Consider the following 60,948-nt stretch of genomic DNA (forward strand, 5'->3'; position numbering starts at 1 on the left):
TTCCAAACCACACCAATTTAATAACTACTATTAATTTTGTATTTAATCATTTAGAAGTGATATATAATTGTTCATGAAGGCTGGAAATGAAAAACTATTAAAAAAAAAAAAAAAAAAAAAAAAAAATATATAAATATATATATATATATATATATAAATATTTATATATATATATATATATATATATATATATATACATATTTAGTATATTCAATATAAATAAATATATTCAATTTAATATATGAAAAAATATATTAGGTGTGCCGAAGCAGGTTTTCTTTTACAGGCAAAATGAGCCAAAAAGAGATTTAACTCAGACTGAAAAGTCAAAAATTATTAAATGCTAATGAGAAGGATGCAATACTAATGCAATACTAGAAATTGGAAAGTTAATGCATGACCAGTGGACAGCAAAATGCTCATTGGGTCAGCAGGGTCATTTTTAGTCCATCTCCTATTCCGAAAAGTTCGTCTTGCAGCGATGGACTAAAAATGATCTTCCAAAACTTCCTGCCAGATTCTGGAAGATGAATTCTTCAAACAGTGGTACAAGAGGATGTGGTGCTGGTCCTTCAAGAGTCACCCTCAATCTGTCTGTCTATAAAAACTAAAAACCAGTATTCATATATTTTACAACACTTCATCTTGTGATTCTTAGAGCGGGTCATTTTTTAGGATTCTTTACCTAACCTAAGTCTCTGAGATCCTGACATCTTGCTCTTCTGGAGACTCCATGTAGTTTGCAGTTTGGAAAAATAGTGGCGCTGGAGACTAAAGGGTTCCTGATGGTTTCCCACTTAATTCTTCACCTTAATTCTTAATTATTTTGCAGTTAACATGTGTCTTTTCTTTTCCACCTGTTTTTGTCTGTCCCTGCTGACCCAATGAGTATTTTACTGTCCACTGCATGCCTTAACTGCAGTTTCTAGTATTACATTATTTTCTGCACACCTGAATATAAGGCATTTTTCATTCCCAGCCTTCATGAACAATTATATATCACTTTTAAATGATCAAATACAGAATTTATAGTAGTTATTATGATGTGGTTTGTAATTGGTAAAATGTGCTTGAAAAAAAAAAAAAATTATCAGAAAATCAACTTGCATAATAATTCTGCACATGGTATAGAAACATACAATGAAATTCTACCTACATTATGCTTCATTAAAATAGCATGCTTTCACATATGTATTTTCTTCTAAAATGTACTGCATCTAAATCTTCTATCAATCCCTTTTTTAACATAGTAAATTGGCTGCACTGCTAATTTGCTGCGATTGGTCTATAACTTAATTCAAATACGGCTAAAAGACATATAAATAGTTATAGATAGTTATAAAAGATATAAATAGTTACTGGCTATTGTTAACATTATTCTTGACAAGACTATGGATGACCATAAAAGGCACTGTAAGGTGAATTATCTGTTTAATCGTCTATTATGGGTTTTATTATTAGTGTCTGGGTTTGAACATAGCATTTAGACACAATAAATATGTTTTACAAAATTGAATGCTGACAGATTTTTTAGATATTTTAAATATACATGTTCAAACATTTATCAAATAAGTCAAGTCACTATGTCATTGCCGTGAACTTATTTTGCAACTTTGCCTTTTATTATTTATTTATTTATTTTAATGTTCAAGGCTTCCCATTCGTTAGTGCCTATTCCATGTGTTTATGATTATGTTAATGAAATGAAAATAATATGATCAAAATTAAACATTTTTTGTATGTAGCCTAGAATAACTGAAGCGAATGACACCGGATGCCAAACAGATGGACATGTAAGTGTGGTCTACCTAGAGCTCTCTCACTTTCTTTCACATTTTTAGGCTCACTTAATTGAAATAGTTCTAATAAGTAAGATTCATGTTGATTGGGACACTTTTTTTCCCAGTCATCTCAAAGGCAAAACATGTCCCAATCAATACGCACCAAAATGTACATATACAAAGAGATTTTCACACAGTCTCACAAATATCCCAGAGAACAGGAAATGTTCTCAGAACTTTGGCTAACGTTCTGACAAGGTTCTCCCAAAGTTATGAACAAACATTCTTCCAGTAATATTTAATACAAAGTTTGTTCAAAGTTATCTGTTCTTTAATAATGTTCTCAAAACATACTTTACTTTGACGGTCCACTTTAGACAGTAAAATCCCCAGAGTTAAATCAACTGCTGAGTACATATGGTCCCTCTCTAAATAGTGTTAAAGTAACACTGAAACAGAGTTAAAGTTAATGAGATAATAAATAAATTAATAAGGCTGTGACTGAAGTCAGTTGTAGTTCTTGGGTTTCTCTTTTGTTCAGTGATTCTGCTTGTTAACAGCAGGTGTTCATCACTAATGCACAATCATCACTTAATTAATTGTTTAATTATCTCATTAACTTTAACTCTTCTTCAGTGTTACTTTAACACTATTTAGAGAGGGACCATATATGTACCCTGAGCAGAGTTGATTTAACTCTGGAGATTTTGCTGTTGTAACTACATGTCAACTAACTCTCATTAGTAGTCTGTTAAGTTAGGGTTCAGGTTAGTACAATAAGTTGACATGTAGTTGTAAAGTTATTATAGTCAGTATAAATAACGTGTTAATAAAGTGATAGCAGGATATTAAGCAGACAGTCTACTAAAACTCACGGCAAAATCCCCAGAGTTAAATCAACTCTGCTCAGAGTACATATGGTCCCTCTCTAAATAGTGTTAAAATAACACTGAAGCAGAGTTAAATTTAGTGAGATAATTAAGCAATTAATTAAGTAATGATTGAGCAGTAGTGATGAACACCTGCTGTTAACAAGCAGAATCACTGAAGAAATAAAAAACACAAGAACTACAAGTGACTTCAGTCACAGCCTTATTAATTGCTTAATTATCTCCTTAACTTTAACTCTGCTTCAGTGTTACTTTAACACTAATTATAGAGGGACCATATGTACTCTGAGCAGAGTTGATTTAACTCTGGGGATTTTGCTGTGAGTATTAGTAGACTGTCTGCTTAATATCTGCTAACACTTTATTTTGATGCTCCTCAAAGACATTCTACTGACTATATGTAACTTTACAACTACATGTCAACTTATTCTACTAACCTGAACCCTAACCTAACAGACTACTAATGAGAGTTAGTTGACATGTAGTTACAACAGCAAAATCTCCAGAGTTAAATCAACTCTGCTTAGAGTACATATGGTCCCTCTCTAAATAGTGTTAAAGTAACACTGAAGCAGAGTTAAAGTTAAGAAAATAATTTAGCAATTAATTAAGTGATGATTGTGCATTAGTGATGAACACCTGCTGTTAACAAGCAAAATCACTGAACAAAAGAGAAACACAAGAACTACAACTGACTTCAGTCAAAGCCTTATTAATTTCTTAATTATCTCATTAACTTTAACTCTGTTTCAGTGTTACTTTAACACTATTTAGAGAGGGACCATATGTACTCTGAGCAGAGCTGATTTAACTCTGGGGATTTTGCTGTTAGATGACATGAAGTTGTAAAGATACTCACAATCAGAAGAATATTTAAAGTGGACCGTTGAAATAAAGTGTAACCATATTGTTTATGCAACGTTTTTTCTGAAACAATTTAGTTGGATGTTCGTCTAAGTGATGTTCGTTTTTTTTTTTTTTAATTTATTATTATAATACTTGTTTCAGAATGCATGTTTAGAGAACATTCAAATGTAACATTCCCAAAATGTTTGCAGAATGATAACATGGAATGTTTCCTTAACGACTGCATACCTACCAAAAAAACAAAACAAAACAAAACAAACAAACAAACAAAAATTTAAAAAAATGGATGTTTTGAACATTCAGAGAACATTCAGAAATAATGTTTTCATAACTAAATAGGAGCACTGACAAAACATTCTTATGACATATTTTTGTTAGCAGAGATGAAATGTTTGACTGAAATGTAAATGAGAAAATAAATGTAGCTGTGATACAGCTGAAGCAGACAGAAACACAACAACAAAACAGGGCTAGTGATTTGATCCCCATTTTTGAGTTATAATAATTTAATGTTGGGTCCCCCCCCCCCCCACATCTGTTATTCCTCTGCTTCATCTGCATGCTACTTCCCATTTCACCCTTCACTCTCTCTCTCTCTTGTTCTTCCTCTCTCTCATTTTCCCCAACTCTCATCACTCACTGTCATGAAACGCTCAAAGCTGTCGCCCTCCGACCTCAGGCAGGTTCAGATGGAGGTCAGGCTTAGAGAAGTGTGTCTGTGTGTGTGTGTGTGTGTGTGTGTGTGTGACTCTCCCTCGGCCAGTGCTGCCATGGCAACAGAGGCAGTCGGAACATCATACATTTCTGCTCTTCACGCCTCCCCTTCTCCTCTCTCTCTGTCTTCCTCTCTTACTCAAACAGCCAGGGAAATAGAAAACACACATGCACACAAATAGTCATTCAACTGTAAATAAGCAATCATTGGTCAACTTATGAGAAATTACGAGAATAATTTTAAGGTCATGAGGGAATTATGGGTTTAGGATTAAAAACCCTCCACCTTCTCAGCTCCACCTGTATAGGTGTGCTACGGGTAATTTATGCTTGTACAGCAGCAGCATGTCGTACTTCCTCTACAGCAGCTTACTTGCTGCATTCCGCCAAGACCAAACATATCAATATTGCCAAACACTCCAAGTGCTGTCATGACAGAAATACTCTAAAGAGAGTTAGTTGACATGTTGTTGCAAAGTTACTTATAGTAGTAAAATGTCTAAAGTGGACCATCAAAAATAAGTGTAATTATTGTTTTTTTGTGCATACAATGAATGTCAATGGGTCAAATGTTGGGTGAATTATACCTTTAAGGCAGAGGCTTTGCACACACACCGATCAGGCATAACATTATGACCACAGGTGAAGTGAATAACACTGATCATCTCTTCATCACGGCACCTGTTAGTGGGTGGATATATTAGGCAGCAAGTGAACATTTTGTCCTCAAAGTTGATGTGTTAGAAGCAGGAGAAATGGGCAAGCGTAAGGATTTGAGTGAGTTTGAAAAAAACTGCAGCTCTTGTGGGGTGTTCCCGGTCTGCAGTGGTCAGTATCTGTCAAAAGTGCTCCAAGGAAGGAACAGCGGTGAACTGGTGACAGGGTCATGGGAGGCCAAGACTCATTGATGAGGAGCGAAGGCTGGCCCGCATGGTCCGATCCAACAGACAAGCTACTATAGCTCAAACTGCTCAAGAAGTTATTGCTGGTTCTGATAGAAAGGTGTCAGAATACACAGTGCATCAGTTTGTTGCGTATGGAGCTGCAGACCAGTCAGGGTGCCCATGCTGACCTCTGTCCACCGCCGAAAGAGCCAACAGTGAGCATCAGAACTGGACCACAGAGCAATGGAAGAAGGTTGCCTGGTCTGATGAATCATGTTTTCTTTTTCATCACGTGGATGGCCTGGTGCTTGTGCGTCGCTTACCTGGGGATCGCATGACACCAGGATGCACTATGGGAAGAAGGCAAGCCGGCGGAGGCAGTGTGATGCTTTGGGCAATGTTCTGCTGGGAAACCTTGGGTCCTGCCATCCATGTGGATGTTACTTTGACACGTACCACCTACCTAAGCATTGTTGCAGACCATGTACACCCTTTCATAATGTGATAATAATGTTATGCCTGATCGGTGTATATTACAAAATAAGTAATTCTGCCATCAATCACTCACCCTCATGCTGTTCCACAGCAATAAGACCTTTGTTCATCTTTAGAACACAAATTACGATATTTTTACGGAAAGTTTTTTTTAATCACTCATAGAAGGCAACGTAATTACCATCATTTATTGTCCAGAAAGGTATTAAAGACATCAATAGTGAACACAGTTCGACACTTCCATGTTAACGTCCGAACGCCGGCTCAGTATTGGCTGATGCTGTTCACGTGAGCACCAAGATGCATTTTGTGTAGTGCTGAATCAGGAGTCGACCAATACTGAGCCGGCATTTGGAAGCGTTGAACTGCATTCATTGCATCACCTGCGTACAAGTCTGACAGGGTAGATAAGAAATTGTTGAATAAACACAAAATAATACACAAAAAGTATTCTCGTTGCTTCATAACATTAAGGTTGAACCACTGTAGTCACATGGACTATTTTAACAATGTCTTTAGTACATTTCTGGACCTTGAATGACGGTAATTACGTTGATTTCTATGAGAGATAAAAAAAAACAACAACTTTGATTTCATCAGAAATATCTTTACTTGTGTTCCGAAGATGAACAAAGGTCTTACAGGTTTGGAATGACACAAGTGTGAGTAAATGATGACAGATGTTTAATTTTTGGGTGAAATAACCCTTTATTTGTGTTATTATATGAATTTGCTATAGGCTGAACATGGTGCTAATCATGAAATGAAACAGAGACATGTTTTGATTTTTTTTTTTTTTTTTTACTCGACAAAATGGCTCATTGTGCAGGATGCTGACAACAGCATCACTTCCTATGTGTGAACCTGGCTGTCGTTTTACATTTGGAATATATATTTGTTTTGTTTGTCATTTATTTGTTTTCCTCGTTATTGTAGGCAGTATTTAAATGACAGCAGTTAAACTGATTATACTTTTTGGCATTTGATCATCTGTCTTATTCTTGGAGCTTTAGCTCAGTTTCACTGATGCAAGTCTTCTCTGTCTGTCTGTCTTTCACCTCTTTCAGCAGTGAGTGAGTGAGATAGTCAGTGAGTAACCTTCATCTTAATCTACTGGTAGTGATTTGTGACTGCTGTTGAGAATTGCTTTGGCTTTTAATGGATTTATTGACCCCACAATTAATACATGGACCGGGGGGGAAAGTGGAGGTATTTATATGCAAAGATGCAAATAAATGTGAATATAGATGTACAGCACTGATTCTTGAGAAGTGACAAAACATGTTTTAGAAGTTAGTTTTTATTATTTAATGATACAATTTTTTTTTCTCAAAATGTACATTTTTTTTTAACTTAATTTGTGTTAATTCCATCAGACACATTAAAAAGCTTGATATTTTAATTTGATCCTTCCAACAACAGTGTAAAGTCTTTATTTATGTAATAATGGTGTACAGTAAAGGAACTAAGTGGAAAAATAAATTCTCTATTTTTTTTTTTTTCCCTTGGGTTAGGGTTATTATGAACAATCCAATTCCTAAATTCCTTAATTCTCTAATTCTCTTTTTAATATTAAACTGTTACGTCCAAGGACGTATGTTTTTGTTTTGTTTTTTATTTTTCAGCAGTACCAGTGCACATCTGTGTGTGTGTGTGTGTGTGTGTGTGTGTGTGTGTGTTGCATCGTGAGGCTTCTTTTTCCAACCCAGAAAGCCTTGTTAGTTGTTTTTGATTTATATCTCGTTGATTGAATTGTTTTTCTTTCCCTTTAGTGCAGGGATGGACAACTCCGGTTATTACTAATCCTAAAGACCTTGATTAGCTGGTTCAGGTGTGTTTGATTAGGGTTGGAGCTAAACTCTGCTGGACACTGGCCCTCCAGGACCGGAGTTGTCCATCCCTGCTTTAGTGTCATTGTGTTGACACTTTTTGTTGTACTTTGGTGCTACTAGAAAACCCTTATGTTTTGTAAGTTCTTTTCTTTTGTATATACTTTTGTTATTGTTTTCCTTTACCTAAGTTTATCTTGTCAATTATTTGGGGAAGGGTTAGTAGAGAGGTGGGTGCCATTTTCTTTATATCTTGTTTTTCTCTTGTTTAAGCTAGTTAGGGAGTTAGCGTATTATTGTATTTTGGTTTCTTTTCTTTTGTAGATTACTTAGTTTCTTCCTAAATAGTTATAGGGTTTATGTTTGTTATTTTGGCCTTGCCCCCTCTTGAAGCTTTAACCCTCCCACACTTGTATAATAAATGAACTTGTTTTTGATATTGAGTTGCCTTTGGTCTTTGTTAAAGCCCTTGGGTTGGGAATTGCGCCTTGTTGCCTCCACACATCACACCATATTTATTCTGTTACTTGTCCCCTAAACCCTAGACTAGCTGGGGACGTAACATAAACATATATAACCAATGTTCAACTCAGACATGCAGTTGATGTTTTCATATTTTTACACGATGAACTGGGGAAAAAAAATAATAATTTCTTTCGAATTTCTTTCATAAATAACAAAAACCTTCACCTGACGGTGTTAAAAACTGACAGAGTTCACAAAGGTCCATCTAAAAACATTAGAAGAATTCCCCATGCAGAAAAAAAAAAAAAAAATGAAATCACATTATATAGATTTTTTGAGAGCACTTGTCAACTATCAGACATAAAACCTGACAGAGTTGATGTCTGACAGAGTTGAGAAAACTGATATATTCATCTTAACCACATGTTTCAGGGCTGGGCAATCACATCTAAGTTTACATTTACATCTATTCGTTTGGCAGACGCTTTTATCCAAAGCAACTTGCCATTTTGTTTTCTTTCTCAGTTGTTGCTGCCTTAATAAAAAGCTTGATATTTTAATTCGATCTTTCCAGCAACAGTGTAAAGTCTTCATTTATATAATAATGGTGTTCAGTAAAGGAACTAAGTGGAAAAATAAATTCTCTAATTCTGTATTATGAACAATCCAGTTCCTAAATTCCTTAATTCTCTAACCTCTCTAACCTTTTTAATATTAAACATATATAACCAATGTTTTTAGGTAACTTAGACACGCAGTTGATATTTTAATATTTTAACACAATGAATTGAAGAAAAAAAAAAAAAAGAATAGGACATTTCTTTCATAATTAACAAAAACCTTCACCTGATGGTGTTAAAAACTGTCAGTTGACAGTTGACAAAGGTCCATCTGGGGCCAAATACACAGTATATGTAAACAGAATCATGAAAAAACATTAGAATTGAAAAAAAAAAAAAATGAAATCACATTATATAGATTTTTTGAGAGCACTTGTCAACTATCAGACATAAAACCTGATGGAGTTGAGAAAACGGAATATTTTTCCACCTTAACCACATGTTGTTCAGTGGAGCAATTTTGTTTTCTTTCTCATTTGCTGCCTTAATAAACATATCAAAATGCCCAGATTTATCCCACAACTATTTACAGAAACTATTACACTGGGATGATGGAGTTGAAAGTTAAAGCTGTGACCGCAGAGATTTCAACATTGTTTGTATAAAATACAAGAAAAATATATAAAACTTCCAGGACAGTGTCCTACTGTGAGATCCACAATGAGCAGGAAAAAGGAAAGGGGTCCTCAGAGTTAAAGATCACTATGAAATTGCCTGATTTATTCATAATTATAACAAATTCTGAATGAGTTGAAGCAATTTTATAGGCAATTTTAAAGAAGATAAATTTTAAGACTTATTTTTTTGTATTTTTTTTTTATATATTACAGATCTCTGCCTTTCAATTTAAATGTATATTTTTGAATTTGTTGCATTTTTAAACACTTTAGCAATTTTACAGTGTGACCTCATGCTGAGGCTAAATTACATGTATTTTCCAAGTATAGAGCATTTATTTAAATAATAGGCTACTAACAAAATTATTTTAAAATAAAAGCAATGAATGTATCCAGATTTCCTTTAGATGTATTTTTTTAAGTATTTTGATTTTGATTAATTAATTTATTTTTAATATAAAGAGTGCTTTTGTGTATAGGACATATCTCAATAATCAGAGACAGGTTACACAATACTAAATGCAAATTTATATAAAATAAAAGAGCATATGGACTGTGCAATCAGTGCAATAATAAAGAAACAATGGAACATGCCATCTCATATTGTACAGTGCAATACAAATTTCAAAATCGATGAAAAGTATTTGTCACTAGAAAATCTGTTGGCTGTATGGAATCAAAATAAAAACAAAAATAATATATTTACATTTTCTCTCTCTCGCAAATCGCATTGGTGCTCCACACTCAGGCGCTGGCGGTAATGCATCATAGAGCTGCTTTGCAAAAAGAAGAAGAAGAAGAAGAAGAAGATCCCAGTATGCATCGCGGTCCGATCGCGCTTTTGTTGCCGGAAAACCCTTTGGAAGAATGCAATCACAGCCCGATATTGAGAGGTAAACCACAAAATACGAGATAAAATCAGATCTAATAAGCGCTGTTATAAAAGGCGTGTTGTAAGACTTTACGTCAGTGGATAAATGGCTTTTGCCTTCTCAGTATTTGAATGGAAGAAAGACTGTAGTGAGACATGTATCTCCAAATGCATGTTTGCATTGCCCAAGAAACTCATAAAGCACCGTTACGAAATGAACTTTAGTCAAACAGAAGTAATACTGAAGCAGTAATACTCGAGGCTGCATTAAAGCAATGAAACCTGGAGCACAGTTCAAATGCCTTTTTACCTCTGCAGTAGATCTATATTTCAAAATAGTACAAATACAGTTCAGTGAAGTCCTATTGCATTCTCCAAAATATAATTGCATTTAACTATCATACAAATATAGTTCTGTATAGCAGTTTAGAGTAATACAAATCAGATTCAATACAGCAGAACAGTCCAATATAACCACAGCTGTACTGCAAAATGAACTGTGCAAGAGTAAAGAATTGCGGTTACAACAAGTTATGTTCATTTTCAAATAATTTCCCACCTGATTAACAAGCATTCATTTTAGTTCATTTATGCAATAGCCATGCCAACAATCTGTGAACTCAGATGGTTATGATTTTTTTTTTTTCATTTGTAGGTTGGAAAATGGAGATGCATCTCAGGGAGAAGATCCCACCGGTCTTCCTTTCCCGGCTGCTGACCACTTTTTTAATAGCTCTACAGTTGCTTCAAGGTTCCTGCAGGCTGAACTGGAGCTGAATGCAAGGTTACGGACACTGTCGTTTGGAAAACCGGTGCGATACACGTACAACCCGCTTGAGTATGCCTGGGACACACACCGATGCTACGTGGAGACGTACTGTCAGGACGGACAGAGCGTTCTCTTTCTGGGCATGAACCCCGGGCCATTTGGCATGGCACAAACAGGGGTCAGAAGAGTTTCATTCTTTATTTCACAATATCTATAAATAAAGACATGCACATAAGGGATAGTTCACCCAAAAATGAAGATTCTTTTTAAATAAATAAATCTATCTCAAGATTTCACAGATAATTATTACTTATAATTGATATTATATATAATTTGGTAGTGAAACATAAAGTGTTACACATTTTATTGGTGCAAGGATGAGTGTATTTTGTGCAACTGCTTTTTATCACTTAATTAGAAGCACAACAATTACTAAATTGTGTCGTCTGTTACATAGAGACCACTGAACAGACATTTAGAAGCTTATTTTAAAATGCAAAGTATTAAATATACAATTTTTTACAACACTATCAGTGTGTCCCACTTGAACACTAGGGCCAAATACAGGAAATACGTCTTGAAAGTAGACAAGTGGTCAAGTGCAAAGACTGCAAGTGTGGGTGTTTGTACAGGCTTAAAGACGCTGCACTCATAGTAATTATGAATAGGGTTGCAAAATTCCGGGAATTTTCAAAGCCTGAAACTTTCCATGGGAATTAACGGGATTATATGGGAATAAACTGGGAATTTGCAAAATTGCAGGTTAGCCTATAACAGGGTACTTACATGTAGTTGGTTAAAACAACTAGATTTAATGCATTTTCAGTTTTTTTTTACCCTGCACAATGCTCAATCACAGTCACACAGCACACTTCTTACTGCATTGAAGCCCCTGCATGCACTGTGCATTCCTCCAGTCCATAACATGAACATTTGATCAAAAATACATAAAAAAAGTAGTATTGTGAAATATAACTACAATTTAAAATAATGGTTTTCTGTTTTAATATACATTAAAATACAATTTATTCCTGTTATCAAAGCTGAATCTTCAGCATCATTACTCCAGTCTTCAGTGTCACATGATCCTTCAGAAATCATTCTAAGATGATGATTTGATGATCAGTTATCAATGTTGGAAATAGTTGTGCTGCTTAATTACCTGTGATAGGATTTTTGATGAATAGAAAGTTAAATAACAGCATTTATTTAAAATAGAACTCTTTTGTAACAATAGCGTTCAACATTATGGAGTCAGTAATTCTTTTTTTGAAAGAAATTAATACTTTTATTCAGCAAGGATGTGTGAAATTGATAAAAAGTGATATTAAAGTGATATTGTTTGAAAAGATTGCTATTTTGAATAAATTCTGTTCTTTTTAACTGTTTATTCATCAATGAATCCTGAATTATTAAACTATTACAGGTTCCAAAAAAATATTAAGCAGCACAACTGGTTCAACAACTGAGTATCAAATCATCATATTAGAATGATTTCTGAAGGATCATGTGACACTGAAATAAATAACACGTAACAATTGCTGTGATAAAAATATATTTATTTTACATATTTACTAAATTAGAATTAATTGAATGTGAAAAATAAATAACTGTTATTTCATGTTATGACCAAACAAAATGTTTACAGTTATGTTTTTATATGATACATTTTGTATAAATATTATAAATTTATATTAATTTCCCAAAATTTCAAATTAATTCCCATAAGTTCCCATAAAGTCCCGTAAATTCCCATAAATTCCTGTTAAGTTTCCAAATTGGAATATTTCCAAACATCCCCCAGGTTAAGTTCGCGTGGAAAGTTTCAGGAAATTTAACGGAAACCTTCTGCCCCTTTACAACCCTACTTATGAATGGGAGTACAACATGCAGTATGGCGAATAAGTTCCGCCTTCTAAATAAAAGAGCCAATCATCGATTGATAAGGTCATCACGTCACTGCAGTGTTCTGAGACTCGCGTTTAGGACTGCACATGCGGCTGGTCCAACCTAAAAAAATAAGCTTTTTTAACACTATTTGATCATAAAAAATAACATTTATGGTATTCTTACACTGTTTGCATAAGATTTCATAATAATTTCTCATGGTTTTAAAAAAGCAACAATAACTGTAGCAACTTTGGTATTTTGAGGGAAACTGTGGTTAGCAAATTTCTGTGAGAGACTCATTTGCTGAAAATACACGCTAGTATAACAGTTGCTGGAGAAGACAGTTTAAAAAAAGAAGTCCATCTCAATCTCTTTTTTCCTTCACAAGGTTCCATTTGGCGAGGTAAAAGCAGTTCGCAATTGGTTGAAGATCACTGGAACGGTCGGGCGTCCAGCAGACGAGCACCCAAAGCGTCGAATCACAGGCCTCGACTGTATTCAGAGTGAAGTGAGTGGAGCACGCTTCTGGGGCTTCTTCCAAGAGCTCTGCGGTGAAACTCACAACTTCTTCCGCCACTGTTTTGTGCACAACTTGTGTCCTCTCATCTTTATGAGTGAGTCTGGCAAGAACCTGACCCCACCTGAACTCCCGGCTGCGGAGCGTGATGCCCTTTTGTCCTGTTGTGATAGCGCTCTTTGTCAGGTAGTCACTGCACTGGGCGTCTCAATGGTGATCGGAGTGGGCAAACTCGCTGAGCAACGTGCTCGACGCGCGCTTTCAGAAGCAGGTATCACAGTGAGGGTGGAGGGGATCATGCATCCGTCCCCTAGAAACCCACTGGCTAATAAAGGTTGGGCAAACATAGCTCGAGATAAACTGGATAGTCTGGGGGTTTTAAGTTTGCTTACCAGATGATGATGATGATGATGATGACGGCTACTACCTCATACGCATTTTAAAATTCACCCAGCAATGCTTTTGAACCTTGCTATTTCCATTTTAAATTACTTATTGAAATGAGACATCGATGGGAGAGGTCATGTATAAAACAACAGATGTTATGCCCATTGATAGAGTACTTTATCACTTTATTTTATTTTTTTATGCGTAATATTTATCAGTGTGTGTGTGTATATATGTCTATTTCTAGAAAAGTTCTTTTGTATGTTAAGATGTAAAGGTTCCCGATTCTGTCGTAAATGTAATTTCTTTTTTATATTTTTTTTTAAATCAAATTATTTTGTTTTTATGCATTTGGAGTTTGGAAAAAGGGTTAAACAAAGGATTCCATATAAATCTAAAAATGTACGTTATCAAATTTGGCTTAAAAACTACTGTGCATGCTGTATATAAGTCTTTAATTGTAACACACTAACTCACCCACAGTGAGTTCAAGAGGATGTTCGATGTATAGAGTTCATTCTCATTTTTGCTGTCGAGTGGGTTGTAATTTCATTCTGTGTGTTTAACCCAAATGTTGAGTCAAATGTGTAAGTGATGGCAGTAAATTCTACCTCATGTTCATCACCATCCTATAATTTTGTGTTCATCTGTTAATGAAAGTGTCAAATCATGAAAACATTCATCTCATGTATATTGTAAAGCTTTTCTTTTGGCATGAGGGTTTGTTACTAATAATAATGTTATAAATATGTTGTTTTTCAGTTTAAACCCCCCAAAAAAACCCTTCACGTTTGTATTAATAACATTGATTTTAGTGCTTGAGTACAATGTAATCACTTGTGATTGAAGGCAAAATATAGAAAATCTGAAAATAATGAAAAAATCCAGCCTTTTTGTTGTTGTTTTTAATATTTAAATGAGTTTATTTATTTTATTTATTAAAGCAAATTTTTTCCCCATTATACCTGTATATCTGAGCAGGAAGAGACTCAGGAGTGCAGAGTGAGTTTATTATAGTCAATCTAGGAAATAAACACAGAGACGCCCTGCTGTCAGTTGCTGAAACTCTTCGACTGGCAAGAGTAAACTCTAAAGTTGATGATACACGGGGCAACTTTTTGAGAAATGTTGCTGGGCAGTTTTGTCGAGCGATGTTGCTTGGGCACTTTCCAATTGAGAATAGGCAACAATTTTCTATCTGATAGAAATTTGTTGCCTATTCTCAATTGGAAAGTGCCTTATCAACATTGATCAAAAAGTTGCCCTGTGTATCATTGCCTTATATCTCCTTTCCTTATTCTATCTCCTTTCCCTTATTCTTGTTGCTTCAGTCTTATCACACAGGCAGATATTTCAAGCTTTTATGGAGAGGAAGGGTGTCAGCTAATCAGTGGGGTGCCTCAAGGTTCAGTACTCGTTCCTCTTCTTTTCTCCATTTACACAACCTTATTGGGCACGATCATAAAAGCACATGGCTTCTACCACTGCTGAGCAGATGATACACAGCTCTTTCATTTCAACCTTGGGTCACAGTTTAGATTTGGGTCCAATTCTCACTATTAACTAACTATTAACTATGGCTTTTACCTCAATAAACTCCTAATTACTGCTTATTAATAGTTAGTAAGGTACACTCTAAAAAATGCTGGGTTAAAAACAACCCAAGTTGGGTTAAATATGGACAAACCCAGTGATTGGGTTGTTTTAACCCAGTGGTTGGGTTAAATGTTTGACCCAACCTGCTGGGTAGTTTTATTTAACTCAACTATTGTTCAAAAATCACTATATGGCTGGCTTAAAATGAGCCCAAAATATGTTGGAAATTAAAAATCAGACACATAATTACTAGAGGCAACAATAATATCAAAAGGTGAACTTTCATTAAAAAGCAATTTAATACATGTTTATTATTTAATTATTATTAATTAAACTTTTAACTATTAATAAATGTTAATTTCCAACCTATTTTGGGTTCATTTTAAGTGATGAATAAATTCATTTTTAAACATTAGTCGAGTTAAATAAATCTACCCAGCAGGTTGGGTTTAAGATTCAACCCAACAGCTGGGTCAAAACAACCCAATCGCTGGGTTTGTCCATTTTTAACCCAACTTGGGTTGTTTTTAACCCAGTTTTTAGAGTGTAGCTGTTAAGTTTAGGTATTGGGTAGGATTAAGGATGTAGAATATGTTCAGGTTACTAATTGGCCTAGTAAGTAATAATAAGTAATAAAAGTAATAATACCTCACTCTGAACTCACACTGACATTTTGGACCCTAGATAAATCGAATTGTACATCTTTGTCAAAGTGCATTCGCAACCTGACTAATATTCATCAGCATCTCCAGAGCTATATTGTTACATCATGCCTGTTATACAAATACAGAATGAAAAATCCTTATGGTGTTCTTGACAAGGTGACCTCTTGGTGACCCCCTGCCAGCGTGGAGACATTGAGCTGTTTAATGGCTGACGTTTGCCAGAGCCATCAATACAATGACAAATGAGGGCTTGGTTTATTAAAGCAGAATTAGACCAGAGAGAGGGAGGACCAGAGTGACAAATGAAGAGGTGCGGTCATCCACTGGAAAGAGTTGAGGAAGAAGAATGAAGGAATGCAGAGAGGCAGAAGAGAAATAATATCATCATTCTTTATTCTCCAGGACTGCTCTGGGAAGAGCAGGTGGAAGCAGCCAGAACAAAACACAGACTTGACAGAAAGAAAGACAGTAAACACTGGGATCTATAGATCTCAAGGTAATCAGGTCATAAAATAAATATTTTATATTAACTAATAATAATAATAATTTTTTTTTTTTTTTTTTTTTTTAATATCCTTTATTAGTGGTGCTTAGAAATGTTTCTCTTTATATTTTCAGCAAGTTTTTCTCTTTTTTAAAGATACACTTGGGCCAAATACGGGAATTTAAAAAATGAGTCAATACATCATCAATCCTTCTTCCAAAGCATGTTTTTTGTCTTACCCTGATTCACTATGGTAAGTGCATTTATTTTAGACATGCCGGTATGGTTTTAATGTGAAATTGCATACAGACATCAATCGCACGTGCATTTCTCGTCACATCCATAAATTCTTGTTCTCATTTTTCTTGCAACATTTGTTTGGTTATCATTAATCACTAGGATGAAAGTAGGATGAAATATGCACATCAGGTGTGGCTATACTGAAGAGGATAAATCAAGAGTTCAGTGTGCCATAACTAACTTCACACACACTTATGTACATTACACATGTTAGATTGCTTTCATGCGATAATGTGCAATAAGAATGCCCCTACTAATTGTCTTCTTGCAATCAATCACAATTACAAATGCATACACAGTTCATGCAAGTGTTACATAAATGTGCTGTAATTCAGATGGATATTTCAAGAGGACTAAATTAATTTATGATCGTCCATTGCGGAGTCAAAATGAGACAGATAAGTCGTTATGAATTGGCTCTGTGTGTACAACACTAATCACACTTGCTCTTCTTCTGCCTTGTTTCTGTGCTTTTATTGGTGGTTTATTTATTGATGCTTTAGTTAATGTCTCTTCTAATTTTAGCTTGCCTGTGTTTTGATTACAGACTATGATAGAGTTATTAGAAGAACTCTAAGCGAACTGCAGTGACGTCATGCTGTTCAAGTAAATTAGTACTCAATTCAAGCTTGTAGAAATTAAAACGTAAATATCAACATTATAAAATGATGTAAAACTACTCAACTTTTCTGAAACATCATGTACTGGGCCTTGAATAATTAATGAGGCTGTTTTCTAGCTGTATTTACACAGCTTTATCATTGCTTTTGTTGTTAGGTTTAGTAACTTGCCATTTTGTGACATTTGGAGTTCATTTTCTACTCAAAATGACATTGAATGTTACCGTCATTGTGTACCGAGTATTAAGGTCTCTGTGTTCAGGTGCCACCTTACTTCCATTATGTATATATGGTGTCTGCACAACATCAATTGTATTATTTACTTGGATGTTTCTAAGTAAAGCATAGACTTTAAAAACATGGTTTAATTTAGTATTATATTGTCTGATTAAAACGTACTGCAAAGTAAACTAACACTATTGGATACAGTATGTAGTTTTATTGCCCATATTTGTCACAAATACACAATGTAAAAAAAAATAAAAAAAAAATCACAATTTAATTTATTATGCCGATATCACAAAAAAAGATTCAAAATATGGAGCATTTTAACCATAGCTGTGGAAAGTGAATTCCTTAACCACTTAAATATGATAACTTACTGGATCCCCACCCTGGTCCTGGAGTTCCCTCAACACATTTTGGATGTCTCTCTCTCTCTCATCCGACATAACTATTTCAGATGTTTAAGTTAGTAGTTAAAACAAAACATTAAGCCATTACCTATTTCAAAAGAACAGTGACAAGTTAACAACCACATGAAACAAATATTAACCTGACAACATCTTGGTCTCGGTCGATGGTTCTTCTCGGTTCTTCATCCTACATGCAGAAATGTTTTATCTGTTGCTCAGAGAGTACAAATGAATGGTCACAATTGACGCATCAGGGAGTAGTTATAGTCAAACTCCTTCTCCAGGTCTAACTGCTGCTTAGTGCAAGCAATCCGGGGCTGCTTTGACTCTGATATACTGTAACAGGGCTAAATGAAAAAAATAAATAAATAAATAAATGAAAGGTGATTTAAAACTTAGTGATGGTGAATAATTAATTTAAAATCATTAGGCTACTTAATATGCCTCATCTTGTTTACTTTCTCCCCCTGCTCATTCAGTCTGCCTTCTCCTGCACAGACATAATAGAAAAAGCCTCATGGTTGCCTATAGACCAGTGCCTCTGCTATAAAATTTATGGCTGGTGTGATATGTTGGTTTTCATGGTTTCTCACCAAAATCATATGTGCATGGGTCAAGATAATAGTGATTAAAGTAAAAGTGACAGAAGGTCACCATCTCCATCCATTTGGTTTGGCAGCGGGCAACACTTAGCATTTGTCACATAATGAAACCAATGGAAACTGGCTAAGCTCTTCCCTTAAAAGGAACCAAATATTTAACTTCTGTTTTTTGCAGATTTAAGCATAGACTTTAGTCAGGGGAGCGCCATATTTATTTTTTGACATATGAAAACAAGGCAAGGCTGTTTAATGGATTGTACTTTTGTTTAACAGCATATAGATTTCTTCATCTGACATAGACAAAAACTCCATAAAACTGTTTTAAAAGTTGTGAGTTGTGAAAATTATGTGATCTAGGACCTTTATACAGTGCGTTCCATTGTGAAGACTGTCTATCCATTGTAACCATCTGTGTTAAATTCAATATGGTGTCTACACTGACTAAGGTCTTTTATGATTAAAAATGGGTCATGCTCAGTCCAGACTGCATACAGAGGTATGTGTGCTTCCCAATAATTGAGCACTCTACCACAAAATCACAAATGTGTTTACAAAGATGTACACATGTACCTGGAATACATTAAATCAGATGTCTTCAACCCAGCCCCTGAGACCCAAGGTCCTGCAGAGTTTAGCTCCAAACTCATATCAAACACATTTAAGCCATGCATCAAGGTCTACAGGATCACTTGAAAAATCACAGGCAGTTGTGTTGAAGAAGTCTGGAAAGAAATTTCAAAGGACAGTGAGTCCCCAGAAGCAGGGTTGAAGACTTCTGCATTTAACAGGTTTTTTAGGATTTATATTTCATCAATATTCATTGATACGCTCAACATTGCAACAGTTTTGACAGGTTTACTTGGATTTTCATAACCCTTACCATGTGGAAATATAACATCGTAAATATGAATGCACTTTTGAAACTGTTTGGCCCAGGTAACAGACTGTTTTTGTGTTGTTTTTCTCTTTAACTCTGGCAAGACATTTCTCATTGAAAACTGGAAAACATTTGTGATTATTAAACATGGAGTAGAATCAGATGCCTCCTCACATTCAAACAAACTGAAACAGGATGAAGCTGTTACGTGTGGGATTGAAACCCACGTTCTGAGAAAGCTTTGAAAGCATTTAATTACGGTCATGGCTGTAGAGGGACAGATATCTATTTCATTACAACTTTAGGAAACATGATTATTAACTTACTGCACAGTGAGGGAGCCATTTGCCAAAGCCAATCAATCAGCTCAGCATTTGGAGCCACATAATGACTGCTAGAGGTTTGACATTTGCTATCAATTAATTTTGAAAAGAACTCATACATTCAAAATATTTGCATCACACACAGATTGTGTATGATGAGGGTTACTTGTTAGCTTGTCCCACTTTAAAACTTATGTTAACTGCGTCACATGCTTCAAAGAGTACGGCATTGTTTGAAATTATTATCATATTTCGTCAAAGTCCTGTTAGCGGAGTGTATCAATAGCATGATTTTCTGTTTCTATTTGGAGTGCTATTTATACGCAGAAATTACCAGTGGCGTGCATATGATACGCACGTGTTTGACGTGCATATACGCAATTTTCGGTGTGCTTATGATACACAATTAGTTGGCGTTCATATGATACGCACTTTTGGTACATAAAAAACCCCTCTACCCCACACCATTAACCCTACCCATTGCGTATCAAAAAGTAATTTCGGCGTATAAACAGCATGCCAAATACAAGTAGGAGATCGTGTTGGTTTGCGAGCTAACCGGAAGCTTTTGCAGCAGGGATAAGTTAGTTTTGTTTGTTCAATAAAGGCCCCCTGCCTGAATCTGTTTAGCAAAACAGGAAACAACTGTAGTAATTTTAGATGTGAAGAGGAAAGCCATAAAGTTTTATGACGCGTCAGAGCAATAAAGTTTTACAAGTCTGTAGGCTACTGTAAATGATTGAAACAAAAGTGCATGGAGCCCGAATGAACTCGCATTACAGCAGATGTCTCCTCTTGAAAACGGCTTTGTAGTTTTGGACAGAAAATACCTCAGACAAGCGATATCGCCATGTACAAATTACACCCAAAAACACAAGGATATTTATGAGGACATAAGAACTCTTATTTTTTTCACAGTTTCAGCATTATTATTTATCATTCTTAAGCTATAGAAGACCATACAAGCAAGGTTACTTTTTACGCGCGTTTTCAAAAAAATTACAAAAATACACATCCATACACCCGCCCACCCATCTATCCACCCATCAATCAAATTATTTCCCAAACCTCTTGTCTTGAAACGGGCTATAGGGTCGGCCGGACACCCTGGTCAGATGGCCAGTCCATTACAGTATTTTATTTATTTATTTTTTGTCATCGTTCAAAAATCATGAGGTGTTCTACTTGGACTGGGCCTCTCCTTATCAATCGTCGAGATACAATCAATTTTACAATTTTGATACAATCATTTTACACAAAGGGTTCATGTGTGATTAACATGCCGCGTAGAGGCACTATAACAGAAGGTTGATTTTGCTGGAGTTGTACGCGGTAGGTTGTTGGCGGTTAAGGTTATTTTCCTTGATGCTGTCATCGCTATTAATTAGATCGGTTAATGTAAATTAATTGTATGCTAAACCCATATACCTATCTACAGCCCAAACATGTTGTGAACCGTGATCGACCAACTTAACATTTTCTCTTAGTAGCATGAAAAAAAAAAAAAATCCTTGGGAATTTTCTGAGAGAAATGTAGCCTAAATGTAAACGCATAACGGGCATTTTAGTTCCTTAAAATGCGTAAAGGAAGTGTGCTATGCTGTTATGTTATTTAATGACACAGCAAATTTGCTAGACGCATCTTAGCCTACCAGACTCATTCCACTTTAACGAACAAACTACACTTACAATATTTTATATAGCCTATGTAAATATTATAATTTTTTTTTTTTTTATTCTAATAAAAGCCAGTGTGAAAACAAAGTTATTAGGAAACATTAGGAATTCCCAGCTTAATACACAAAACAGTTCCAGCATCACTTAACAACATCGCAAGGACATGAGTTTTTTTTCTTTTTATTATTTATTTATTTATTTATTTTATTTTTTTTGCCATATATCGTCATTTTCGGAAATGTGCTTTTGCTTTTCTTCCAAATAAACCTTAAAATAGCTTCCTAACTTCTAACTTGAAATATTCTTCTTCCATTCTGAAACCAAATTTGACACAGCATGGACGATATCTTCAACGCGTGAGAAATCGGTTGAAATGAAATGTTTTCTCCAGTCCCTGGGTAAGGTTAAATCACTCAGGCTAAAAGTGTTTTAAAATATTACTATAATATATCGATGTATGCATATTTATAAAACAACAATGAGATGTGTCTTTAAAGCAGGTATCATTGTATGCTGTTCCTGTTTTAAAAAGTTTAATTATTTAATGCCGTCATAAATTTAGTCAGCGGTAGCGGACAGTTTTATGAACAACTGATGACTGTTATAAAATTTACTACCGCTAGTTTTACTGTTTCCGAATAAGGTCTATAAAACTTAAGAAAACAATGAATGAAAGAGACTGAAAAACAAAATGACAATGAACACATGTAGCCTAGCAGAGAAAGTGAAAAAGAAACACCTCAGTTAAATACGAGGCAACCTTACCGTGTCTTATGTGAAGTTTAGCCATCCAAGGCTCGTTTCATTTTATCAGATTTGGCATACAACTATTCCCCAGAGGCAGGACAGGTTTGTTCTCAGCAGCGGTTTTTCTCTCTCTCCCAACAATCTTCGGATGTTTAAGGTTTAGGATGCTAAAATTATTCGGAATTAGATGGCCACAGAATTCACAGAAGACCTGTGCTGATATTCAAGCAAATCGGATGCAATGTGAGCCTCGAGCATGAGGACGTATATAGCGCGTTGTTATGAACAGCGAAAGCAGGCGCAAAGAATACAGAAGATTACTTGAACAACGAATGGGCCACTAAAGAATTTATCACAGGCCTTCATGGCCTACTAAGTTGAATTACTGCTGTAAAGTTTCCCATCAATCGTAGGCTATAAGAGTGTATCGTTGTTATTTAGCTTAGTATGATTTTGTTTGATATGCTTTGAGGTTTTCAATCTTGATCTCGACCCAGTCATGAAACAGTTTGAATCAGGAGCTTATTAATAGAGAAGCGCAAAATATTGGTATAGTTGGGGAGTTTAGGTCATGGTGAAGAAAAGCCGGACTGAAGGCCGACAGCGTCATCTGCTGTTAAGTATGCAATTGACAAGCGATACAACTTTTCACTAATTGTTTTTTCCTTCACCTTCAGAAACATTATAATGAGAAATGGAAAAGACACGCGAACCTTATTGAGAACATGTAACAGTTCCGCTGCTGTTAATCCCTCACTTCATAACATCAAAAACTGTTTCTTAAGTATTTAAATTCTTCTTAGTTACTATTTAAAGAGTTCTCAGAAAGCAGCATAGCGTTGGTCAGGCCAAAGCCACACAAAGACAATATAAAATAGCCTACTGCGTCTTAATTTCGCTGTTAGCATGGGCTTATTTTATTGAATACATTCATAGATGCCATTATAAGGTAGTAAAATTATTGTTTTTCTTTTCTGAATTGTTTGAGTACTTTAGTACGATTAATATATTGCAGTGAAAGACTTCACAATAGCCACAGCAAAAACAGATAGTATAATAACGATACTATGTTGTATCGTGTTTTAATGGGATTGTGTAAAATAAAACGTAGGCTTAAGTAAAACTAATTTTAAATATTACATTAAAGATTCGCCCTGTCTTATGATCATTCTATTGACTTAAATCATTCTGAATGTTGTAAACTAAAGTTCATTCATGTATGCATTTGTTTTCTTACACCACAACTTTCACCACAGCATAAAAATCTCTCCATTAGGAAGATTTAATGATCTAACTCAACCAACAGAAGATTTTAAAGCATAGTCATGAGTGCACACATCACACATCAGCTGACGCACAGGCATGATCATGTTACATAATTGAAAAGTTTTATTTTCTAAAAACATTGGGAGGAAAAAATCTCATCATCAGTATAGGAGTACATAGTTCTGAAGCAGTACCTTGTAATTTAAGGATTGGTTTATGTTGGTTTCATTTTAAAGTTTCGCACACGTTTCGACTAATACTTAACAGGAAATCAGGTAGTGTCGTTACATTCATTACAGCTTTATTGAATATTAATTTACGCGGTTTTCAAACATTGTATCCATATCGCTTGTTAGCTAATATTCCAAATTATTATTATTATTATTTTTACACCATATGGTTCTTACAGAACGCAAAGAAAAGCACAAAACAGAAAATGTTAAGGAAAGCTACACAAATGCTCATCAAAATTAGTTGAATCTCATATATTTACACACATTTACAATGCACTTGCTATTATCGATTTTACAGTTTATGATAATACACGATAATGAATGATAAAAAAATTATTGTAGCCTATTTGGAAATTCCGTAATGTGTTTCTTCAAAGTCTACATCACAGTCCCTTATATAAACTTTGAAACATCCAAGATTTCCAAACGATATTAGAATATCCCAACAATATACACTGAAGATAAAGACTGCAGCTGTCTGTCCAGTGGTAGCTTTCTTTGATCCATAATAGCCATCCTCCAATTCTAGGAACGTCATTTCTGGAAATAAACAGGTTTCCACAATTTTGGGGAAAGAGTAAATGTAGAGGCAAATCACGTTTCGCATTTAATTGAAATTTAACAGTGTTTGGTGTTAATTGTGCAAATTATGAAAGTTCGACAGGTAGCTTAGTTATCATGTAGTAGAACATTATTTAACACTGAATGCTGCAGACCCTTTGCTAAGGTCGTCAGTTATGCTCTTTTTTTTCTGAGGTTTCCCCTGCTTCTTCTTTGTCCGTGTCCTGGCCAGCTCCTACCAAGCCACTGTCATTGATGCTGGATGTGAGATTGCTCTCCTTCTTCCACTTCATCCGGCGGTTCTGAAACCAAATTTTAATCTGGCGTTCCGACAGACACAACGCATTGGCGATTTCGATTCTTCTGCGTCTTGTCAAATAACGATTGTAATGGAATTCTTTCTCTAGTTCTAAAGTTTGGTATCGCGAATAGATTTGGCGACCTCGCCTTCTGTCGGACCCATAGCCAACTCCTGTTAGGAAAGAGATTATTTGGTTAAAGTCAGAAGAAAAGGCCCCAAATATTACACAACTAGGCTATGTTCAAAAATATGTTGGATAATGTGGATATAAAGATCATTATATTCATCATGTTAAATATTAGTTCACTGTCCCTTCCACTAACAATAATTCTTAACGTTTACGTATTCTTTTTGTAGACTAGATTTGGTTGAACCAAATGGATTTTCTCTGACGACAAAACGCGTTTAGTGCAGGACAACAAGGAGTTCCATCAATGCTTTATGGGGGTCATAAAACGACAGTCGTAAAAACAGGTCCGTCCTGAACTAAATATATCTCTTTTGTGTCTATACTCACCACTGTGCGAGTTCATCCTCTGCATCCACGGATATATTTGAATACTTCCTTTCGGTTCCTGGGACGCAGTCTTGCCTTGGTCTGAAGCGTAATCCTGGGTCAGTGAACCCTGTGTTTGCCCAAGGCTTTGCCTGCAGCTTGGAAGCGCATCCTTGTCCTGGTAGAACACATTTGATCCGTAGTCGTACGGTCCTCGGCTTGACCCGAAGATAACGTTTTCTTGAGGCGAATAGAACGGATTGGAGTATATCCGGTTTTGGGCCACGGCTGCCCCATATGGCGAGAAGTGTCGCACCGGGTCATAGTTTGTCGAGCTGAGGGTTACATTGGACAGAACTTCCTGGCCGCCGTTTAAATGGCATGAGAGCGACGGGTTCGTAAAATAGGAATTCATACCTTCTTTCCTTTAAACGCCACTTTTTCCTTTCACTCCCTCCCTTAATCTACACACTCACTTTTTCTCACACACACTCTTTATCCTTATCAACCTATATCTTATTTCAAGTCTTTTTAATAAATACTTTATCATTTATCTCAGAACCCCAGCAGAGAATGTGTACTCAGCCTAATGTTTCCAAATCTTCGCTATAAGATTGACAAGATGGCAATGTCAGCTGACCACTCCGATAAAAAACAAAACAAAACATGAAGCAACAATAAAAGTACGAATATAAGATGATCTTGCCCTGTTACAACAACCTAGGGAAGGGAACATAACGCACGCACACCCCCTTATATTGAGATATTTGATTATTGATTCTCTCTTTCCTTTCTGACTTTCTCTCCCTCCCTCCCTCCCTCCCTCCCTCCCTCCCTCCCTCCCTTCCTTCCAATCTCTCTCTCTCTCTCTCTCTCTCTCTCTCTCTCTCACACACACACACACACACACACACACACACACACACAAAGGTTAAGTAAAATAATAAAAAAATATATATATTTTTCAAATATTTTTAAAGTAATTTGAGAGTGTCTTAGCTGTCTTTTTTTCTGGCTCGTCAAAGTAATGTCCCGTAATATAGAATTATGTCCACAATCCTCAGCCCCTATATAAATGAGATTAAGGTTTAGTAATAAAATTATGTAATTAGTGAATAGCCCTCGCTTCACTGGTTTGGTTAAAAATCGATTAACATTATTTCTTCCAGACGCTTAACGATGTAAGGAGTACAAGCTGTGATTGTTATTCATTGTATTCTATGTATTTATTTTTAATTAGGCTATTTAAATGATAAAGTATAAAATAGGTAACACAATACGGTTCTTTGTTAACATTAATGTATTAACTAACATGAACTAACCAGAGCAATACATTTGTTACTGTATTTATTAATCTTTCTTAACGTTAGTTAATACAAATACAGCAGTTCATAGTTGTTGTTTTTTTTCGTTTTAATTCACAGTGCATTAACTAATGTTAACAAATACAACGCTTGATTTTTATAATGTATTAGTAAATGTTGAAATTAACACTAACAAAGATTTATAAATGCTGTAGACGCGCAGTTCATTGTTACTGTAGTTAACTTATGAGCCTTATTGTAAACTGTTACCAGTATTTGAAATAGTGAAAGTTACGTAACAGAAAGAAAAAGTGTTTTCACAAATATGTCTACTGAAATGTATTCGCGTTAGTGTCGATTTAGCCACATCTACCTTTGAACTGTTTTAAAATCTATTAAAATGTATTTTCTTGTGGCTGAGAGTGATCCGATAGGAAAATTTATAAGCAGCTATATCAATTTTAAGACTTTAAAAATCACAGCCTATAAGCCGAATGTAATAGTGATAAGATGGATCATTATGTTAATTAATCAAATAGGCTAAACAAACTAACTTAAGATTTTATCGTTTTAAGTCGGCATGTATCTTGCCACTTATTCCTCAGCTGAATTTTATTGATAATTGGATTTAAATTAAAAGTGATTTTAACCCGTTTACATAAATGACCATTTTATGTGCACCAAAATGCCCATATCAGATAAATCACTAAATGAATCCACTATCAGGTGAAGATGCACCTTATATTTCACTTTAATGAATGCTTGTTTTGCTTGTTGCTCGAACGATGTTTAGAAGAGGGGGTGCTTTATGGTTTTACTGCAGAAGAATTCCTTAACGCCTGTGCAAACTGAAAGTCGTAAAAACAGACAAATGACCTATAGCTCCTGGTTTACTGGCTTTAGCAGCTATGCATATGCTGTATCTTATGTATTCTTACAAGGAAACGACACAAATTTGTTCAATTTACAATAAATATTACTGTACTGTGCAGCTAAGCCTTGAATAAGATCCTGTCCTATAGTTAAAGGAAAAAAATCTGATTTTACATGCCTTTAAATTAACAACTGTAACTACTTTGTAATTACAGTAATATCCTCAAAGCGTAACAGCAAATTAAACTTAATTTTAAATTAAGTTATGTTAAACAAATGGATAGGAAAGAATCAGACAATTATTGATATGTTTCTGTATTTAGGAAATACAACCTGTTGCAGCAATTCTTTGCCGTTTCCGCATTGCAGCCCGTCATAAGCATCAAAAATTGCTCAAAAGCATTGTGAGCTAAGTTCCAGGTCGTTGGACACGAACATGGTGTTTCTTTGAGTTGTTTTTCCAGAATGTTTTTTCGTTGATGTCCATGTTGAATGTGTATTGCAACAGTCTTTCTTTTAGCTATAATCAAAGCCGTTTTCACAAAGACTTCGAGTGACCGTTGATTTGCATTAAGGAGTGCGTTAATTTTATGTTGCATAGTAATTTTAAAACTCATGGCAAGCATGTAAAACAAACAGCAATATTTCACAGCATTTCGGAATTTTTTTTTTTTTTTTTTTGGCTTGGCTGGCCTTTACAACAGTCCAAAGTTCCAATTTACGGAATTAATATTGTTTATATTACTTTTGAAGCAATATGTGTTTACAGCATTTGTCGTCACGTTGAACTGTTGTAAAGGCTTTGCACATTGAGAGCCAATCAGAAATGTTGTGAAATATTGCTGTTTTACGTGTTGCCATGGGTTCAGTTTTAATCACTATGCAACATATATAAAATTAATGCACTCCGTAATGCAAATCAACGGTCACTCGAAGTCATTGTGAAAACTGTAAAGTAGAAACATCTTACAAAGGTGAAAAACGACATAATGCTATTTGCAACACGACATAAATGAAGTAACAGGAATAATGATAACAACAACTACAACTACTACTAATAAGACATTAAACATTGTAAAACGAAAGGAAAATAAATGTGTTAGATTATATACTTATAATTACAAATATACTTATAAAATATATATTTTTATTTTGAGCAAAAAAAAAAAAAATGTTTATTAGTTATACAATAACTTAAAACATTTTTTATTTAATCCAGAACACCAACATATTGTGGATGTACCGATGATTTTCAAAATAGTGAAGCTCCCATCCTGCTCCTTCAGGTGAACTTTTGACCTTATGAAATGAGTGCTTGGGTGCCTGCAAATAATGCTGTTTTTGTTCAAGATTTGTACATGCTGTCATTCACAGATGATGCTAAAGATAACTGCTATCAATATAGCCTACTGCCGTTTTTAAACGTTATAAGATTTAGAATTCATCATTTTACATACATTTATACTATGTGTGTGGGCATCCTTAGGATTCTATAGCTATTGGTTAGAAATGCGCAGATTGTTTATATTGATGAATTTATTTATTCATTCATTTGCAAGAGTTATGAGTGGTTGATAATGCAATGAGTCCTCTTACTTTAGCGGGGTTTTTTTTAAAGACAATTCTCTAAACTACTATAAAATTGGCTGCTATTCAAATAGTATTTGAAGCCCACGATATCTCACATTTGATTTAATGGGAGGTTTTTTAATTTAATGAGAAGTGTGGTAATATTTTGCTCATATTATGTCGTTTGTATTATCCAATTCAACTTTACTGAATGACCCAATTTATGTTTTTAGCCTAATTTTTATTGTATGTATGCCACTTAGAGGACATTGCCTCTAAATTAATGGAGAGAAACGCTGAGGACGAATCATATATTAATGAAATGAACACTAGATGGCAGTGCTGCCTCCATAAATGTCTACAAAGAGAAGTTATTTTAGAGTTATGGCTACTTCTCATTCTGATGTCTTTTGGTATTCGCTGGCATCTATTTTAAAACTAAAATATAGTTCAAATAGACTATTTTCCATAGCCTATAAAAATAATATCTTAATCATTTAAATGTCGAAGAGATATAAGTCTATGTATGTAAAACGGTGTTTAATTCTCTTACAAGGTTTTTAATAAACTGACTCAAAAGTTATCCAAAGCGGAGAAGCACGAACTTACCGACGCTCGACACGCTTTTCTCGTGACGCACAATGACAGATCCGGCTGCAGAGCTCCTGACGAGAGGGCGGGGGATGATCGCGAGCGCTCGATAATTAATAAGCATGTTATCAAATGAGGTAATCCACATTTGGTGATAATCCATTCCTGTTTCCTTTAGTGCAAAGACAACGCTCTCAACTAGTGAAGTCTTCTTTCGAAACTAAAACTATCTATACCTTTGAAGACAAATGCAGTGAGAGAGGTAATGAGAGAGGAAGGGATAGACTGTCATGTCAATTATTAAGGTTGCTGTTGCAGTTGTAAGACTAAAAAAATGAATGTTCCGTGTTCAGCCTGATGGGGAACGAATAAGATCGGGGCAGAGACAACTGTATAAAGTTCATTATTATGGAGAGGACACCATGTGACTTAGCACAGCCAATCCATTCCTTGGCTAAGTCGTAAACTTTTATTACATAGCTGTAAATTTTTCAGGAATGTTGCGCCTTCATTCTATGCTGGACGAACACTTTTTTTGCTAATCCAGTCTTTCATAGCATATGAATGCAATTAAATTCTCGTGTAGTCTTTAGACTTGCATTATTTTATTTAAGTAGTTATTTGTGTGTACAAATTAGGATTACATTAAAATAGATTTATAACCATTGCAAGCGTATTATCAGCTTTTAACTTTTTCTTAGGGTTATAACTCAGAGAACGGTTAAAAATAACATCACCCTCATTAAAAGTAGCCTTCAAACAAAATGACAGTAGGCTAAATAATATAAATATAAAAATAAATTCGGCATGTTGTTACCCAGTGTAGATTCGATGTGTCTGAATATCAAGAGAATATAGACGGTAATTATATTAATCAAAAAAAAAAAAAAAAAAAAAAAAAAAAAAAAATTGGAATAAAAAAATAAAAAAATAAATAAAATAAAAATAAAAAAATTGGAAGATTTGTCCATGTATACTTACAGATATAGTCTGTTTATACACAATTGTTCTGGTCCTGAGTAGGCCTAATACCATGTTGTAGGTCTCACTAATAAACTTATAAGCTATTTATAGAGTGTCAAAAACCTGAAATAGTGTCAAATAAAGAAGACACTATTGGAGTACTCCAAGATCAGGTTAAAAGAATAATCTTGCTAAATAAATATTCAGTGTTCAACAGAAGTTAAGCTCAGTTCAGCATTTGTGGGATAGTGTTGATGCCTCAAATTAGACTCATCCCTTGTTTTCTTGAAAAAAAAATGGAGCAAAAATCGAGGTTGCTTTTTGGAGGATATAAAAGCAGAAATGTGAAGCTCGGATTTCATTAAAGGACTAACATCAAGTCTTATGTTAAAACGTGTGCATCATTTAAGCTGTTTTTATGAAGATGTAATAGCGACAAAACGGTACAATTCGTGGTCTGCAAAGCGCTTTTTCCACGCTAAAATCATGTTAACACGCATACTGGTTACCATTTGATCGAACCTTACATCCAGTGTAAGTGTCTCACTAATGCAGATTTCTGCTTATTTTTAAGACAAGGGACAAGGGGAAATGAATTGTTATGGTAATCAACATCATGCCACAAATGCAATTGTTCTTATGTGCTGAATTCGGAATATCCAACGCTATCTCACGACCAATTCGTACTTATTCTACGAGGTGGCTATTTCGTATAAATTCATACGACCTCACTGGTGCGAATTCGTACTATTTGTCTAAACCCCAGTGACGGTTAGGTTTAGGGGCGGGGTTTGGGGTAGGTCATTCTTATGAATTCATACGAATTTGTCAACTCGTAAAATACATACGATTTAGCAAAAAACGTATGAATTAGTACGAGTGAGGTCGTATGAATTCATACGATTTAGCCACCTCGTAAAATACGTACGAATTGCCGTGAGATCTGAGATTCCTTTTTTCTTCAATTTACTGGTACTTTTGCCAAAAAGTTGCTACAATAACCAACCAATTGAACAAGTAGTTTTTTCATTAGAAAATGCCAGAACAAAACATGTTTAATTAAACATAATGAAATATTAACATTAAAGCTGCATTTCAAGAAGTATTTGCAGTCTTTAGAAAAGTTTTTGTTGGAACAGAAACTGAACTAAGTAAAATATATGTAATAGAATGAATTAAGGGTAATTGGGACATGAGGTCAAATGGGACAGTATAATAGCCTGCAGAGTTTATTTTCTCGCTTAATGAGTGAAAATACCCGCAGACTGAGACCATATATAATCAAAATTGGATGCCATCATTGGTGTGGCATCATGTAGGTGCGCATTAAGCAGGAACTTGGCCCTCCATCAAGTGAGGAAAATGACATATAAGCTTAGTTTTCATAACAAGGCCATAAAATTGTCATATTGCATGAACCTTTGATGGAAATATGAATATATTACTGCAGAAAAAAAATTATATCACATTTCTATTTTCAGAATTAGGTTGTTTTTATTTTGTCCTATTCACTCAAATACAATTTGGTGTTTTTGGGTGATTGGGACAGTGCTTAAAGGCTTTGCTAATTAAGAAAATTATTAACCTTGCAACAGAGAACCATTCTGTCTGCTTTAAATTGGTGGTTCCCACCCTCTTCATTTGTGCATCCCCTAATCAATCACAAAAATGCTCAGAGCTGGATTTTGCTCAAATAAAACAACATAATTATGAAAATCTGAACTTTTTAAACTGATTTTGTTGTAGTAATAAACCATATCAATGTCCCCATCAAAGGTTTGTGTAGATTAAATGCATCTGTCAAACAGTTTTTTGGGGAATGGGGCCACCCAACATTTCACCCAAATCTTTTTCTTCATGGCATCTTAATGATGAACAGAAAAAGGAAATATTGCATATGAACATATATCAATGAAATATGAACTGCAATAAATATGCTAGCACTAGATGTGCTGTCCAAATCAATAAAAAATACTATCGATAAACAAAAATAAAAAATAAAAGAAAGGTTTTGTCTTATATTTTAGATTTAATGAAAGCCATTACAGGGGAGACTGGATATGGTAGTAACACTTTTTGCTTCAGCATCTGTAACTCAATGAAAGTTTGAGCTAGAGTGCTCAAACCTTTATACAAAGTACCCACATTTGTTTACTATAAAATGCACCAATTTAAACCTCTGCAAGAATATCACAGCCCCAATGAGCTGATGTCAAATACCTGCTGTGCCTTTTTTACAATCTAGGGTAGGTTGTAACACATGCCGGGGTAAGTTGTAACAAACAAAAAAAAGCAAAAACAGGTCACATTATGCAATATGCTTCAGAAATAGATTTATTGAAACAATCCAGAACAATGCCTTTCTGTGTCTGACTATAACTCAAATCCATTGTGAGTTTGACTCAGTAGTGTTTGTAAAGAACAAACTTTCTTAACTGTATGTATGCTTAATGAACACTCGACTCTAGTGTACCTGTGTACAAAATATGTAGGTCTAACAAAAAAAAAACTCAGTGTGTATGTGAGTTTGTGTGCGTGAATATTCTCAATCAGAGTCACGATGGTGGCAAAAAAATGTTGTTAACCCTATAGAGGTTTCATATAGGGCACATTTTACGCTTCCTTTGTCTTTTAGTTTCCAAATGGCTCCATACAAACTACACAGAAGTTTTCTGAGGTCTCAGAATCCTCACCACAGGCTTTCAACATTTTCTTCGCAGCTGATCTGTCCTGCCCTTCTTTGAAACCTCATCACATTGGCAGACACACATTTGTCTTTTTTATTGTCTAGGCATTCTGTGAAAACTGAATAAGAAACTGTTCTTATCCCTGATTGGTGGAATTTGGGGTGTTATTACTCTCTCCATGTTACCCGGTCTCCCCTACCTGGTTACAGCAGCAAGCATCTTTCAGAGAAAGGAACGCTGCCTCCTGCTGGTGAACAGTTGCAAATTCATACTCTGACATCAGTTGCCCAACCATGGTCCAGTACACATTTTGGATGTATCCTTTATCGAAGGGCCTTGAAGTTTCTACCCTCGAGCTCATAAATTAAATCAAGTCTGATTAGAAATACAAACTGTGCAGTGTTGGGAGAACTTAAGCCAATTTGGAAAACACTGCTATAAATTATGAACGATTAATGTTACCATAACAATAACAATAGAGAATAGAAATAGAAGAATAAAAATAGAATAGTAGGCTATAGATATGAGCATGAATAACACACCGTAGCATGAATAATATAGTCTACATTTACTGAGCGCCGATGATGAGTGATCTTGCTTATGGCGAGACACATTGATTTCCAAATTTCTTTGTCCTTATGGTAATGAGGAGTGTGTTTATCTCAGACATAGCAATTGTGCTCAGAATGCTGGCGTAGGCAAGGGCAAAGCTTTGAGGCCACAGTGACACCTTGTGGTGTGACCAAACCAAGTGCAAGAGGTGTGCGGACGTGTCTTTGCATTGAATTAATGGCTTAGAGATGGGCAATATGGCCAAAATCTTATATCACGGTTTAAGTCATTTAATATCACTATAGGCTACCTGTAAGTATATAGGGGAACCATACATAGCCTACTCTTTATCCTGAATATGGCTGTAAAACAATCGTCCGCTCGGGATTTCTATAATGTTTTGGCAAACATGAAAACCCGCGCCTTCAACAGATCTGAAACAGACACGGAAGCGCGTGAAATTATCCAGGATTAATCACATTTAATGTAAATGCGCTGGATGGGGCTGATAAGAGCTTGCAATTATTGTCAATGAGACTCAGAATGTGGAGAGAATCAGCGCACATTTCACTCAAATTAACGCAATATCGATCAATGTGTTTGAAACGCAACTGCAAATTCAGTTTACATTCGCGTTTCCTGATTTTTAGTGTAACATGATGAGACACTTCAAATGCGTAAGATCTTAACAATATTAAGATTATGTTTTTCGAAGCCTCTTCTGGTAGGCAGCATTTATTTGATCAAAATACATTATAATATTTCACAATATCACTTTAATGTACATGAATTGTTTATGTAAATATATTTTGAAGTGTAATTTATTCCTGTGATGGAAAAGCTGAATTTTCAGCATCATTACTCCATTCTTCAGTGTCAAATGATTATTCAGAAATCATTCTAATATGATGATTTGCTGCTCAAGATATATTTGATTATTATCAATGTTGAAAACAGTTCTGCTGAATATTGCTTTAGAAATCGCGATACACAAGAACTCAAAATTTGGGGCAAATAAATAAGAATAATACTTTACTCAGCAAGGACGCATTACATTGATAAAAAAAAAAACAAACAAACAAAAAAAAAAAACACGATTTACAATTTCAAACAGCTGTTGTATTCCTGGGGAAAATGTATCATGGTCTTCAGCAGCAAAAACTGTTTTCAACAATGATACACTATAATACGCCAATAAGAACCATTACTGATAAATGAACAATGAATACCAATATGAATTAAAAATAACACTGAGGACGAAGTAATGATGCTGAAAATTCAGCTTTGCGTCAATGGAATAAATTACATTTTAAAATGTATTAAAATATAAAATTCAATTCAATATTTTTATTTTAAAAAAAATGTAACAATATTTCACGATATTATTGTTTTTACTGTATTTTTGATCACATTTCAAAAACATTAAAACAGTATTTCAAACTTCTGCTAGGTAGATTGTGTCTGTTGTTGGATTTGCTGTTGTTATTTTCTGTCAATTTACATATTTAATTTGAATTTTGATAGTTATAAGAACTCCATACTGAGTATTTGGAGGAGTTGATAATTTAATAGACTAAGCTTGTATACATCTAGGCTACTTGAAACTAAATTTCCAGGACTACGTTTCTCGAATCATGTTGTATCTTGCCATATAGTCTAAATGGTTAATTATTAGCTTACATAACATACGTACCAGCACGTGCACATACATGAAAGGGTCGTTTAAAGACCAATTGTTGCTTTGTTAGATGTCGTGTTCAACGGGATTGCAGTGTGCAAAGCTGTAAAATGAATTTAACTTTTGTGACGTATAAACGGAAGTTCTTACATTTGCGAACTAGATTGTTTTTAAAATGGTATATAATGTGTAAAATATTTTGATATTTATTCCCAGCAAAACGACGTATTACGCGTAAAATTCACGTAACTAAGCCTTATCACTTAGGTGCAATCCACAAACCTTACAGTCGGTCTCAAATAATAAGATACAGTTTTAGTTTGTGTTAAACAAACGGAGAAACAAATATGAACACCTGAACAGTTTCCAATAAGCAAATTTAATTCCATACACCCTACAACCATGTTCTGCATGTCAAGACTATGCACTATGGAAGTTAACAGACAGTTATGTTGACATGCCAATTATGTTAATAAGATTTATGCAATGCGTAGTTGCTGTTTTCGAGTACAGAGCCTATAAAATGTGAGCTGAGTATGCAGTTTAATGTAGGCTATAGCCTTGAAGAAAACTAGAGACTGCATCATCGTTTTGTTCTGTGTGTAATCAGAAAAGAGCAAAAAAAAAAAAAAAAAAAAAAAAAAAAACAAACAAGCACAGGTAAATGAATCTGTAAAAAATACACAATGCATCTGTTAAAACTGGCTAAACAGAAGTATAAGGGAGTTAATAGAAAGGTGAAGAAATGTAATGTCTTAAAATAATGTGACAAATACTTTTACCTTCTTTTGAAGAATTGCGATTCATTCACTTACTGTACATAAAAGTGCTGCGACAGGAGGAGAGGTACGCCTTTGGTCCATTTCACTTGTTAAAAAATGATTGTAGCCTACTTTGCCTTTAACATTTTGCGTATCTTGTAAATATTGCATTCAGTTTGCTTATCAAATGAAAACATAATTTGCTAATATGACGAAACATAATTAAGGCATCCAAAGCAATGAAACACACTGTCACCATTAACTAACATTTAAATATGAAACAAAATTCACTTTTTTTAAACACCATACGTAATCCCCGTTCACCAACAAGCTAGGCTTTGTCAACGCATGTCTATCTTACCAACAAAGCTGGAAGATCGTTGCTTACAACCTCTGGCTTTATAACCCCAATTCACCCACAGAAGCCATAGAATTTGTTACTGGCCACCATATAAAACCGACGAAGATGTTGAAAGGACAGAAATGATAGTGTGTATTGTAGAACCGGCGGCGATGGTTCATTTACAATGCCATTTGCGGAGTCTGCAAAGGTAATTTGGCGGAAATAGACAGCCTTGATGAAGGCCAGCTGACGTAATCAAGGCAGTATCTTGTTGTCGAGCCAGGAAGTCAACTACAACAACATCAAACTACCTAAACCACGCATCAGCTGAACAGGCTAGCCTTCAAGGCGTTCCTTTAATATGTTTAAAGTTGGATATGCCTTTAGTCATAATACAATGTCTATATCCCATAAAATATAGGTAAATATGCAACACACGGAAAATTACCTACACAAAGAACACACATGAACGCTAAATCTGATTGCTCTCCAAAGAGACTGAGCATGCCCACAATACACTTTAAAATAAAATAGCAGACTGCACAAATTCGACATCAATTAATTCTCCTAGACATGCTAATTTAAACCTCTTTTAACACATGGTGCATTTCAGATATTATCTATTCAAACAAAACGTGAGCACGATGCTTTACTTACTCCATAGGTTACCTAATATAAATATATTGTTTTAAATGGTAAAAAATAGGAAAAAGATAGAACAGCAAACAACTGAGTTTGAATTTAGTACATGACCACACCACCTCGACAAGAATAAAAAATGTTACAATTGTAAGGACCTCCACGGCATTTCCTGAAATATGAAAACGTAAACAGCTGTGCACGTGCTGCCCAGTTTAAATCATAGTAATGCCTAAGTCTGGGCTTACCTCATTTTTCTACTTCCATTTTATTCCCTCACGCTCGTCTGCCCTTGCTTTTTTCACCACTATTATGAAACAATCCCTCTTGTAATAGCAGCGAAGCGCATTTGTTCACCATGTGAAATGAGCTCCAGAGAAAAAATAAACACAAGCCCGTCCTACTCTTCACATTAAAACGCATCTTTTGTTATATGCAGGTAATATAATTCTAATCTGGGCCTCTACTGAGATCAGTACCGCGTTCAAACGTTCGTTACATTAAAATGTATAGGTCTCTTCGCCTAAAGTACAGTGTAGTCCGTTTGAATGCAATATCGGTGACATTGCTGTAGATGAACTAGGATATATTGTACACGCACTTTGAACGAGAAGGGCGAGGAGAAAGAACATTCATTGGAGTATTGAAAAACTCATGTACACTCGTCTGCACATGACGTTTAATACACTTCAACATATATATTTGATATAATTTATGTTTAAAGGCTTATATGAGGTTCTAAAATAGGTTTCAACTAGGTTATTTTAGAATAGGCCTACAACATATTTTAATGGGTTGGTTAAAGAAAATGTATCTAGCCTATATAATTATCCCTCCCCTCCCCTCAATTAACATGCATAAAGCCTACACAGAATGTTTTATTTATTTATTTATTTATTTATTTATTTATTTATTTATTTTTATTAATACAATTAATACATTTACCTGAACTGTAAAAGCTGGACTAACAGCAGTAGAGACACTTTGGATGTTTCAAAAATCGCTACATAAAAAGGCAGTAATCCTTAAGGAAATAACGTCATTTTACTAAAATAACAAACTAATTTGACGGACATGTTGCAAAACTAAACGGAATAAATACAATTTGTACAGTTTAGAGTATTTTTTCATTAATACACGGTGTTATTTAAGATCTACACTACAGGTAATAAAGATAGTGTAAAAAAGTTATCTTCTGTAATTACGCAAGTAGCCAATCAATAAATTCTAATCCCTGAATGATCATAATTTTTTAGGCTTCTCCAGATTTAAGTGGTTTCCCTCTACAGCAAATGTACCTTGTGACAACCTGGTGCAAGTCATTGTGTCTTGTAACTGCAACAAGTATTTCATGCACGTTTTAAAAAAATGCTTAGACGTCTTAGGTGAGAATTAAGAACTGTGTTGAACATGGAACTGATACCGTCTTGAATAACTCTTTTATAGAGTAAGGGTGCCACTGAGGCACAAGATGCAAATGCAATCCTACGACGTTCCCCCAGTATTTATTCATTTCCAGCTTTCCTTTCCTCCCCGGGTGATTCTCTTTACTTTACTCTAATCGATGCATCCTCGCCTCCTAGTTTCTCCAGCCTGTGATCCGGAAACCGATCGAACTCAGCCACCTTCAGGGACATCCCAATTCTCTAATTGTACAGCGAGGAGGCGAGGAACAGGAGTGAGTAAGATTTTGTTTTGTTTTTTTTTTGTTGGAAAATTTAAAGAGTACAAGGGATACATATAGCAAAGGGTTACTTTTGCTAGAAAAATAAAGAGATTATTTGGAGTGAGAAATATACAATCAGGATACATTTAAGACAAACAGCCTTCTAAAAGCTTCCAGAGGAGCTATATTTCATTGTATCCTTCCCTCGCAGTCGCACCTGAGACACTGAGACGCGAGGAAAGGAATCTGGATGCACAAAACGTGACATAATTTCAAACAAAATCAGGTCACAACGAAGTTCGTTTTGGGAGTTCAAAACAGCTTGACAAAGATAACTTTCCGGTGTTGAATAGTTTGCATGTGCATAAATGCGCAAGGGAACCCGCGATGAATCAAAAATAAAAAAGCAAAATGACAGGGAACAAAGAATAGTAAAATAGTCATCAGGTGCCATGTTCCTTTCAGCAGCATCTCGGAGATTTTGAATCGATTAAAGGTGTCATGATGAGAAATAAAATTAGCCTTGATCATTTGACATATAAACATCCTGCAATTTTCAGAGCTAAAAACGTCCTCCTCAAACAAGGCATTAATTTATTCAAGCTCCAAAAAACAGCTTGTTTAGATATTGGGGGTCTTGTGATGTTACACTGGCAAATTAATTTGCTTATGCCTGTCACCAGAGCAAGACACTGCCCCGCCCACTGGCATTCAATTGCTTAGCAGCTGACACTTGCCTGGACCAGATGCAAGATGCATGCGTCAAAAGCCAATATACCCATTATAATCAGTGCTGCTGTCTACGCTTGATACATTATACAGATGCCCGTTCACTTACTCCACGCTTGAGTATGCCTTTCTGGGGTGCGTTTCCCAAAAGCGTCGTTAGCCAACTAACATTGCAAGTTCTGTCGTTACTAACATAGTTCACTGATTTGGTGTTTCCTGAAGCCATAGTTCAAACGAACATTCGCAAACTGCATCGCAAACTTGTGTGGTTGGAACGACAGCTCTCAAGCTGTGGTTAGAAATATAGTTTCTTGTTTTTATCGTTATCCTGAGCAACATAAGCAAGATTGCATTAAGTACAATCTATATCTTTTATTTCAAATAGATACAATGTCATTTACATATTTTAGTTTGTCAACAGATTTTAAGCACCGTTTTTGAAGAGTGCGCATGTGCGTACATGCTCTAGTACATAAGTATGAGACTATGATTGAATCGGGAAATAAAGAAAAATAACTGAGAAAAACTCTACCACCTGCGTGACATCATTCACCAACGTGGCTGAACAACAGATTTGCAACAATACGGTTTTGGGAAGGAAAAAAAAATATATATTTTTGCTAAATAAAAATAGGACAAATGGCAGGTAAGGGACCGTGTAAAATGTCCACACATTGCATTTAAATGAACATGCATTTTGATTGGTAACAACGGTCATCATGAGGACAGACGTAACATGACACTGTCATTATTTTTACGCCAGCTACGGGGCGCATGACTTTAAAATGTAAATATAGGTCATATTAAGGTGCTTGAAAAACGACCTATAGAGTCTTTTTTGGAGGAGGACAGTCTCACCCAGTCAGTCATCTTGCTGGGTTACTGCTACAACAGCTGAACAATGTAAATCCTGTGCTTCTCATTGGCTCTGATTGGTCCCACCTCATTACGCCTATACAGACAGGGTCCCCCTGGTGGGCCGGCAGCACTGAGGACATGTCTGGGATGGATACTGCAGAGTCCAGCTAAAGAATTTAGCAGTCATCTTTCCCCTAAATAATGCCACTTCAACTCGCTGCAGCCTTTATGCAAATGTAGAGAGATTGTGGCAAATGAATGTTCTACCCTACCAGAGTGAAAAGGTGATCACCAGGTCACTCCAAGATAAAGAGTCCATTCAACTCCTCCAGGAAAACACTGTGAGAGTGGATACTGATGGTGTACAGCGATATACTACTCCTCTGCTTCGTGTCAGGAACATGTCTTGTCTCTATGCACATAAGGAAACTGAGGCAGTTGTCTTGCCACAACTGAGGAAAATTGAGGAATCGCTGGAAAGAGACCCTGATCTAGCTGCAGCATACCAAAAGGAGGTGGTCAAGCTAGTGCAAGTTTGTAATGTAGTGAAGCTCAGTCAGGAGCAGGTGGACAGAACAAGAGAGGCCTGGCACATCTTGCACCACATAGTGCAGCATAATGGGAAGAATAGTGTAGTTTTTAATGGTTCATTCTCATACCAAGGGAACAACGTGAACAAGCTCCTACCACCTAGTCTGTCACTCCTGGTAGCACTTCTGTACTTCTGTGTTTACGGGAGCACTCTGTTGCTATTAATAGTGACATTTATGGCATGTTCCATCAGGTACACCTTTTGCCAAAGGATAAACTACTGCTGAGATACATCTGGAGATAGAATTCCAGATATCTATGAATGGCAGGTACTACCTTTCGGGACCACTTGTAGTCTGTGTTGTGCCTCATTTTCTTTACAGAAGCATGTTCTAGATTACAGACAGTCTGGAGAGGACACAGGTTTCAGCGGAGAAGACATTTTATGTGGAGAATTGTCTTCAGAGCTTTGCTTCCCATGACATGGCCAAACTCTACAGCCTTCTAGCATCTGGTGGCTTTGATCTACGACAATGGGCTAGCAATGACCCTTCATTTATCAGCTATCTGCCAGCTGACATTCAGTTTTATAGCAGCATCCTCTGGCTCTGTGAAGGCCACCAAGAGGCCCAGAAATCAACTCTTGGCCTACATTGGAATTGCCTAACAGACATCCTGTTGTACGAATGACGCAAACCAGACTGTCAAGTGCCAAAATGCAAAGTATCTATCAAATCCTTACTAGCCAGTATGATCCCCTTGGCTACATTGTACTATTCACCACTCGAGCTAAGATGAAAGTACACAATTTGTGGGACAAAAGGGGGGAGTGGGATGAGCCACAGCTACCAGAAGACCTATTAGACTCTTGGAAACACTGGGAGAGTGAGTTGTAAGAACTGCAGCACATCACTTTGCCCAGGTGTTATTGCAGCAAGGAACTGGACTGCTCCACTAGTAATAATAGGCAGCTTCACATCTTTTGTGATGCCTCTGAGAAGTCTTATGGATCTGCGGCTTACTTATGAACAGAGAACCCTCACGGTGGAGTGGAGGTGGCCTTTGTAACAGGGACTGCAGATGAAAATTAGCCAGAATGGCTAAATCTGGCACATTTACATAAGAGACTTGTTTCTTGTGTTAATTAATGTGCATTGTCCTCTTTTAAAAATAAATAAATAAAATAAAAAAATAAATATCCTGTGTTGCTCCCAAGAAACAACAGAGCATTCCTCATCTTGAGCTGTGTGCAGCTGTCATGGTGGCACAGCTTTCTAAAGTCCTGAGGGCAGAGCTAACATTACCACTCAATAGTGTCACTTTGTGGTCTGGCTCTACTACAGTACTGACCTGGCTTTTATCAGATTCCTGCCACTTTAAGGTGTTTGTGGGGACCAGAGTGGCAGAGATACAGGACTTAACTGAATCTGACATCTGGCGTAATGTACAGTAAGGCGACAACCCTACATATGCCATTACTAGAGGGAAGTCTCCCTCTGATCTTAACAGAGACAACAGATGGAACCAATGCCCAGCATTCCACAGATAAACACCAGACAGCTAGCCAGAGATGCCACCATTAGCCCACATAAACTGCCACTGCCAGATCCTCAGCAATTTCACACCTTCACAGACTTCCTAAAGGCCTTCATACAACCACCAAACGAGAGCTCCCCCTCCACTGCATCTGCAGAAGATTCTAAAGAAGCAGAGCTTACGGCCCTCAGTCGGATCCAAGACAAGTCATTTCCCGAAAAGATGTCCCCCTTGAAATCTGGTAAACCTTTGCCAAGCAATAGTCAACTGCTGTGGCTAGCCCACGAACTAGATAACAGTACAAATCTCATACGTGTTGGTGGTTATCTCTGACAGATCAGTCAACTAGAAGATGCCATTCATCCCATTATCCTTGACACACATCACCTGCTCACCAAGCTGATCATCAAAAACGATGATGATCATTTCCCCCACCAAAGGGTGTTTGAGTATTAAGAGGACGAACAGCAGTCAGCTCCAAAGCACTGAATGCCAAAAATGGCATGCCAAACCACATCCTCCCCAGAATAACAGACCTCCCATCTGCCAGGTTGAGAATTCACCAGCCAGTTTTATATTCAACTGGGATAGATTGGTCCGGTCCTTATCTCATAGAGGTGGGATGCAGAAATATGAAAAGATGGAGGATCATTTTCAAATGTATGACTTCCCATTCAGTGCGTATTGATCATGGCTTCATTGCTTGAAATTTCAAAGGTAGGGATAAATAACTTTGAGAAGCCTTTGCAGCTCTTCAGCTTTGAGCTCCAGGCTCAACTTGCAAGTCAGCAGATTAGATTCATGTTCAATCCACCCAGTGCACCACATTTTGGTGGTTGTTGGGAGTAGAAAATTCAATCTTTGAAAACAGACAGTCCCTGAAGAAGTATTGATTCTTAATGGAATTGAGAGCATCCTTAATGCCAAACCCACTGGCTACATGTCTTCAGACATCGCTGACCCAGATCCAGTTACATCCAACATCCTGTTAATGGGGCGGCGACATGCCTCACTTCAACAAGTATGGAAAACAATTTATCCATAACTACCTACCTAACCTCCAAACCAGACAGAAACGGATGTCAGAAACTGACAATATATACGAATAGGTGAAATTGTTATGATTGTGGACCAGCAGCTACCTCATGTACTTTCGCTTGTTGGAAGGATTATTCAGGTTTACACTGGAAAAAATAACAGGATCGGATCAGCTGAGATTAGGGGTGGGCATTATACCAGTAGACACTATTAACCAGTAGAAATTTGTCAATCTGCAGAAATTTTGGACTATTGTTATTGCGGTTACACCCGTGTGACATACTTGTGCTGCACCATCACAAAAGCTTGCCATTTGAATGTGTTTTAAGTCTTTTAAGCCTTTAAATCATTAAATCACAATGAGCAGCAAAAGAGGACTCATTTCAGTATATGCTTGTGCTGCAAAAGAGGACTCATTTCGGTATATGCTATATGCTTGTGCTGTCAGTTTCTGAACGCTGTGAGATACACATGCACATGAAGGCGCTGTTCATACAGCACGTGAGTTTTGAACTGAGTTGTTTTTTGGCACCTTACAGGGCTTGAACAACACGATCACATGAGAATGCTTATCAATAGTACGAGTTTGTAATCTCGTAGAATATAAAGTGTGTATCATATGTACGCGAAAAACTGCGTACCATAAGCACGCCAAAACTCATTTTGGTGTATATATTCTACGAGATTACAAACTCGTACTATTGATACGCATTTTCTTGTGATCGGGCTCGCTTGAATGGTCAATACACACTCATATGTCCCAAAATGCCCGTCATTGTGAGTATCCTTGTAAACAAAATAGTTTATATCTTAAGTGTATGTAAACAGTTCAGAAATGTGCATGTGAATCTGTAGGCTATATTAAATAAGTGCATTTGGTCTTAAAGTGACAGCAGCATAATAAAATGCTGCTGTATGTTCCATTTAATTTTAATCAGACATTCTCATTGCTCTTGACTGAATAGCTTTTGTAAGTTTAATAAGAATAAATGTATATTTAATTTACACAGTAAAGACTATTCTGTGTTGTTTTACATGTGATTACTTTATACAGTTCATGTATTATAGCTATACCTATCCAGTGCTTGAAGTTTTTCAGGTAGGTCTATTTCGTTTGTATCTTTGTTATATTGTAATCCTATTGCTTGTAATTAGTTTCTTTGATCATATTTTACTAATTTATCTATGACTGTTTATGCTTGTCTTCAGTGAGCTTGATGGGGTTTTTGATGGAATTACAAAGCTGGTAAAAACATTTAAGTTGCAGATGCTTTTTAACTGCTGTTTTCCTACACACTGTATTTTTTGTTGTGTGTTTTTGTTATTGAAAGGAAATTTAGCACAAAGCAAATTACATATTCATTTAAACGCTGCTTCCAGCAGAGAGGTTGGCTGCAAAACTTTCGCCATGAGTATATCAGGGCCTTTAGACTTGTTGTCATATAGAATCTTTATTTTAATATTAAAAATAATATAGCTAATTATGATTGGAATTATAATATTACAGTCATGATTGGAAATTAAAAGACATATCTGCAATAGCATCTGATCCTTGACTTTATACCTTGGGATCTAATTGGATTTTTTGGACTTTTATCCCAGCGCATAGACCTTATTACCAAATATCGATAACAGCTTGCCATAAGACAATAAAATAAATATATAGAAATGAATAAAGCCTCATTCATTCACATGCCAGGGATATTTTAAAACTCATTGGCAGTGAACGCATAGGAGTATGATGTAAGAGAAAGCAAAACAACAGAACAAAACAGCAAAGTAGGCCTATTCCTCACATAGGCTATGTGTTCGTTATTTACAGCAATAATCTGACATTATTCATTCATTCATTATTCATTATTCATTATTCATCTTAAACCGATGAATTAGCAGAAGTCATCTCACCACCTGCGTGGCATCACTAAGGTTCGAACTTTTGGGGAAACAGTTGTGAGTACTAGTTTTTCCAACGATGGACTGTACTGTTGCAGTTAAGTTGCGAGTTATGTTGTTCTTTGGAAATCCACCCCAGAACAGTACAAGCTATAAGGAAGGATATAAGAAATAATGAAAGCATAGAAAAAGACATTGTTGATGGTACCACGAGACACCACTCACTCACCAACCACAGGCTTCTGGTGGGGATGTAGACCTGAACTTGATGAGAGCAGCAACTGGTAGCTTGTGCAGTGAGATAAACAGAGGTCTGACTTCGGCTCAGGGGCCAAGTCCAAAGTCACAGATCAAGCAGTGATTTATTAGATTTGTTTTACAGACAGGGCTTAGATTAAGCCAGGATTAGGCCTTCGTACAGTTAGAACATTTAAGTAGCTTTGATGAACTTGGCTTTGAAAAAAACATTACTAGTGTTAATATTGAGAAAAAACAATGGCACTGACATATTTTAAGATTTGTCAGTGCAATTTGCTTTCAGCTAAAACAGCTCAAACATGCATTTTAGTCTGGGACAGGCTTAAAACCTGTCTGGTAAACAAGGGGTGAGAATTAAATAGTTTGGGTAAACTAGGGCAAAAACAGATTCATACTGACTTATAGTTATATACTTTAGAGAATGAGACAGATGTAGTGCTCTGTGCTAAATCATGCTTATTATTCCCCAAGAGCGTGATCCATGTAAGTCTACGTGTCATGCTAAGAAGAAACAATGCTTCTAACCATTAGTAACCACAGGTAGCGTTATGGTTTTGGGAAGCACTGATTTGTTGAATGACGCTAACCGGTAACGATGCTTTTAAGAAAGAAAGAAAGAAAGAAAGAAAGAAAGAAAGAAAGAACAGCAACGTTGAGTTGTGTGCCAAAAAGCCCCATTCCGTGGGCCACATAGAGCTTTTTTTGAGGAGTTTCTCCTTGTCCAGACATGTCATAACAGACGATTCTTGACCTTTCTAAAGCGAAAATCGCTTGTTTTTTGCTGTTTAGGCTATATTCACTGCACTTTTATCAAAACAATATTTTTTATAGCCTATTTTAGATGCAGACGTTTTGTTCATAGGCTTGATGTAGGTCTATGTCGTAAAAACATACACTTTTTTTTTTTTTTTTTTTTTTTTTTTTAGTTTGTTTAAACACCGACTTGATATTTTCGTACATATTTACAAATATACAATTTTGTGAAAGCACTACAACTGCAAATATGTACCTTTCTCGTTCTGACAGCAGAAAGAATGGCGGTAGGCGGAAAAATAACCCTGTGCCTTTATGACAGTGTCTAGACTGGATGATTTTTCAAAGGACAATTGAAAAGTTATTTTAGTGCTCACTTCCCACTTCACGCTTTGCCTTACACATTTACACATCTAGGACACACCCAAGAGAATATGTGGTTTTTCTAGGCTGTACAAAGCACACACCTGACTTAAACTAACTTACTAACTTAATGAATTCCTTCATTGTATTTTTTTTTGACAAAGCGCAGATGACCCTTTCCCTTGTGAAAAATAAGCACCATAAAGAAAGCTTGAGGAAATAATATACTTTAAAATGATATAAGTGCTAATTGAATAATGGTTTCGGACACTTATTGCATGCTATTTACAATTAGATTTAAATGTGTTAGTTTAAATTGACATGCAATTAGTTGATTTAAGTACAATTATGTTTTATATATTTTAATTATACTTTATATGTAATTTCATAATTCTATTTGATATATAGTTAAAGTGTACTGTCGGATACTGACAAGTATTTGTGGTAAACTAAAATATACTTTAATGCCTTTTATATCCATGCTTTTATGACGTCAAGTGTAATTACGGATTTGTTATGACGAAATTGCAATTTAGTACATTATATTAACTTCAGTATGTTTTCACTTCTTCAAATGTATATCAAATAGGCCTAACACTTAGTAATAATCAAGTACTTTATGTGCTTTAATATTGCAACACATCAAAATAAGTGTACTTCATCATAGCAGGATGACACAAGATTATAACAACATAATGACTGAAAATGTACTTTAAAGTAAAATGTTAAATTTGACGTTATTACAAAGTGCACTTTTAAAAAGCGAACTCTTCAAGTATACTTAAATGGCCTTTTATTAATATTATATCATTTGTAATTACTTTTTTTAAGTGTACTTTTAAGATTTGAAGTACACTATACATTCACATTCATTACAATTAAGCGTATTTCTTTTTCACAAGAGTTACCAACAAATATGACAAATTATTGTTTATGTATTGTTTAAATAGGACAATCCGTCGATTCTTACCTTGAATTATCGGAAAAACAACATTCTTACTCATACATATTCATATCTGATTGTAATGTACTGGGCTGTTTTAACATACGAGTTATATTTTTTTCCAAAGATTTATGCGTATGCAATTGTATGTAACCCCTTTTTCCTGCTTGGGAACCGCAAACAATACAATGGTGTTAAGAGACAAATACTGCAGTTGTTCAACATCCTGATGAAGCAGAGCCGGCAGCAGCAACGTAATAAAAATAAGTACTTTTGCTATTTGGTGTATGATCTTACAATCTCATTGTAATATACTACAAAATAATAAAACATGCTTTTTCTTTGTCTCCGAGTTAATGCAAATGTTCGTTTCTATTTGCACACCAGTCTATCTCGGAGAAACATTCACTGTAGTAGGCTAAGAAAAACAAATGATCGGTTCCGTTTCCTTTCAAAAGTCACATTTCGTCCCTCGAAGAAAAGTCCACAGTTCACAATAGGGGGTTTCCAGAGAAATATTGCAGGTGATCTCGGCATAACTTCTTTTCCTTCATCCTTCTGTTCTGGAACCAAATTTTGACCTGTCGGTCAGTAAGGTTTAACATTCTGGAGAGCTGAAGCCGCTTCTCTTTGTTGATGTAAACATTAAAGAAGAATTCTCGCTCGAGTTCTCGGATCTGAAACTTGGTGTATGGACATCGCTTCTTCCTCATTCGTAGGGTAGCTAAGAGCACAGAAAAAAGAGAGAGAGAGAGAGAGAGAGAGAGGTCAAAACCGCCACATCAATGCTATAATCAATTAAAATTATTGGCTTTATTTCATATGTATCACTAACTTTACTTTGATGAAAAACAATTGTAGTAACGTGTAGAATATAATCTATATATTTGTTACTAAGTAATCTATAAATCAATTAGTAAAAAAAGCATGTAAAATATTAAAACTTTGGCCGTGCCCTTTATGTCGCATAAATAAATAAATAATAAAATAAATAATTAGAATAAATGGCAACGAATTTTACAGTCTACATATATTAAAAACGATACACTAATAAGTGATTGTGGAACGGGTTTGCTTTCCCTGTAATGCATTTCTCAGAATAACGTTATATATACTTACAAAAACGCATTAAAACGTTTTGCTAAATTCTAATTTTTGAAAGGTTTTTGCTGTGGTGGGTTTAACTTGCACTGGCTTCTCTCTCCTCAGATGCTGAAAGCAATGTTTTGCTCAATTGCTTTTTATTATTGGCCGCTAAACATCTCTTTAAACGTTCGCTGCAAGTTCATGATCAAAGTTGCTATTTGTGACCATTGCTCCCTCTCACAATTTCACAGACTAACAGACTGTGTGAAACATGATGTTTTTTCAAAGACCTTTCCCATTGTAAAAATTCTTCCCGTTCAAAGAAAAAGCTTTGTAGGTTATAATAAAATCCCTTGAATGCTTATAAAACTCCACGTAAAATCTAATACACAAGACACCGCTCTACTCTCTCTCTCTTTTACAGCGATGAACACTTACTAACCGGATTTGGTTTGGTTGTCGTTTTTTGTCCCCGAAGAGGTTTCAAAAGAACCCGAGGTTGTGCTTTTGTCGCTCTCGTGCTCTTTCTCTACATCTACAGCACTGCGGAGGACTTGAGAAGCGGACTCAGGCTTTCCAGAGCCTTTCTGTAAACAGTTATCTTCCAGTCCACCATCTGGTCCGCTATGGGAACAGTCAAAAAAACGACCAAAACTTTGCGGAAAAACGTTGGTCTTTCCAATGCTGGAGTAAAAGCCAGTGCTGGAATGGTTACCCTGGTGGTGGTGATAGTGGTGGTGATTGTAGACATTTTCGTTCTTCATAAACATTTCTGTCATGGTGGCTGACGGCGGAAGGCAATCTCTGTCCTCCTCCGCAAAACAAGATGAATAGTTCCCTCTGTGGTGCCACTTACCCAGCGGATTCAACTCGTATGATAAATCCCTGACTGGCGGAACTTGCGTGAAGTTAGTGGAATAGGAATAATTGATTTGCCGTGACTGGGCCTCTGGTAAAAACGAAGAAACGGCAGAAAATTCTGGGGTGTAATATGTGCTGGGGAGATAGAGTTTTGAGGCGCAGCCCGCCCGCTCTCCAAACTCGGAAGTCCTTTGTTTACGAGACTGGGTGCAGAAGTTGCCTAGATTGAAAGAGTTAAACATTATTCCCTTCGGTTCTCCGTTGGATCAAAATGATTGCGTTGGATCCGAACAGAAGAAAAATTTGGGAAGGCGAGATGACGCGCTATCCCACTAACTCGCCCTAAGACACGTGATCGAAAGCAGATATTCTCATATATCAATTTGAAAACGCTGCATACGTAGGAGTGGTTCATGCGGTTGAAATGACTGTGTGAAAGACGACGAGAACATGAAGGCTTTTTTTTAAGTACATAACATTTCAATCCAAGAAACACCATGGCATGTTATACTATAGTATTGAATAACATTGTAAGGAATGTGCCTTGGGTGCATAAATGGAATTAGCTTTCTGACTGCCTTCCCTCAGCCATACTAACAATGGGGTATATATATATATATATATATATATATATATATATATATATATATATATATATATATATATATATATATATATATATTAAATGTAACATCATGATGTATGATTCTATATGTATACTTGTGACTTTTTGTGACCCTGGACCACAAAACCAGTTATATATATATATATATATATATATATATATATATATATATATATATATATATATATATATATATATATATATATATTTTTTTTTTTTTTTTTTTTGAATTAAGGTTTATACATCATATGAAAGCTGAATAAATAAACTTTATGGTTTAATGTATGTTTTTTTTTTTAGGATAGGACATTATTTGGCTGAGATACAACTTCTTGAAAATCTGGAATCTGAGGGTGCAAAAAAAAAATTACAAATAAATAATGTTGAGAAAATCGCCTTTAAAGTTGTCCAAATGAAGTCCTTAGCAATGCATATCCACTCATAAAAATACATTTTTGATATATTTACGGTATGAAATTTACAAAATATCTTCACTGAACATGATCTTTACTTAATATCCTAATGATTTTTGGCATAAATGAAATATCGATAATTTTGATCCATACAGTGCATTGTTGGCTATTGCTACAAATATTGACTTATGACTGGTTTTGTAGTCCAGGGTTACAATTAATTAGTTTGAAGGTCTTGTTAATTAAGGTTTGGTATTTGGGTCGGTTAGGTTTTCAATCCTGGTCCTAAATGGATCCACAACACTGTCACCCTTATCTAACACACCTGATTCAAATCATCAGCTCATTGGCAAAGAGCTTCATGAACTGTGTCAGAAAAAAGGAGACATGCAAAATATGCAGTACTGTGGGTCCACAGGCATGAGAAGGCCATTTTAAAAGTCTTTCATTTATAAAGCTTCTATTAGAAAGCTGACTACAAGATTTGTCTCTCTGTTTCATTGAGGCAACACCTTTGTTATCACGAAACAAGCACTACACATGGCAGGAGTGTGAAGTCATGGTATTGTCCCCTCTGGAATAGCATAATTTTAATTGGATGAGAGGCAAACTTTTCAACTTGCTTGCTTGAACTGTAAGTAGTTTTAAGTATTAACTAGGGTCATGCATAACCAAGATCACAAGGTCAAGAATAAGTGAACAGCAGCAATCACAACTTTTAAGAGCTGGAAGAGAGAGGAAAATCATTTGAAGAATGTGGGAAACTGAACAGTTCAGGGGCACCATTGACTTCCAAAGCCCAAAGCAGCCTGGTTACAAAGTTTCTTCAATATATCTTCCTTTGTGTTCAGCAGAACAAATACATTTATACAGGTTTGTAACAACTTGAGGGTGAGCAAATGATCAGAATTTTCATTTTTGGGTGAAATATTCCTTTAAAAATAATTTATTTATACAGCACGTACGCATTTAAACTGGCAACAAAACATGTCAACAGCAGAAATATGCGCAAAACAACTACAAACATGCTGCGTTTTCATGTTTTATGGGGACAATCCATAGACATTATTTTTTATTTCACTGTTTTTCCTGTTACTGGAGGCACGATGGCAGTTCACAAGTTGGATGTCTGGCTTATCAGAAACTCGTGATTAAAATTAGAAAGGCCTACAGCAAGACCTGAACAGATCACGGGCTACACAAAGAATACCCTACTATTTCTGCCTGAGAAGCAGATGCTATTCCGAATCCTGTCTGCCGTCTAAAATGTGTAGCCTACTATTTGTTGCCTTAAGGGATGGGATTGGGAAATAGAACAAGATTCCGATGTGCTCAAAATAGAATTTTACAGTTGAAAATTCAGAACACTAACATTTTCAGAACATTTTAAAACATGAAAATAAGCAACATGGCAAGCGAATAAAATGTTGGAATAATTCCAGCATTAGAATATGAGCTTATAATATTGTCTTCATACAGTGTGGTAGCGAAATGCATGGTTGAGATGTGCGTGGGGAATTCTTAATTGATCTGGGAGATTATTTAGATCATTTGATAATTTCTCCCATGATTTTTGCTATGATTCGTAGGCTACTTAGACAATAAACCGAACACCATAAACTATAGGTGCACACGCAATTATTTTAATATTATGTGTTTGTGTAACCACTCTAAGTCATCGATGACAGTCATCTCGTTTAACGAAAGTGTTTGTTGTTTTCGATTAACGTTAAAGCCACTACAACATGCATGCTTGTGCTATGTTTAAAGTCTCTTCTGATCCAGCCAGGCTAATAGGCAAGTAGGCTAAATATAGGTTGTTTTTTTGCGTGGTAATGTTTTTGCAACAATATTTGTGCCACATAAACTAGAAACTACTTGAATTGTTGATTTGTATGATCAAAAATACAGATTTTTTTTTCTATAATGTTAAAATGTAATACATTCATGTGACGTAAAGCTTATTCAGCAGCCATTACTCTAGTCTACTTCTAGAAATTACAACAATTTGGGTTGATTTCTTGATTCTTTTTTTTTTTTTTTTTTTGTAGCTAATTTAAAAAGAGAAAAGACCTGTGAAGCCGCCATTTAGGCCCACTTTACACCTACTTTGAGACTGAACACTAACACAAACAAAACCTCGCAGAGCCAGTGAAACATAATATACGAGATATTTATTTTAATTTATGAAACTGATTGCATTCGTTGTAAGTCATTACAGAAACGGAAATGTAAAGAAAAATGCTAAACGTTAGTGCGTTAGTGCAAAAACTAAGTGATGAGCAATACATTTCAGAAACAGAAACGTATGGTTTAAATGTGTACATTTGGCGAACATTCAAATTAAATAGCCTAACAATAATTCTTTAGGCGGGAAATGCGTTTCATTCCATTATTCCTTAGTACGTGCATTTCCTTAACGAGTCTTCATTTCCAACAGTATTCGGTTGCAGTAAGCCATGGCACCCCGTAGACTCTCACTTTAATTTCCTCCTGTACTTCCTTCTGTTTTAAATTCAGAGAAAGAACAGTAATGGTGTTTGAAGTTGCATTTCGAATCACTTCAGATATATTAGCTAGCCTATATGTCATGTTCTTATTGCAAAATAGTTTATTTCTTTCCAATACACCTCTTAAGCCATTTTCTTGTCACACTAAATTGTTGTAAGTTTAATTGTATTGTCTTCCTTCTCTATACTGACAAAACAAATAAAAAACCTGAGTCTAAACTCCATAGGACAGACCGTTCTTTAGGTTTTACCTAGTGGTGATTTTACTTATTTACATGTCTTAAACTTAAAAAGCTAAGTCGTAACCTTAATTTAAAATCCTCAAGATTGTCAAATATACATATTTTATTGATTAGTAAATGAGAAAACAGCAACTGAATCTTTTCCCAGGTGACCTAAAATGTGCTTTGTAACATTAAGTCAGAAATTAGATTAGTTTTGATTAAATCAACCTGTCAAATTAAGTAATTTTTGAATAAACAAAAGTAATTTTGGTTGGAGATGAAGTAAAAAATAGATTCTTGAAAAAATTGTTAACCTGCAAATAAACATTAGATAAACAGAAATGTGGCGTGTACAGTGTGTTATCCACGGAAACTTGAATTCTTTCTCTCAGACTATGAAAAAAATCTGTCACTTGAAGCCGACGATTCGCTTTATATTAGAAAAACAACGGCCAATAAAGAGATTAGAGGCGTGGGTTGACTTAAAAACATCTCTGTATTTCCACGTGAACACAATGCCCAGTTCTCCTATTAAAATAATATAGCCATGTTTACGTTCAGTAAAACCGTTTAATACGGACTGACAGACCTTTAATAACAGCGGCACACTGCAGATTACTCGTAATAAACCGCAGGAATCTTTTTTTCTCCCTCGTGCTTTTAGTTTCAACTGGACACGCTAAAGCCAGTGATAATCAAAGGAAATGAGACTACAAGCATAAAAGATTACATCTCAGAAAGTCTCTTCAATTTCTTTCAGCGTATAATTACCACGCGAAATGCAAACATAAACTTACTAGGCCTAGATATGCAGTACTAGGAAATAGTGTTGAAGCCCGTAATCTTATCTGTTTGGCACTGTTGTAGCCTGATCGCATGAAAATGCGTATGAATAGCAAGCATTGTGTAATATCTTGCAATTTATAAGCCAAAATGAGTTTTGACTTACATATAATACGCAGTTTTTCGCGTGCATATGATAAGCTATACGCACTTTATGGCGTATTATACACGTAGCCTACCCCACACTAATCCTACCCAATGGGTTTACAAATCGTATGCACTTAAAAACTCTTTTTGGCGTTTAAATTGCACGATATTATAAAATGCGGGTTCAGAAACAAGTCAAGAAATCTAATGATACATGCTTATAGAAATAAATCTTACCAAAATAATGTAAAAGTAGTCCCCCCCCCTGAAGTTTGAAACGATTTTTAAAAAATGCATTTCATTTCTACTAGTAAGATTCACTATCACTGCAAAAAGTTGTAATCTTATTATCCTAAAGTTTAGTTTTGTTGGTGTAAACTAATATATTTAGGTCGATTAGGTGATACTATGTATACATAATATTTTTTTTACTTATAAAATTCATTAAATTCGCAGGTTATTTATCGTAATTAAATTTGCCTGCCATTATTTGCCCTATGTTGCTTTGCAAAAACTGAGTAACAATGATGTTTCCTAATTTCTCTTACGTTTAATAAAGGTAAAAAAAGAGAAACGTTCTTGTATGTCTATTCTTTTTTTTTTTTTTTTTTTTTTTTTTTTTTTTTCATCAAGAAGCTAAATTCAAATGTTTAGAAGACATCTGCGAGGTTTACTCATTTTATCTAACTGAAGCTCAGTGTCTCGCTATCCCTCCCACTGCCACATTCAAGGTCTGTGTCAATGCCATGGCTGCTGTAAAGACGCCCGAGTCTGTCACATAGTCGAATCCGCGGGTGTCCTAGCCGTTTATAATAAGGACATTTATTGTGGAAAAACAAATGAGAGGTGTTTTCATGCATGCTGACGTTCAAAAACGTTTTTAAACTTTGACTATGCACGCAGATTTAACCTGCCTTAAGGCGGCAAAACGTCCTTTTTAAATAACCTCATAACAGGACATTTGAGACATTGGGAGTGTACGTAAATAAATAAATAAATAAACATTACTGATTGGATATATTTTAGAGTGAAACGTAACTATGAACGTGTCAAAAAACAAACTTCCAACATGTTCATATTTCAAATTAGGCTATTGCACGAATCCTATAGATGCCACATGTATCAAGAACAAATCTTCCTTTTCAGTAGTTTATCATTTAGAAGCATATATCACTGCTAAAACTATAGATACAGTAGCCTACTCGTGCTTTTTTCGACAGACGGAATATGTTATTTTTCTTTTGTATTAAACTGAACAATGTAAAAAATAATAATAATTTTAAAAAAATAAAAATAAAAAAACGTTATGTCAGACAATAACAAAGAACAGAGAACAGTTATTAGGTATAATCACATTTTACTGGAAATTAACTGAACACTTACACTGATATCATTTAGCATGCATTTGCACCAAGGTTAAACAAACCCGAGACAAGAAGACATTGCACTGATTATTAAACGCCATTACCCACAACAGTGGTATTACCTGTACTCCTTTTTAACAAATAAACCATTAAGACAACTGCCAGCACTAAGAAAGATGGCAGTGAATGTTCAAAAAACGAGCATTGTTGTTTCATGCAAATCACAACAATATACTTGCTAAAGCTTGACACCGTCTATGGTCTGCACTTTGGTCTGAACTAAAAAGAAACGACAAAAAATGCAGATCATAATTGCATCTTGAAATACAAACAACAATGAGCCTTAATGTCGCCAGGAGGCTCTAATAATAATAATAATAATAATAATAATAATAGCTTATATCTAATAATAATATCTAATAATAATAAATTTGTCTCTTTACCCTGGCAATATACAGTTAACAGATTTGACAAGCATTTTTTTGCACATAACAGTTATGTTTAGGAGGGGTTAGTGGTGCAGGATCATGCTTATATTGCAGTTTTAAATTAAATATATAGGCTGATCTTTTCTTTTTTACTAATCAGCTATTTCGTATGAAACGTACGATTTGTATAAAAAGAAGGCATGTAGCTGCACCTCTAAACTCACCCACAAACTTAACCCTCAGTGAGAAAATGTACCAGTGAGGTCGCACGAATAGGTTTAACCAATTTGCAGAAACATAAAATAATTAGGAAATGGCATGAGACTGTGTTGAATGATTTGACATTTATAGCTTTGCTGCTAGTGTCCTTGAACGTGAACGCCCGCTTGGTGAAGAGGACGTTTCCTTAAATCTATACCATGTTACGGAAAAATTGAAAGCATTATTAATATTATTATATTCTTAACACTGTTGTTGTGAAGTAAAACTTTCAAGATTCACGTCTGGTGAATGCACACGGCTGCAGGGTGTTACTGTGGTAAAACCGTGGTAGTTACTTAATGGCTCAAGCTTCAGTGAGAATCATCACGATCTCCTAGTACTGCGTATCTATCGCACGTGTATATTTTTGTATTTGGCGTGATATTTATACGCTGAAATTACCTTTTGCGTGCATATACGCAATGGGTAGGGTTAGTGGTGTGGGGTAGGGGTGTATTATATGTACGCCAAAAATGCACATTATATGCACGCCGATGGTTATTTCTGCGAATAAATAGCACGCAAAATAGAAACAGAAAATCGGCTTTTGATACGCACTTCTCTAAACATAATACAGATCAAATGAGTAACACCAAACAATCAGCATTCCATCCAGATATCCCGATGTTCAATGAATCATCTCAGTCAGGTTCACCTTCGCTTTAAAAGTAATACAACGCCTGTTCCCGCATCAAGAGCCTTTTCTTCTTCATGCGACGATTCTGGAACCAAATTTTCACCTGTTGGTCCGTGAGATTTAGCTGGTTAGACAGTTCCTTCCTCCGCTGTCTAGTGATGAACTCATTGAGGATAAACTCACCCTCTAATTCGTTCAGCTGAAGTTTTGAATAGGGTTTACGCTTCTTTCGTGTGCGTGTGAGAATTGGGGACCACAGCGCACCTTAGAAACAAAAAAGAAGAACATTCTGTAATGATTTTTGTTCACGTTTGCTTAAAAAGCAAGCTATACGTACAAGCTACGACATTCACTTATGGCTATCTGAAAGTGCACAATGCCCAAGGATTTGGAACTCCTTTTCGAGAACATGCATGATTTTTCTTCAGGATCTTCTCATCTAGACATAAAGACAAGACTTTATAAAGACTCACCTCCGTTTAGGGCTGCAACACTTGCGTGGATGTTAGGGGATGTTAGTGAATGCGTGATGTCTGATGGGGTCTTGGCCCCCTCGTTAAGGATTGAAGAACCAGAATCTGATTCAAGTGACCGACATGATGGAGGATTTTGGGTTAAATATTCGGCAGTTGTTAAGCAGTCATATTTGGAATGACTTCCTCTGTTGTCCATTCCGTTCACATTTTTAAGTCCGTTCTCTGAAGAAGTGGATACTGACGAGTTTTCCCGTGCTTTCTCGTTTGATTTAAGATTGGTACTGTTATTGTCACCACCACCGCTGGTGGCGCGTGCACTCTCACTATAAAAACATTTGTTGTCTTCCTGCAGAGGAATGTCGAATGATTGATTGTATGTGGAGTTTATGGAAACGGGGCCGCTAACATAAGATTGTGTGTATCCAGTGCATGGTTCCGATGGGTTCCAAGGAAAAGAGCAGACATTGTCCCTTCTTGAGAAGCGGAGGGTATGTCCTAACCCCGCTAGCGGTCCCCCCGACTCACGAACATTGGAGAAATAACGTGCATCTTTTGTATGAATGTTAACGAATTGTCCAACAAACCCTGGATTAAGGAGATTATGCTCGCCCATTTTGGCGGGCCAGACTAAGAGTTTATAGTTTATAGCAAATCTGACATTTAACGTATAGTGGGACCAAGCTGCGCCCTATTGGCTGTATATAGTGGTCACATGACACTGGTTGCAAGTGAGTTGCAGAAGGTGCCACCCACTGTGTTTCAAGTCTGACAAAGTATTAACCTTGTTTTTATTATTATTATTATTATTATTATTAGGTTAGAAATGCCATTAAAAATCTCAAGATCCATAATGGTACTAAAAACATATTTAAATCAGTTAATGTGAGTTCAGTGGTTCTACCCTAATATAATAAAGTGGGCTACTTTTAGGCCTACTTTTCAAAATACTTTTCAAAAATATAGTGATGGGCCAATTTTAAAACGCTGCTTCGGAGCTTTAGGAATCGAATCAGTTATTTGGATATCCTATCAAACGGCTAAACTGCTGAAATCACGTGACTTTGGTGCTACGAATCACAGATTCGATTCGTAAAGCTCCGAAGTAGTGTAGTGTTTTTTATTTAGTTTTTTTTTTTTGGCGCACAAAAAGTATTCTCGTCGCTTTCTAATATTAAGGTAGAACCACTGTATCCACATTAACTGTTTTAAATATGTTTTTAGTACCTTTATGGATCTTGAGATTTTCAATGGCTTTGCTGTCTAGCGGCCTCACTGAGCCCTCGGATTTAATCAAAAATATCTTAATTTGTGTTCCGAAGATGAACAAAGGTCTTACGGGTGTAGAACGACATGAGGGTGAGTAATAAATTACATTATTTTAATTTTTGGGTGAACTAACCTTTAAAAGCCTTGTCTGTGAAACTGGGGGAGAATAATTTACAGATTTTTATAATTTCTTATTTTGTCAGCAAAACATTCTCATTTCTTACATGAATTAAATGAGAGCATCAGGTGATTTGAAAGTTTAAATTAAGTTATGTTGAGCTGCTTTATTTTAATATTTTAAAGCATAGATTAAAGCACACTAAGCAAATCCAGGGTCAATGAAATGTTCTTATGTTTACAGTACGGCATATTAAGAGTGTTCGGTAAATTAATCTAAAATAAACTAATGAATTACTAGTTACTAGCACATCTTCAACAGTGTAATTAGATTACTGTACTTATTACTCTCTCTAAAAAGTATTTAATTATTTCTTTCTGAATCCCTCAATCTCAACCAGTTAAACAATACGAGACATGAAACTGCTCTTTTAATTATTTCAAATAAATAGAACATTTCATAAATAATTTTTGAACTGACCAAAGTATTTAAAGGAAGGTTACATTAAAACATTACACGTTAAATTCGCTATTGTTTTATTTAGCATTGTTCTATAGTCTATACAGTATTTAATGCAATTACGTCAAAAGTACCTGAAATTCAAAAAAGTAATTAAAAGTAATCCCTTTACTTTTCCAAGAGAAAATTAATTAAAATGCACTAATTAATTACTTTGTAATGCAGTACACCCAACACTGGTATATTTGCATTAACCATGCTATACCACCATACAAATACATTTGTAAAATGTAACATTCAACACTTCTCTCTCAAATTATATCACTTCAAAACCAAATTCCATTCAGTGGTTATAACTCAAGAGTTGTTTTGCATCAGCTGGCTATTATACCCAGTCTTTTTATATAAAGCAGAACACGTCCCCCATTACTATGCCATCGTGCCATCTTTACAATTAAATTCCATCTTAAGTGCGAAGCCCAGGCATTACATTGAGAGCAATTGCATAAACAAATTACACAGAGAAAATTCGTATAACATCACCTCATCTCTTTAGTATATATCTAATTCATCATAAACAAATAAACATTAAATACACAGTGTTTCATGTAACTGTACAAACAAATATGAGTTTTATTAGTACTAATAAGTATGGGTTACAAATAGGTGCACATTCAGGGTTTGTAAGACAAAGTATCTGATGCATAAGTGGAAGAGTAAACCAGTAATGGCACACTCCATCTTCCTCCTCATGGTGTAATAGTATAGTATTTCTCTCTTTGCCTGAAGCGTAAACATTTGAAAATAAATTCCATGACAAAATTTACGCCTGAAATTAAATAGTTCACCAATTATGTGATAATTTACTCACCCTCATTTCGTTTCAACCTTCGTACTGCGTATCTACTGCACCAGTTTGTTTGTATTTAGCGTGCTATTTATACGCTGAAATTACTTTTTGCGTGCATATGATACACAATGGGTAGACAAAGGTAATTTCTGCGTATAAATTACACGCCAAATACAAACAGAAAATCATGCTATATAACACTTTCGTTCATCTTCGGAATACAAATGAAGATATCTTTTAATAACTTAGCCTATCATAATTTTTGTGCAACCAAAACAAGCATGTAAAAAAAAAAAAAAAAATCTGTGAATCGAACTTGTTCATCCAAAACTTCTGATATGCCACGATCGCTTAGGCTTTTTGAATGGCAGTTTGTGTGCTGCTCCCATGTCTTATGGGTCTGCAACTAATTAACTAGAAATGAACGTGAGTACCAATGATAATTATTAAATGCCTTCCCATAACATATTTTTACAAAAAATCCTTTCTCTACAGCATCTTAACCAGTATGTTAACACATCTCTAATGGGCTGCCGCACCCGGTTCCTCTCTACAAAGCTTTATTGTCCTTCAGCTTCCCACTGGCTCTGTGTCGGTTCAAGGTCACTGTCTAGTGCATTTAAACAACAGTCTCTGAGTCCGTGGACTTGGAATTACACCAATGAGGCATTCCTTCTATGACATCCTCTAACACCACAGTCGCCCTTTTTTAAAAAACTTGTAACGACAATCCCTTCATAATTCCATTATCTAAACCACAAATTGTATAAGGAAGCTAAATGTAAAGTTAATGCAATGATATAGATCATTTAATAGAAAACTTTTCTAAAATTTTATCCAAATTAACATCGATATTGAGACCATTTGAGACATTTTTTGTACGCGTGTGTGTGTGTGAAAGAGAAAGACATTGAGGGCAGAGACAGAAGCTAA

At 35.5% G+C, this 60,948-nt stretch overlaps 4 protein-coding genes across 4 annotated transcripts; 1 reads left to right on the plus strand and 3 right to left on the minus strand.

The window, feature by feature from the left end:
* Positions 1-9,991: 9,991 nt before the first annotated feature.
* smug1 (single-strand-selective monofunctional uracil-DNA glycosylase 1) lies at positions 9,992-14,413 on the plus strand. Its single transcript, XM_067387523.1, has 3 exons — positions 9,992-10,055; positions 10,689-10,980; positions 13,081-14,413. Exons 1-3 carry the CDS (start codon positions 10,030-10,032, stop codon positions 13,606-13,608), a joined length of 846 nt encoding a protein of 281 aa, XP_067243624.1. The 5' UTR covers positions 9,992-10,029; the 3' UTR covers positions 13,609-14,413.
* Positions 14,414-23,541: 9,128 nt separating this feature from the next.
* On the minus strand, positions 23,542-25,687 carry hoxc6b (homeobox C6b). The gene is made up of 2 exons (XM_067387524.1): positions 25,001-25,687; positions 23,542-24,654 (listed from the first exon to the last, which is right to left on the minus strand). The coding sequence occupies exons 1-2, from the start codon at positions 25,392-25,394 to the stop codon at positions 24,353-24,355; spliced, it is 696 nt and encodes a 231-aa protein (XP_067243625.1). The 5' UTR covers positions 25,395-25,687; the 3' UTR covers positions 23,542-24,352.
* Positions 25,688-47,998: 22,311 nt separating this feature from the next.
* Positions 47,999-49,696, minus strand: hoxc11b (homeobox C11b). The gene is made up of 2 exons (XM_067387525.1): positions 49,036-49,696; positions 47,999-48,231 (listed from the first exon to the last, which is right to left on the minus strand). Exons 1-2 carry the CDS (start codon positions 49,694-49,696, stop codon positions 47,999-48,001), a joined length of 894 nt encoding a protein of 297 aa, XP_067243626.1.
* A 7,175-nt stretch (positions 49,697-56,871) lies between these two features.
* Positions 56,872-57,935, minus strand: hoxc12b (homeobox C12b). Its single transcript, XM_067387526.1, has 2 exons — positions 57,320-57,935; positions 56,872-57,110 (listed from the first exon to the last, which is right to left on the minus strand). The coding sequence occupies exons 1-2, from the start codon at positions 57,933-57,935 to the stop codon at positions 56,872-56,874; spliced, it is 855 nt and encodes a 284-aa protein (XP_067243627.1).
* Positions 57,936-60,948: the final 3,013 nt, after the last annotated feature.

The sequence above is a fragment of the Chanodichthys erythropterus genome, chromosome 6, assembly GCF_024489055.1.
Source record: "Chanodichthys erythropterus isolate Z2021 chromosome 6, ASM2448905v1, whole genome shotgun sequence".
In the NCBI taxonomy this organism is placed as follows: domain Eukaryota; kingdom Metazoa; phylum Chordata; class Actinopteri; order Cypriniformes; family Xenocyprididae; genus Chanodichthys; species Chanodichthys erythropterus.

Bases quoted from the DNA above. Each gene is read 5' to 3' on its own strand.
- smug1 (XM_067387523.1), top strand. From the start codon at position 10,030: ATGCAATCACAGCCCGATATTGAGAG. The intron at 10,056-10,688 runs GTAAACCACAAA...TTTCATTTGTAG, and splicing joins TCACAGCCCGATATTGAGAG to GTTGGAAAATGGAGATGCAT. The intron at 10,981-13,080 runs GTCAGAAGAGTT...TTCCTTCACAAG, and splicing joins TTGGCATGGCACAAACAGGG to GTTCCATTTGGCGAGGTAAA.
- hoxc11b (XM_067387525.1), bottom strand. From the start codon at position 49,696: ATGTTTAACTCTTTCAATCTAGGCAACTTCTGCACCCAGTCTCGTAAA. The intron at 48,232-49,035 runs GTTAGTAAGTGT...CTGTGCTCTTAG, and splicing joins CGACAACCAAACCAAATCCG to CTACCCTACGAATGAGGAAG.
- hoxc12b (XM_067387526.1), bottom strand. From the start codon at position 57,935: ATGGGCGAGCATAATCTCCTTAATCCAGGGTTTGTTGGACAATTCGTT. The intron at 57,111-57,319 runs GTGAGTCTTTAT...TTTGTTTCTAAG, and splicing joins TGTTGCAGCCCTAAACGGAG to GTGCGCTGTGGTCCCCAATT.
- hoxc6b (XM_067387524.1), bottom strand. From the start codon at position 25,394: ATGAATTCCTATTTTACGAACCCGTCGCTCTCATGCCATTTAAACGGC. The intron at 24,655-25,000 runs GTGAGTATAGAC...CTTTCCTAACAG, and splicing joins GAGGATGAACTCGCACAGTG to GAGTTGGCTATGGGTCCGAC.